Below are 71,480 nucleotides of genomic sequence, written 5' to 3'. Positions count from 1 at the left end.
ATCCAAGTTTTGCAGAACATGCCTCCGCTTCGGAATTTGAAGGAAGCTCAAAAGCTGACCGGTCGGATCACGACGCTATCTTAGTTCATATCCAAGTCATCTGATCAAAGCCTGCCATTCTTCAAGACACTGCACTGAGCTATAAAATTCCAATGGGACGCCGAGTGTGACCAGACGCTGGAGGAGATAAAGGAGTATCTGAACTCACTGCCTGTGTTAGCCAAGCCAGTCACGGGTGAGCCACTCTGGATCTACTTGTCATCTAATGAGCATGCGGTCGGGTCAGCTTTTGTTGGGCGAAACAGCCCGGAGCAACAGCCTATGTATTTTCTGACCCACATATTAAAAGATGCTGAGTCCTGCTACACTGGTCTCGAAAAGTAGGCTTATGCATTGCTACTTGCCGCGTGGAGGCTTCGCCCGTATTTCCTAATGTACTCAATAATAGTGATGACTAACAGCGCTTTGGTGTACTCAATAATAGTGATAATAGTTATGCATTGCTACTTGGCATGCAGATTTCGTCATGGAAGTCCAGAGTGACGAGCCGACAGTAACATGAAAGATATGTGTGGACAGATCGTCCACTCGGCAAGGTAGCAGGATCAGCTTATTGCTCATCTCACCTCGGGAGGACCGGATACAGCTGTCGTTCGGCTGGACTACAGAGTCACTAATAACGAAGCAGAGTATGAGGCGCTGATAGCCGACCTACAGGCAGCTCGGCATGTGGGAGCAGTTAGATTCCTCATCCACTCGGACTCCCAGCTCACCGCCCAGCAACTATCTGAGACCTTTGAGATAAGCAACACACGGCTAAGGCTCTATGCAGAAGCTTTTGAGAAGCTGAAGGTCAACTTCTAGGGGGTTGTTGTATAGAAGATCCCCCGATCGGAGAATCAAGCGGCGGAAGAGCTAGCGAAGCTAGCCAATTCGTTAGCGTCGATCGTCGTAGGTTAGCCCATCGAGCAAGTCTCGCTTGTGGCGCACGTCGACCGGATGGAGGGAATCACCTTCCCGAACGATTAGAGGACGACTCTGACAGAGTTCTTGCATTCGGAAGATGCACTTGCCTATCCGGAGGAAGCTTGCTTGCTAAAGAAGAGGGTCGGACGGTTCACACTGATCGGCGACCAACTCTACAAGAGGTTCTTCTCTCAACCCCTCCTCAAGTGCGTCGGACCAGAAGACGTCGAGTACATCCTGAAAGAGGTAAACCAAGGCTCTTGCGGAGGTCATCTGGGCGGTTGTGTGTTAGCCTGAAAAATACTTCTAGCCGGATATTTCTGGTCGACCCTCTAGGAGGATGCCGCTCGAACGGTAGTGACTTGCTTATCCTGCCAGAAGTATCACAACTCGTCGCACCTACCGACCGAGGAAATGAAGGCGTCCACGGTTTCATGCCCGTTCGACCAATGGGGCATGGACATCGTCAGGCCTTTCCTCATGGTGATCAGTCAGTGGAAGTTTCTACTCGTAGCTGTGGACTACTTCTCAAAGTGGGTAAAAGCCGAGCCGTTGGCAAAAATCACCGAGCAGATGGTCATCAAATTCATGTGACAGAACATCATTTGCCGGTTCGACATCCCACTCCGGCTCGTATCCGACAATGGAAGGTAGTTTGCTGGATGGGAACTCAGAGAATGATGTGAAGGCTATGACATCCAACAAGCCTTCACCTCGGTAGCTTACCCGGAGGGCAACGGGCAGGCTGAAGTCACCAATCGGGAGATCCTCAGAGTCTTACGTGCTCGGCTCGACCACATGGGAGGCAGTTGGGTCAACGAGCTCTCCAGTGTGCTATGGGCTCTACGCACAACTCCGAAAGAGGCGACCAACGTGACCCCATTCTAGTTGGTATACGACAGTGAGGCAGTGGTCCCCGTGGAGGTTGGAGTAGAATCCAACCGGGTGCAGCGCTACAACAAAAGGAACGGCAAACGGAGGCTGATGGAGCTCGACTTGGTGGACGAAGCAAGGGCCAAAGTCATCATTCGACTAACGGCATACCGACAACGGATAAAGCAGAACTACAATAGGAGAGTGATCCCGAGGTCCTTCCAGGTCGGCGACCTCATTTGGAAGAAATGAAGCTGGTCGGCGACGTTGCCAAGCTTGAGGCACCATGGGTAGGATAATTCAAGGTTGTGCAGAAGCTCCGATCAGACACGTACTATCTGGAGGATGAAGATGGGAGGCAGCTCAAGAGGCCGTGGAGCGCGAACCATCTTCAACCCTACAGGGCTGGATGAGAGGTGCGCAAGTGAATCTTGTATTTTGTATTTGTCGTGTGTTTGTCGAACGCGGGGCAAAGTTTGAATAAAAAACCAAAGGCCTCTCAAGTGCATCTCCCTTAACAGTCGAGCGACGACCTTAAACCTGGGTGTAATAGTCTCCACCAAATCGTTGAGCGGCGACGCTAAACGTGAGTCTCCACCAAACCGTCGAGCGGCGACGTTAAACTCGAATCCCCACCAAATCGTCGAGCGGCGACGTGAAACGCGAGTCTCCACCAAATCGTCGAGCTGCAACGTTAAACGCAAGTCTCCACCAAATCGTCGAGCGGCGACATTAAACGCAAGTCTCCACCAAATCATCAAGTGACGACGTTAAACGTAAGTCCCCACCAAATCGTCGAGCGACGACGTTAAATTCTTGTCTCCACCAACAGTCGAGCGGCAACCATAAACTCGAGTCTTCACATATTCTTCCTCAATGATCGAGCGGCGACCTAAAACTCAAGTCTTCGCATATTCTTCCTCAATGATCGAGCGGCGACCTAAAACTCGGGTCTTTATTAACAGTCGAGCGGCGACTATAAACTCTTGAGTCAGAGACTCCTCCGCCGATCGACTGGGTTTGAATTGTATTTAAGTCACAGGCTCAGTGATCGGATCTCATATCTGTTTGATCGTGAATTCGATAGAGGGGGTGAATATCGATTTAAAAATTTAAGCGAGTAAATACGCAACGAAAAAAGTGAAAAGAGAGAGCAATGCTAACACAAGTATTTTTGTACTTGGTTCGGAGCCTTTAGCGACTCCTACTCCGAGGCCCGAACTCGTTGAGTGCTTTCGTTGGGCAATTCACTAGCAATTCGAAAGTATTACAATAGTAAAGTACAGAACTGCTTTTAAGAAATTAATACTGACAATAAGAAAAGGAAAATAGCAACACTTTGTCGGAGAGACGTCGCAAGAGCACGGGAGAGCAGATCGTTCGTTGTTCCTTTGCTTCAGCCTTCACCCTCCTTATATAGGAGGTTTAGGGCGCCTGGATCCCTTCGGGGCACCTTGAATGTGACTTAGCCAAGCCAATCAGAGTACTCCACGCGGTGATGCTCGTTTGAGGATAAAACTTGCCTCCGGGTGCCTGGATCCCTTACGGGCGCCCGGACCCTTATTTTCTGCAATATCCTTCCTGCAAGAAAACGTTAGTCCGAGGCAAGTATAAATCATATCCTGCAAAATAGAATGTTAGCACAATTTATAAATAAGAAGAATAGTAATTAGAATCCGTCTTCTCGAGATCGGAATCTAGTCACGATCTCGACTTAGATATCCGAAATGGATCTAAGTCGGATCGGCACCTAATGTTCCCTTCCCGGGAATGCGTCCTCATAGTCACTTCCCTCTAGTGACTTACCTTCACTTATCTGCTAGACGTTCGGTCAGCCCTTCGACCGTTCTGGACTTCGTGCCAGCTATTCGGTCAGCTCATCGACCTAATTGGACTTCGTGCCAAACGTCTGGTCAGCCCATCGACCCGTTTGAACTTCGTGCCAGCTATCCGGTCGGGCCATCGATCTAGCTGGGCTTCGTGCTTGATATCAGGTCAGCTCGTCGACCTGTCTGGGCTTTTCCTGCACACTCGATCAAAGTGTTAAATAATAACGAAACTAACTTAACCTATTTTGTCATTCATCAAAACTTGAGTTAGACCGTTAGTGCTAACCGCACCAACAATATCGCCCCCGTTCGGGGTCGAGCGGTCTTCACTGGTCTCGGACAAGCTTATCAAATCTCATATCTCCCCTGTTCAAGGTTGAGCGATCTTCACTGGTTTCGGACAGCTTATCGGATCTCATATCTCCCTCGTTTAGGATTGAGCAGTCTTCGAAAGCTTACTGAGCGGACATGCATCGGGGAATAGCCAGCCAAAAATTCGAAGTCTTCAGAACAGGGCGATTGTTCGGCGCTATTTTTTAAAAATACTCTCCGAGTTGATCGGGAAATAGAAAAATGATGAACGAAGCTAAGAACTTTGGCAAATAAGCAGGATGCGAAAAAAACATACAAGGAGGTAAAGCCCGTCCGAGCGGACGAGCATCCATTTCAACTTCAGAAATTTTACAAAACTTGATGACTACACATTAAAGGGCTCTGCCTCACTCGAGATAATCCAGTACATCGTCGGGCAGTGCGGCTGTAAGCTTGTCCCGGCTTATGACCTTGCTGGTCATAGCGATCGGCAGATGGCCCCCCTCGTGATGCTGATCGTTCGTCCCCTCGATCGCCAAGTCGAATAGTCGAAGGGTCCTGTCGGTGACTTTATCGCAAAAGGTATCTGAACGGATGTAGGCTTGCTTCTTGGCCTCAAACCTACTCCCTTCGGCATCCTGATAAATCCTCAATGTCACCCGGGAGTCCTCCAGCTCATCCTTGGCAGAGGCAATTTGGCCGTAGAGGGACACTTCTCCTACCGAGCGGTTGTTCCGCTCGACGATCAGGAAATCATCGGCCTCCTTAAGCTTTTGGGTGATGCCCCGAGCCTCTTTATTCTTCTCGTCCAGGTTGGCGATGGCTTGGTCCTTCCTCGTGTTTGCCGACTCGATCTTGTTATCAAAGGTGATGACCTGCTTATTCAGCCGCTCGAGCATGGTGCCTTGCCCAGCGCTCTTTACCCGTTCAGCCTCGAGCAGCTTCTCGCTCTTCTCCAGAGCGGCCTGGAGTCGGGTCACCTCGGCGTCTATCTTTTCTTGAGCGACAAAGAATTGGCCGCTCGACGCCTTTAGCTTCTTAACTTCCTCCTCCAGAAATGCGAGCCAGTGGCACATGGTCAAGTTCTCCATCCAATACTGTGGACAAGCAAAAAGGGGTTCGTAAGTTCCGATCGGAGGTAAGTTATGAATTTACATTAAAGTACTTACTCCCATGGACATTGGGTGTGACTGTTCGCAAGGGCGCCCGGAGGCATCATCGCCGCACAGGCTCGAGCGTCCTCCCAGATTTTGGCGAGCGGCCCCTGTATGATGATCTGGTGCTCAGGGCCTCGAGATCCAGTGCTTGGCTCGCTGTATTCCTCGGTAGGTAAGTGGAGGATCACCGTGATGTGGCACCTGTCGCTCGGTGCCGACTGCGCCGAAGTCGCCCGACCGGACGGATGTCGGATTCTTTATCTTCGATGGCTTCGCAGTCGGTGGCATGAAGTTCACAGGCAGAGCGGTTAGAGTCCCTTCTGGCAGCTCGACAAGAGACAATGTCCTATCAGACGATGCGGAAGTCGCCGTCTGTAAAACCAGGGCGGGGGTCGAAGTTCCAACCTGCTCGGCCGCCTGCGCCGCTAAAGTAGCAGAACGTGATTAAGGCTTCACCTGTCGCCTCTTGCACTGGTTCAGTGTCACGTCAGAGGAGGCTGAGCCCGATGGTTTCTTGACAGGAATAATGGGGCATTGCTCGGTTAGAGGCTGTGAACCCGGGGCGGCTCCTCCGCTCGGTGCATGGCTAGCCTCGCCTTCGCCCACAACCATGGGCGTCTCCTTGCTCTGGCCGAGCGGATCTTCGTGGGAGTCGACCGATTGCAGGCCTCGACTCGCTAGTTCTTCAGTGGCCACCACCTCGATCGCAGTGTCCTTAAGCTTCGCCTTGCCGGCCATATGCGCTCGCATCATGACTTCGGCTGCAAGAGAAAAAGAAAAATCAGTTAGCATCAAAGGAAGAGGTAAAGAGGCTTCATACCTACGTTGGTCGGCAGCCGAGTGCGGATCGGACTCAGGCCAAAGATGTACAAGACGTCCTCCAACAACAGCTTATGGATGTCATACTTCTGACCGGCTAGCATGGAGGTTGTGTTCAAGTAGTCCGATCGGCTCTTGTAACTTTTCACGAGGGGATGAGGTGCCACTTCGAGTTGCCAGCTGGTCAGGAAATCTGGTCTCTCGGGAAGACGCATGAAGAGAAAGTATTCCTTCCTGTGCTTGTTGGATGTCGGCATCTTGTCGAAAAAGACTAGACCAACTCACGACTGGAAGAGGAAGGTCCCTGGATCGGACAGTTTAGTGTAATAAGTAGTGAAAGACCCGGGGGATAAGCGGAATGCTGTGCAGGCGGAATAAGATGATGACTCCGCATAGCAGCCGAAAAGAGTTCGGCACACGTTGAGAAAGGGAAATCCGGAAGTATCTACAATCCGTTGGAATGAAAGGATGAAGAAGAAACCGCAGACAAGCAACAAATTGGTCGCGGAAGAAACAAAGGCAGCCGGTCGACGGGAAATTGGGTCGATCGGACGGAGAAGGCAAAATGATCTGATGATCGGAAGGAATTTCAAAAGCCTCGCGCATGCTCTCAGCATCGCCCCCATCAAACCTATTCTCCATGGATGATTACCAGAGTCCAAGGACAGGAGCAAGCGGTTGAGAAGAGCTGGCCATCGTAAGAACAAAGGAACAAGGCGAAGAAATGCGATCGAAGGGAAAGAGAGATCGTTTGAATACTGTCGGAACAAAAAGAAAGGCCAAAATAGATCGAAAGCAAACGTGATGGGGAGAAAACTTACAAGAAAAGGGGGCACCGAGAAAGCAGAGGTTGCCGGAGGAGAGGCGTAGAGGATCGTCGGAGACAGGATCACACAGGAGCACGAAGAGACGGTCGCCGGAGAACTCTCACGTGAAGTGTGTGAAGGAAGCGGCATAACGAGCTTATAAGGCCCGGGCTCAGCCGACCCGGGTCGTCCGATCTATGTCGCGGAAACCCAGGCGAAGATCTCACTATTGAATTCAAACCACCAAACGTCACATCATGGCTGTCACGCAGCAGCTGTGGGCGTGACACGTGGCGCACCATCACAGGTCGACAATTAAGGAAGACGTGGGAACATGTTCAGCCTTAATGAGCAGGGATTTTCATGATTCCTAAGAAATCTGGGTGACGTCAGCCTAGCCCACGCTCGCCCGAGACAGCCCGAGGAAAAAGTTCTACAAGTGCAAACCTTTGTCCGTCTGATCGGATCAAGGGAGCGTGCTTATAACCGAGCGGCAAGCTTCAAAAGGCCGATTGACGAGGATCGGGTCTATCTTGATCGGAGTTCATACAACGACGAAGGTCGATCCAGAGGGAATCAGCTCACACAATGGTCTAGTCGGTCGAACTATAGCCTCTTTCGACTAGACCTGAAAGGAATGCTTGTGATGCAGTGATTAGAAGGGGCCCCACCTTGCTGCCTCGGTGGAGGTAAAAGTCAACGGGTGGACGATGTTGTTCGGTCGGGAGAGTCATACGTTGATCGGGGATTAAGCACCGACTCACCGTCTTCAGCATAGAGAGTAATCAAACTGACGCTCAAAGGACACGCAGAAGCCGAGCCGAGCGGCTCCTCCGCTCGAACTAGCAGCAGACTCAACAGACAGTGGACATCTCGCTCGGCCCATCAATCGAGCATATGGATAGTGGGCTTCCTACTAAGCTGCCTACCCGCTCGGCCCTGCAATGGACGACACTTGGACAACAGACTTTCAGCCAAGCGGCTATCCCGTTCGGCGTGACAACAGACAACACAAGGATAGCATAATTCCGGCCGAGCGGCCATTTCGCTCGGCCAAGTAACAGACATAGTGGGATATCCTTCGACATCTTTTTGGGAGCTAGTGTCGGTGATAGGCGGCATGGTCAGACAGAGGATCGTATAGCGGAAGCTTCCGCTGTCACTTTAGAGATATGCTCGACCCGTTAAGGTATTGTGTCAGGGACACTTTACTGACATATCTTTTCAGGGAAGCTTTGAGATGTGTGCTTACCTTGGGAAGCGTGCATACACACTTCTGGGACTCTATATAAAGGGGGTCCAAACACCGGCGAAGGTATGTTTTTCTCGTGATTTCTACTGTTACGCTACAGTTCTTGCTTCTTCTCGCTTCACCGGAGACTGACTTGAGCATCGGAGGGCTATCGCCGGGGACCACTTCCCTGGCTCGACACTGATGTTGCTTGTGTTGCAAGCAAGAGCTAAGTTCACCGGAGGTCAGTAGGATTGCCACGTCCCCAACATCCATCTCTTCGACTTTCGGACATGATCAGTAACTAAGCCGAGTCGAGCCGAGCTTAAAATGAACCAAGCTTTTGAAATGAGTGTTTAAGCTTGATTTGGTTTATTTTTTATGAGCTTGAGCTTAGTTCGTTTATATGTTATCAAGCTCTCAATTCAAGCTTGACTTATGCTTAGTTCGAGCTTGGCTTAAACTTGGTTCGAGTTTGGTTCGTTTAGATGTTAGCAAGCTCTCAATTCAAACTTGTTTGATTGTTTGAAACTTTTAGTTGTTTGATTGATTATTAAGTTTGATAATTTAAATTTATTTATTTATTTTATTATTTATTTAGCATATTGAAAAGAGTTTTATTAATGAATATGGTTCCTGAACATTGTTCACGAACATTATTCACGAACGTTATTCGCGAATGTTAACGAGTTGAACACATATGTGTTCAAACTTGTTTATTTAACTTAACGAGTTGTTCAAATTTGTTTGTTTAATTAATCTTATGTATATTGAACGAATATAAATAAACTCTTACTAAGTTGAACATCAAACTTGTTCATGAATGTTTGATTCATTTATAACCCTATCCACATTGACGGTTATAATAATGTGTTATAACATGTTATTAGTGTTAAAACCAATATTATCATATTAATTCTTACATGTCAATGATTTCATTGAACGGCGTTTAATACATTGAAAGCGTACCATGAATTATTTTATAAAAAATAAATAAAACAAAACAAAATTCTCACATGGTGGGTGGTGCGTGCACTAGGTGAGAGGAATTTTTTAATTTATAAAATTAAAAATTTTAATTCATAAAATTAAAAATCAACGAATAGAATTTAATTTTAAATTTTGAAATTAAAACCCAACAAATAAAATTAAATTTATGGTATATTTATATGAGAAAATGAATATGTTAATAAGTAACATATGAATCCCATAATTAAGTATTGATGTTAAAATGAATATGAGAAAATGAAAGTATTATATAATGTGTATATGGTATGTCAATTGTATATTTTTTGATGAGATGATAAATATTATAATACTCACAAATATGAATACTCTAAAATAGATATATGCAAGGTCCATAATTTTTCATGAAGACTTAAAAAGAAATCAAACTATCTTAAGTTTGTCTCTTGGCTCCAACGAAGCTTTTATAATGTTAAATGAATTAAGTCGAGTTAGATTTTATAATATTTAAAATCATTTGATAAAGTAATCGAACCAAGTTAAATCGAATTTAAAATTAATTAAATCGTTAAATTAATTTTAACTTGGGTTACAAGCTAGAGTTTGATTCAAATTTACTTTAAGATTAGTTTATTTAAATATTAAACCCTCAATTTAAATTTATTTGACGATTGTTTGAAAACTTTTATATATTAATTTGTTTGATTATTTATATAATATAAATTTATTTATAATGTTCTTCTCTCTTTTCTACCTAGTTTATTTGACGGTTAATTATAAATAGATTATGTGATTTATTTTTATTCATATAAGTTTAAGATGAATTATAAAGAACATCTGGAATGGAATGAATATAGTAATCCTTGTACTACCATAGTATTCTTCTTTTCTTTCGTCTATTTATTTTTTCCCCCTCCCAATCCAAAACAAACTCGTCTTTCCTTTGTTTCCTGGGCGAGCACATAAGATCCGCCAACATTGTCGAAAGTCGAAACCGACGAAGACTCCTCTCATTTTCCTCTACACGGTTAGTTGCTAATCTCTGTTTCTTTTTTTCTAAACAGTTCTGTCTAATTGGGAAATTCTCATCCTCGGTTATGTGGAGATTAAATCTCCATCTCTATCCTTAAATTATATTCTCACCTGCATTCCTGTCCTCATTCTTGATTCTATCTAATCGAGGAATCCCTATCCTCGTTCACACGTGGATTAAATCTTCATTCCCACTTCAAATGCTACATTGACTTACCCAAAAGGATTTTTAATTTTCAACATATTTCATAAAAATATTAATAGATCCAATCACGTATAAATACTAATTTATTATTTTATTAAGAATATGTACCCTTTACTATGAAGTTCAAAATGAAATTACATTAATGTCCTTTTTTCTTTTCACATCGATAATAATTTCAAAATTTATTAGTAATTTTCATAAATACATCAATTAGGGATATAGAGTTTAAGACTAGACTAAGTTACAGTGCATTATTGAAAAATTTTCTCATTAATCAATCAGTGATCTAGAGTTTGAGATTCAGTTGCGGTGTATTATTAGAAATTTTTCTCATTAATCAATTAGAGATCTAGAGTTCGAGACTCAATTGTCACGTATTATTGAGAATTTTTCTCATTAATCAATTAGAAATTGAGAGTCCTTTTTAGTCTTACATCTTAGAATTTGTAACATTGCGAGTAGAATTTTTTTTTATAAATATTTTGGACTGACAATGTTAAAAAATATATTTTTTCTCGATCAAATATAATAGATAACAAAGGATTCTTGAGCTGTAACCTTGACTATGGTTATGAAGTTGACCGTGGGAAGTACTCCCGGTCAACCTTTTACATAAATATAATTTGTTATGATAATCACAATGTTGTAATTAGTTAAATCACACGAAGAACTCAAACCGCTTTAGCATGAGGCAAGTGGTTGGGCGGTCGTATACTGTAATAACTGAGCTAAGGTACTCAATCCTGACCTGATGTGATCACGTAGGTCCAGTGACGGATTCAAAAATTCAAACATTAAGGGATGATTTTTACGTAGAATAAGAGGTGGTATCCTCTATCTCCATCAGTGGAACTCCATAATAATAGGGATTCCACCGTCGGCAAGAAGGGCGACCGCCGATGTCCCCCCCGGGATCCGCCCCTGTGTAGGCCTAAGTTTACTTGCAATTGTCTGATAGCAAAGTATCCATTGATAAAGATTTGAGATCATAATTTTCAATCTACGAAGGTGCTCAGTAAAGGTTGAATAAGTTTTTATAATTTATTCTCTTTTAAAGTGTACGGGACTGTCTTAAAAGAAGGTTGAGATTGACGATTTCAATTTTACTACTAGCGATTGAATGATTTCAGTTAATTACATATGTTTTTGGTGCTGCTAAAGTTACAGTCAATCACGTCGGATCCCTTCAAATTTGTTTAGTGCAAAAATATCAGAATATAAAAAATGAAAGACAAATGGGGGGCGTTGTCTGTCTCTGAACGTAAATGCATATTTTTCGTCTAAATTTCTCATTCCAATCCCGTGTAGAGGTATAAAAACTGAGAATGAATAAGAACTTAATATGACCCTCCACCAAAAATATATATATATATATATATATACTGAGAATGAATAAGAACTTAATATGATCATCCACCCAAAAAAAAAAAAAAATCTGGAGTTTACCGACGGAAATATTCGTCGGAATTCCATTGATAAATTCTTATCCCGACGGATTTCCAACAGAAAATCATCAGTTGCGAGAATATATGTCGGAGCCTTATTTACCGACAGAAATATAACTTACATCGGTAAATCACCGACGGAATAATAATTCTGTCGGTAAACCTTACCGGAAACACTATACAGCCACTGTCAACTTCTCCGATGGAAATTATTTTTTCGTCTATGATTTACCAACGGAAGTTATATTTCCGTCGGGGGTTAGGTTGGGATTACGGAGGAAATCGGTCACTCGTATCGACAATTACCGACAAAAATCGACATTTCGTCGGAATTACCGACAGAAATCGGAAATCCATCGGTAACTTATCGACGGAAGTTACATTTCCGTCGGGGGTTAGGTTGGGAATACGGAGGAAACCTGTCCCTCGTATCGACAAATATCGACGGAAGTTGAAAATTCCATCAGTAATTACCAATGAAATTTCGATTTCCGTATGTAATTACCAACGAAATTTCGACTTCCGTCGGTAATTATCAATACACAATGCCGACGAAATAGATATTCGGTCAGTATTCCGTCAGAAAATTAAAAAAAAAACTGACAACAACCAATTGTATTCAGAATCAACCGTATTTACAAATTACATATCATATAAAATCATCACAATTGATGGTATTTCATACATATAAACATCATATTATGCCATCCATACATATAATCATATTTTATACATTCTAACAATTGATACAATTACAGCTTACAAATCCTAATTAACAATCTATACATACATACAAACAAACTAACACAATTGAGATAATTCATATATCAAAAACAAATTAATAGTATTATGAATAGAAAAACATATAGAAACAAATACAATATAAATAAAACATTCATATATAAATCTAAATATTTCCATGCTCAAATTTATAAATCCATACCATATTAACAAATACTCCAAAAACAACTAATAGTGTAAAATCCTGCAGAAAGTAAAATACAATAGATTATGATCAGATTGATGTATAATTCAAAATATTGCATATATGTATAATGAATTTTACATGTAAAAAATAAATACTTAGATAGAAAGATAATGATGATGATGATGATGATGATGATGATAATCATGCTGAATATATACATCCTGACGCCTGAAACATATAATAATATTAATATTTAGAAATAAACATATTCGAATAAAACAATCAAATATATTTTGCAAGTAACTTGTATGATAATTAAATATTTAAATTATAGTTGAACAAACCTCAAAACATGTTAATCACCACGATCTAATGGGTCTTGAGTCTCCTGTGACTCAAAATCATGTGGTGTCTAGGTGGGGGAGAAGTTTGCCACGATCGCTTGCATACAGGCAAAGAGAGCATCATTATCCGCATCATGCTGGGCTCTGATCCGATCCTCCTCGGCTCTCCTCTGTTCCTCAACGGTTCTCCTCTTCTCCTCAGCGACTCTTCACTGGTCCATAGAAGTCATCCTCTCATTCATTGACTTCAGTTGTGTGCATAGTTCTTCATTTTCGCGTCTTAAAGACTGCATCTCACTAGAAGAAGAGAAACTAGCACGACCCCTAGGAGTCCTCAAACGATCAAATGCCACTTTGGCCTGGGAGCCAAGGCCGTAGAGGGTGGAGTTTTTTGTCTTTCCACCGACAACATAGACAGAGCCAAATGCATAAGGTAAGGGGTTACTTCAATTATTTTCACTAAGGCAAATGCACAAGGTCGAAGTCATATCTTCTTAGACATGCATAGATAGAGCTTCCCTAATCTACTATTATCCCAAACTTCTCTAGTACTATTTGCTAAGTTAAATTAGTCCCTAATTTAACTAGTCTTAATTACCTAGTCGAGTAAACTATTGTTTTGGAGGTACCAGCTAATTTGGTGTCTCTCCCTGAATTATTGAACTTGGGGTTTAAGTTTTAGGTTTATGTCAATTGATTTTATAGTTATAATAAATTTGAGTATAACTTGAGTTTAAATTAAATTTGTAGTTAATTGTTTTAAGTTTAGTTTTTGAGTTTGATTTATTTGATTTCATTTTATTTTTTAGGTTTGACTTTAGCTTAGTAGGTTTAAAGGTTGAGTTATTTGGTTTATTTTGATTCGATTTTAGGTAATGTATTTCATTTTTAAGTATATAGTATTGATTGAGTCCTATTTATTTGGTTAGACAAGATTTTGTTTGTTTTGTATTTTGACTTATTAATGAAATAAATATTTTATTTGTCGAGCTGGACTTATATCCGAGCTCAGACTTATTGTATACAGCTTTTTGTGATCCAAGTATCATGTCGAGGTACTTGGATCTTGTTATAAATTTTTCTAAAAGTTCTTTTAGTTCAATTACTTAATTTTTCAATTTGAAAATTTTCTTCTCAAGTTTTAGAACTTGAGTTGGAATTCCAAATTTAACTGGTGGATTTGTTTTAAGTTGTTCTTTTAGGTTTTGATTTTCTTTAAGAAGTTTATTAATTTAAATTTATGATTTCCTAACTTTTTGTTCAAGCATGCAATGATTTTGAAAAACCTAGCAGTTAGGTTAGAATTTACCTCATTGAGATCTTCGGAAATAAGTACATACTCATGGCTTGACTCGTATTCTGACTCGTCATCTTCATTAGCTTCACTTTCTGATTCCAGTCCAGATGCCATCAGCGCGAGGTAGTTCTATTGCTTTGGTTCTTCAGCATCTGATTCTTCAGAGGAAGATTCGTCCCAAGTTGCTTTTAATTCCTTCTTTCTTTTGGTAAACATCTTTCTTACCATGTTTACCAGTTGTTCTTCTTTATCTGAGTCAGGGTTAGACTCGGATTCTGATTCAGGTTTATTCTTGTTCTTGACTTATTTTGAGAGGCCTGCAAGAAGTGTAACACATTTCTCAGACCTTTTGGAGTTAGTTTGCTCATGGAATTCGAGTTCACAAAAGAGTTCATCTAATTTTAATTTAGATAAATTTTTCGAAACCTTGTAGGCATCAACTATAGATGCCCACAATTTATTTCGAGGAAAGGAATTTAAGGCGTACCTGATTATATCTCGATTTTTCATCTAGTGGTCGATTAAGTGGAGCCCGTTGAGGATGTCCTTAATCCTCGCGTATAGTTGGCTCACTATTTCTCCTTTTAACATTTTAATGTTAAACAACTTATTTAGAAACAGATCTCATTTAGTTAACTTAGCGTCGTTGGTTCCTTCGTGTAATTCGATAAGCTTGTCCCATAGCTCCTTTGCATTCTTGTGTGGGTTGACACAGTTGAGTTCTTCTTTCGTGAGTTCTCACTGGATCTTGTTCAATGCATTTGAGTCGATCTGGGCCTTCTTCTTATTTTTTGAATTCCATCCTTCTGGATCAAGGGGTACTTTAGTTGCTTCGTCTATCGATGCCCTATATCCTCGTCAGATGGTGAACCACTGCTCAATGTCAGTCTTTAGATAGACCTCCAATCTCTTCTTCAAATACAAAAAATTATTTTCGTTGAAGAGAGGAGGACGAGCAATATTGTATCCTTCAAGTTGGGCCATTTGAATTATCTTGCAAAAAAAAGATAAAAGAAATGTCCCAAGATTAGGTCTTGGATTAGCAGAGTTTGAAGTAAAAAAGAAATATCGATGATTCAAGTGGTGTTGCACCAATTTCGAGTAAAAGCCGAATGAAAAAAATTACTTGAAGAGGTAAATTTTACCAATTCAAATAAAATATGAAAAAACTAAAATTTGAAAAGAAATAAAATAATTCCCCATTCTTGATTGGTGATTGCACCAATTTAGAGCAGAACTTTACTCTAGTATCACTTGTTGAATCATAAAAATGCTAGAGGGGACAAGGTGAATAGTGTTCTTTGCCTTTTCAAAAATCATGAGTTAAGATAAACACAGTGGAAAAGAACGTAGAAGAAAAGCGAACGTTAACACGGGTCGTTTTACTTGGTTCGGAGCTTTCGACGACTCCTACTCCAAGGCACGCGCTCGCTATATGCTTTCGTTGTGCAATCACTATAATCACGAAGCAATTACAAAACTTAAGTACAATTGCAAGAATTACATTATACCGACAATACAATTTGGAAAACTTGAGCGTAGGTTGTGTTAGGACCGTTAACCGGCTAGAAGGGGGGTTGAATAGTCATGTACAAATAAAAAACAAACTCTTCTCAGACTTAAAAGAGCACTTGCATAAAACAATTAAATAAACTGAAAAAAGCAGAGGCTCAGAGGATTTACTTGGTTAGAACCGGGGAGGTTGTTAATCCAAGGAAATGAATCGCACTAAATTCTCCTCCAAGTGGAGAAGCCTATTTACAACAATTTACACACAGAAAGATGAAGCTAAACTAGAAAGGAAAGCGCACAAGTGTTGTTTCAGTAATTGCTTGTTCTATTCTAGCTTCTGGACCAAGGCTATATTTATAGTCTTAGTCGGGGCGTCTGGAAGGGTTCCAGGCATCTGGAGTGAAATAGAATTCTATCCCCGACGCGTTGATCAAAGTCCACGTCGATTATGATAACATTTGGGTTCCGGGCACCCGGACTCACAAAGTTAACACGGTTGACTTTTTTGGTCCGGGCCCTCTACTTCGGCTCTGCTCGCCTCGGTCCGGGACTTCTCTCCAGCTCCGCTCGCTTGGGTGATTTCGTCCATCCGGAATAGGGCTCACCCGAACCCAACTTCCGGCCTTCTCGAGCAACCTTCATCTTTGGCTTCTCGTCCCTTGGAAACGTCATGCACCTCCTTCTCGTCCGCTCGCGTACTCTTCCGCAGCACCTCGTCCCTGAGATGCACTGAGCTCATCGACTCTCTCCCGTGTTGTCCTTCTCGCTAGCTGCATCTTTTGCTCAACTTTCTGTGCTCTTAACCTCCTGCACACTTAGACACAAGGTTAAACACAACAAGACTTAACTTAACTTGTTTGATCACATCAAAATTACCTTGGGGTACCAACAATCTCCTCCTTTTGATGTGAGCAACCCAAGTTAAGTTATGGTAAACTAACATAAACATAAACACAATTAAAGTAAAAAAAAAATTTTAATTTACCAATCTACCTCCCTCTAGACTTAATCTTTTTCTTCTTCCCCTTTGATCACATAAAAAATGAGGTACCAAGAAAATTTTAATTTTGATTTTCAAATAATTTTGAAAAAAAACTTATCAAGTTTTAAAAATTTTGAAAAAAATTGATATAAAAAAAATTTTACAATTAATTTTAGAAACTTTAAGTGTAAAAAAAATTTCTAAGTAAGAAAATTTCAAGCAGAAAAATTTTCTAAGTTTTAAAAAAAAATTGTGCAATGTATAAAATAAATTTTGGTAAAACAAATTTTATAAAATAACTTAAAAACTTTAAGTTAAACAGATAAAAAAATAGAAATTTTTCTAAGTTAAACAAATTTGTAGAGAGAAATTTGAGAATTTTTTAAAAAAAAAATTTTGAGTAACTATTTAAATCATTATCTAATTTCAATTTTAATGCTCTATCAATTAATTAATTAAACATTTTATTTTAATATTTGGATTCCAGACTGTGGCGATGTACTAGGTCTTCTTGGTTATTGGAGCAACAACCACTTTCTAGACAAAGCCTTATAAGAAAATTAAATGTCAATGTATTCTCTGAAAGCCCTAAGTCCAATTAAACTTTTAATTAAGACAAGACTTTGGAACCCAATATAATTTCCAGCCTACTGGATTAATTAAAAATCTTTTGGGTATATATTTCTTTGAAATTTTCTTAACTTGTCCTTTGTGATATTTAAAATATCAGTTCAAATTATATCTTTTATTGTTTTGATTAAACAAACATGCACGATTTTTCAAGTATGCTATTTTTTTTTGTAAATTACCATTCTCCAATTTTATTTTATCAAATTCTTCTAATGGAAAAGATTTCACTAGAATTAATTTTAAATTTTTTTTTCTAATTTGCAACAATCTTTAGATAATAATTTAACAAATTTAAACATTTTATCGGGAGGAAGAGATCGTACTTGACTTACCTTATCGATCTCGTTGTCCGTGGCTTCCCCTGAACTGCTGCTTTCTTCCGATGTCGCTCCCCCTTCATCGATGCTCTCGATGCTCATTTTGGAAGAGCTTTCTTCGTGTTCGTCTTGATGACTTGCCATCAACACAAGCCCGGAGAAAGCCTCAACTTCCGATTCGAATGACGTTTCGTCCCACGTCGCCTTTAAAGTCTTGTACTTGTTCGTTTGGACAGGTTTCTTTCCTTTGTCTTTATCCTTGTTCCTTAACTTAGGGCAGTTGTCCTTAACATACCCTTCTTTGTTGCAGTGGTAGCATCTAATTGTCCTTTTCTTTCTACCCTGTAGATGGTTAGTTTTTCTTGATTTAAATAACTTTTTAAAACTCCTTACGATCATTACCATTTCATTGTTGTCGAGAGAGGATTCTGACTCATGTTCGTCTCTTGTTGCCTTGAAGGCGATATTGTGCTTCGGCTCCTTCGTACCTACACATTTCGATTCATGCACTTCAAAAGTTGAAAATAATTCTTCTAAAGTAATAGATTCTAAGTCCTTAGAGATAAAGAAGACATTTACTAGTGATGCTCATTTTGTATTTCTAGGGAATGCATTAAGAGCGTACCTTAGTGAATCTCGGTTGCTTACCTTTTCTTCGAGATTTGAAAGTGGTGATTGTTGGTGCAATCTTAGGTCAAGGTTGACCTGGTTGACCAGACTCGAGTTGACTTGACTCGAGTTGTGTTTTGATGTTTGACGAGTTATGTTTGACGATGTTTGACGAGAAGAGAAGTTCTATTCTTGATATGGGACAAGAATAGATGTTTGGGAGATTATTGGTGCAACCGTAGGTCAAGGTTGACCTGGTTGACCTGATTCGGGAAAGAGTCCAAGTATGGAGACTTGGCAACGGAAAAGTCCAAGTGTGGAGACTTGGCACTGGAAAAGTCCAAGCAGGGAGCTTGGCACGCGAAAAGTCCAAGTGTGGAGACTTGGCACGGGAAAAGTCCAAGTATGGAGACTTGGCACTGGAAAAGTCCAAGTATGGAGACTTGGCACGGAGAAGTCCAAGCAGAGAGATTGGCACGAGGGAAAGTCTTAACTGGGATGTTAGGCAGCTGGAAAATCCTGGTGAGTGAAGCCAGGCAATGGGAAAGTCCTAACTGGGATGTTAGGCAGTTGGAAAGTCCTGGTGAGTGAAGCCAGGCAGTGAGAAAGTCCTAACTGGGATGTTAGGCAGTGTGGAAATCCTGGTGAGTGAAGCCAGGTGGAAAGTCCTGGTGAGTGAAGCCGGGCAAGGGAAAATCCAGATAGATCAAGAATGATCGGACATCTGGTGTTGAGGAAAGTCCAAGTAGGTCAAAGGGATTGACCGGACACTTGGCGAGGAATTCTAGCAGGTCAAGGGAATGACCAGATGCTAGGGATGAAGTACCAATAGGTCAAGGTTGACCGGATATTGGTTTGGAAGGTTTGAGACTTGGTTTGGGCAAAAACCAAGCTCTGGATCGGTCTGCAGACCGATCCAGTGATACGTTTGTGTATCTGATCGGTCTGGTGACCGATCAGATAACAAACAGAAGGCTGTGGGCTTACTGATCGGTCTGGGGACCGATCAGCATGGAGCCTGATCGGCCCAACTCTCTGTGAAGCCTTCTGATCGGTCTGGGGACCGATCAGCACAAGGCCTGATCGGTCCCCGCGACCGATCAGGCAAGCCCCAGACCGATCAGGCTGAAGCCTGATCGGTCCGGGTTCTAGCCGTTGCGTAGCAACGGCTAGTTTCTGCTGTGTCTTCTTCGCAGGAATAAAGGGGTCGAGGGCTGCTGCTGCGATACTTACTTCTTCTTCCTTCCTGTTGCGAAGTGCTGTTGTGCTTGAGCTTTGTTGAGCTCCTCCTTGTCGAAGCTTCGCGTGAGCTTCATTCCACGACTGGATCAGCTGCTGCTGAGTTGCTTGTTGCATCTGTCCGTGAAGTTGCTACTTCATCCGGGACCCCAGTCGACGAGAAGGCAAGCTACTGTGTTTACATTCCTGTTGTATTTTGTTCTTGCTATTCTCTTGTACTCTTAGCTTGCTGTTGCAAGTGATTGTGGCGAGGTTTCTCCACCCACAAGGAGTTTGATTTAGCCGATTTTCCGGGGACTCATCCACCGACGGATTGATAGGCTTCGTCCACCTTACGGACACGCCGAGGAGTAGGAGTTTCATCTCCGAACCTCGTTACATCCTTGCGTAGAGGTTTGATTTCTTCTCCTGTTTTCTTTCTGCATTTAGTTTCCGCTGCACTAACCTAATTGTAGGAAGAACGCGAGAATTTGGGGCGGCTATTCACACCCCCCCTCTCTAGCCGAGTACGAACGATCCTAACAAGTGGTATCAGAGCGAGGCCGCTCTTCAACGGATCAACACCCGGGGGAGCACAAGCTAGAGATGGATCAATTCGGAGAAGACATCATCATTCCACCCTTCTACAATGACAACTTCGCATATTGGAAGGTAAGGATGATGTATTTTCTTAGGACTAATATGTGGAACTGGTTTTGTGTACAAGAAGGGTTTACTCCTCCAATGGATAAAGAAGGAGAGCCTCTAGAGAAGAACAAGTGGACGAAGGAACAAGTCCACCAATCCACGATCAACAATGAGGTAACTAAAACAATTGAATTTCCATTACCTACTAATGTTTTGTGTAAGATAGGTAAATACAACAATGCCAAGGAGTTGTGGGATAACTTGGCCAAGTACCATGAGGAGAGCTCCACTTCAAGCCATGAAGAGGAGCCTAGTGAGCCAAGTAGCTCACATCATGGAGGAAGCGAATTGGGAGTTGAGGGCTACTCAACATCCAAGGAAGAAGAGGAGGAGAGCTCTTGTTCAAGATCGGAGCAAGAAGAGGCATCTACCTCCGGAAGGGATGAAGAAGAAAGCTCATCTACATCCACAACCCTAGGTAACTCAAACACTGTGATTTCAAGCAAATTACACATAATGTGTTTTGAGTGTAGGAAGTTTGGGCACTACAAGAGTAAGTGTCCAAAGAGGGTTAGAAAGACTCCACTGGCACCAAAGGTCAAGGAAGCCGGAGTCTCGACAAGCAAGAGCAAGAAGCACGTGGTGTACTTCCAATGCAAGCAACAGGGACACTATAGGAGTCAATGTCCAAGGGGGAGGCAACCTCACAAGGACAAGAGGCCAAACACATGTAAAGGGGGAGCTAAGGCAAACCCTAAGGTAACATTTAAAGCTCATTCTTGCAATTCTAGTAGGATGTATGCTAGTAGTCTTATTGTCATTGTCAATAATGATAAGCATGTTAACACTATAAATCGATACATGTGCTTAGGAGCCAAGCATGTTAGCCTAGATAAGAACAATTCTAGAAATGCTAACCCTAGAATTAACTCATCTAAGGCTAAGGAAAATCTAGATAGAAATCTCAAATCATCTAGACACATGCCTAGGAATACCTCAAATAAAAATGATAAATCAAAACTTGAGGTATTAGAGAAAGAAAATCAAGTCTTGAGGTCAAGACTTGACTCTCTAGAAAAGGCTCTTAAGGATTTGACTCTAGGGTCTAGGGGTCAAAAACTCAAGTCCAAGGACAAGAAAGGTTTGGGTCACAAACCTAAGTCCCAATTGGTCAAGCCCACTTATCATAATATTTCATTCGATTATGGAACAAAACCTAGGGCTAGGAAGACCATTACCAAGGTCACAAGGGAAGTCACCCCTATAGTTGACCTTGATGAGACCCAAATGACCAAGGCTTTAAAGCCTAAGAGGGTCATTAGGAGGGTTGCTAGGGAAGTTATCCCTAGTGAATATTTAGTGAACCCAATGAGCTCTAATAGGTATTGTGTTCCTAGGAGCATCTTCTCTACCCCATAGATGAGTTAGAGAGTGTCAACTCCGATTAGAAGGGTAGTTAACCCAACTTTGAGGAAATTGACACTCAAGGAGCATTTTCAAGGTTTTGAGAACTTTTGAAAATGAAATGGAATTATCATTTACTCCTTTGAAGAGTTAAATGTGCCTAAAGATTGGAAATTTTATTTTTAATCTCAATTGGCACAATTTGGGAAAATCTAGAGAACTCTCGAGGAAAAATGAAACATGCCAAGTTTTGAGGATAAATTTGATCTTTAAGTGGCATGAATTAATCTAGAGTTCAAGAAGTGTCAAAATTAGGATTTTGGCATTTTGGGGCAATCTAGGATTAAATTTGAAGTTAGCCAAGTGGTTAAGGATACTTAGATAGGTAATCTAGGTATATTTATGTATGCTAAATCTTGCCATGATTGTTTGCCCTCACATGTCATGACATCATGTTTAGTTTTATTATCATTTGAAATGTCATGATAATGCTTAGGCTAGTTTTTATGTCATGTTTATTTAAGTTTCAAACTTCATGCCATGACATCATGACATTGGCACATGTTTTCATTTATAATACCATTTTATGCCATGTCATCATTTCTTGCATTAATAATCAATTGAATTGATTTAAGGATGAAAAACACATTTTGATATTGAGATCAAATTTGTGTTTAGAAAATGCATGAGACCTTAGTCTAAGATACCTAAACCCATATCTCACATCAAAATTGCCATGGATGTGTTTGATACACTTTAGATGTGTGTGAGATATTAGGATCATGAATTAGGATCAAGGTGCATAGTTCTTGTGCCTAGATGAGCCTAATTCAAGAAATGGAGGATTATAGGGAAAGCTTGTGTACAAGTCATGTACAATTAGCCCTAAGATTATGGTCCTAAATTAAAAGGTTTAAAATCATTTTGAAATTGATTTAGAAAACCTTGATGAAGCCATCTTAGTGATTGCATTCATCATTGAACATTGTGATACAAAGTTGAGTTAAACTTGAACTATTTCAAAGCTTTTGAACTTTGTATCAAGATTGAAAAATGGAAGTTATTTTCATATAAAACTATTTTTCCATGATAGTATATGTTATGAGGAATATATCCTCAAAATTTTATAATTTTTCGAATTTTCTGGAATTTTCTAGGAGTTTCTGAATTTCTCCCGGGGAGGAAAATCAGAAATCTCTGATTTCAGAGTCTGGATCGGTCACCAGACCGATCCAGGGAAGGCCTGATCGGTCTGGTGACCGATCAGTGATGATCCAGAAAGAGGATCGATTTGGGAATCGATCCAAGGGGTTCCTGATCGGTCTGGGGACCGATCAGTGCGTGCTGAATTGCTGAAATTCGACTGGATGTCTGAAATTTCAGTTTTTGGGAGTTGAGTTTCGGATCTCTAAAGGATTGAAACTCTCCAAGACATTGTTGGCGCAATGGTCAAGGGGGAGTTGGCCTTTAGGGAGAGTTTTACCTATTAGTCAAGGGGGAGTTGACTTTTAGGGGGAGTTTTTACTCCTAAAGACTTGAGTGATATGGGATTATCACTAAGTTGATTGTTGTGTTTAGTATCAAGGGGGAAATGAAGAGTTTCAATGAAAGGTATGAGACTTTCATTAGGAAGAAACTCTTAAGCTTGATTTCCTCTTTTTGATGTGTGTCAAAAAGGGGGAGAGTGTAGGTTTTGGAAGAATGTTCAAGGAAGAACATTGGAAAACCTAAGTTAGGTTATCGGGTTAACCTAACTTGATTTTGGATTTTGTCAAACATCAAAAAGGGAGAGATTGTTGGTGCAATCTTAGGTCAAGGTTGACCTGGTTGACCAGACTCGAGTTGACTTGACTCGAGTTGTGTTTTGATGTTTGACGAGTTATGTTTGACGATGTTTGACGAGAAGAGAAGTTCTATTCTTGATATGGGACAAGAATAGATGTTTGGGAGATTATTGGTGCAACCGTAGGTCAAGGTTGACCTGGTTGACCTGATTCGGGAAAGAGTCCAAGTATGGAGACTTGGCAACGGAAAAGTCCAAGTGTGGAGACTTGGCACTGGAAAAGTCCAAGCAGGGAGCTTGGCACGCGAAAAGTCCAAGTGTGGAGACTTGGCACGGGAAAAGTCCAAGTATGGAGACTTGGCACGGAGAAGTCCAAGCAGGGAGCTTGTGAGCTTGGCACGAGGGAAAGTCCTAACTGGGATGTTAGGCAGCTGGAAAATCCTGGTGAGTGAAGCCAGGCAATGGGAAAGTCCTAACTGGGATGTTAGGCAGTTGGAAAGTCCTGGTGAGTGAAGCCAGGCAGTGAGAAAGTCATAACTGGGATGTTAGGCAGTGTGGAAATCCTGGTGAGTGAAGCCAGGTGGAAAGTCCTGGTGAGTGAAGCCGGGCAAGGGAAAATCCAGATAGATCAAGGATGATCGGACATCTGGTGTTGAGGAAAGTCCAAGTAGGTCAAAGGGATTGACCGGACACTTGGCGAGGAATTCTAGCAGGTCAAGGGAATGACCAGATGCTAGGGATGAAGTACCAATAGGTCAAGGTTGATCGGATATTGGTTGGAAGGTTTGAGACTTGGTTTGGGCAAAACTAAGCTGGATCGGTCTGCACCGATCAGTTGATCGTTAGGTATCGATCGGTGCGTGACCGATCGATAACAAAAATGTAAGGCTTCTTGATCGGTCCTGGGACCGATCAAGATGGAGCTGATCGGTCCGGACCGATCGAGACGCTGAGATCGGTCCGGACCGATCAGATTCCACTGGAGAGTTGGGCAACTCTGCAGGAGTTTCTCGATCGGTCCGGGACCGATCACCAGGCCTGATCGGTCCCCGCGATCGATCAGAGGCCCGAACCGATCGGTGAAGCGATCGGTCGTTCTAGCCGCGTTGCGTAGCACGCTAGTTCTTGTGCCTTCTTCGCAGGAATAAAGGGGTCGGCCGCGACTACTTCTTCTTCTTCCTTCCTGTTGCGAAGTGCTGTTGTGCTTGAGCTTTGTTGAGCTCCTCCTTGTCGAAGCTTCGCGTGAGCTTCATTCCACGACTGGATCAGCTGCTGCTGAGTTGCTTGTTGCATCTGTCCGTGAAGTTGCTACTTCATCCGGGACCCCAGTCGACGAGAAGGCAAGCTGCTGTGTTTACATTCCTGTTGTATTTTGTTCTTGCTATTCTCTTGTACTCTTAGCTTGCTGTTGCAAGTGATTGTGGCGAGGTTTCTCCACCCACAAGGAGTTTGATTTAGCCGGTTTTCCGGGGACTCATCCACCGACGGATTGATAGGCTTCGTCCACCTTACGGACACGCCGAGGAGTAGGAGTTTCATCTCCGAACCTCGTTACATCCTTGCGTAGAGGTTTGATTTCTTCTCCTGTTTTCTTTCTGCATTTAGTTTCCGCTGCACTAACCCTAATTGTAGGAAGAACGCGAGAATTTGGGGCGGCTATTCACACCCCCCCTCTCTAGCCGAGTACGAACGATCCTAACAGTGATGAGCTCCTCAATCCTCAAGTGAAGGTGTGCAATCGTTTCATCTTCTTCAAATTGTAGGTTGGTGAGCTGGTTGCGAAGTAAGTCTTGTATCGCGAGCTTGGCTTCGGACTTCTCTTCGTGTAGCTCAAGGAACTTCTCCTAAAGCTCCTTTACTTAGTTATAGGTGCCGACCCGGTTGACTTCTTGTTGCGGAATGATGCTCAGTAGATGAACTCTGCTTTGTCGTTTGCTACGTAGTCGCCCTACTCCTTCTTCATCCACTGGTATTCTTCCTTACTCTCGGATGCTACAAAACTGAACTTCATTATTAAAAGTAATTCAAAGTCGGTTTTAAAGAATACCTGCATTCTCTTTTTCTAGCTAGCGAACTCCCCCTCGAATTTCGATGGATATATTCTTTGTCCGACCATTGATTTGGTGCTTCGATCGACGGTTAGTCCTCCTGAAGCGTCCTAACTCTGATACCACTTGTTAGAACTGTTGACCGAGTAGAAGAGGGGTTGAATAGCCCTGCACAAATAAAAAACAAACCCTTCTCGGACTTAAAAGAACACTTGTATAAAACAATTAAATAAACTGAAAAAGCAGAGGCTCAGAGGATTTACTTGGTTACAACCGGGGATGTTGTTAATCCAAGGAAATGAATCGCACTAAATTATCCTTCAGGCGGAGAAGCCTCTTTACAACAATTTATGCACAGAAAAATGAAGCTAAACTAGAAAGGAAAGCGCACAAGTGTTGTTTCAGTAATTGCTTGTTCTATTCTAGCTTCTGGACCAAAGCTGTATTTATAGCCTTGGTCGGAGCGCTTGGAAGGATTCTAGTCGCCTGGAGTGGGATAGAATTCTATCCCCGATGCGTCGATCAAAGTCCACGTCGATTATGATAACATTTGGGTTCCAGGCGCCCGAAAGGGCCCTCTACTCCAGCTTTGCTCGCTTGGGTGATTTCGGCCATCCGGAATAGGGCTCACCCGAACCCAACTTCCGACCTTCTCGAGCAACCTTCCGCTCTGGCTTCTCGTCCCTCGGAAACGCCGCGCGCTTCCTTCTCGCCCGCCCATGTACTCTTTCGCAGCACCTCGTCCCTCAGACGCATCAAGCCCGTCGGCTCTCTCCCGTGCCGTCCTTCTCGCTAGCTATGTGTTTTGCTCGACTTTCTGTGCTCCTAAGGTCCTGCACACTTAGACACAAGGTTAAACACAACAAGACCTAACTTAACTTGTTTGATCACATCAAAACTACCTTGGGGTACTAATAGGTTGTCGGTGCAACTTTTAGATATCCCGAAGACCTTTTCGGAGCAACGTGCGAGTATGAAAGTCGTAGAGATTGATGTTCTAAAGCTGCAGGTTGAAGGCTACTTTTATAGCCTCATCTAGGCGCCTGGATCCTCTCCCGGGCGCTTGGACTGTGCTGACATGATGAGCTCTCGTCAAACTTCATCCTCAAAGTTTATTCACCTCCGGGCGCCTCGACCGTTAACGTGGGGCAGCTAGTCGTCGCACTCTAACTCAATGTACAGATGAAATTTCCTTTGTCCAGGCACCTGGAGCAACTCTGGGTGCTCGGACCGCCCAGGTGCCTGGCCAGGCACCCGCCCGAGGGCGTTCCCTGTGGGAAGCTTGTCCGGGCGCTCGGAATTCGGGCGTCCGGATCCCTTTCAAGCGCCCGGACCACCTTTTTTTCCAGCTTCTTTTCTGCAACAAAGAGTTAGTCTAGGCAATAATATATTTAACATAGAAAACAAAGTCAGCACAATAATAATTTAGTATTATTAATTAGATCTTGTCTCCTCGAGACCAGGATCTAGTCACGATCTCAATTTAGATTTTTGAAATAGACCTAAATTGGACTTACGCCTAATGTCCCTAATTGGGACTCATCCTCACTGGATCACTCTCCTCCAGTGCTTACCATATTTACCAATGACAGACTTCCTTGATGTCAGATCCCTTGATCCACTAGGACTTCTTGCATATCTCAAACAATTTGGATTTCAACCAGTTATCAACTCAATTGAACTTTTTTTTACCAGATCTTAACCAATCTGAATTTCAACTAGTTATCAATCCAACTGAACTTCCTTCTACCAGCTATCAACCTAGCTGGACTTCAACATGATATTTTGGTCCTCTAAATCTATCAGATTAGTTAACCCTACGTACTCGATAATAATATTAGATTAATAATATATCTAATTTTAATTCAGTTATTATTCATTAAAATTTAAATTTGATGATTAGGATAAACCACACCAACTACTGGTACGAACAAAACTAAGTCGGACTTGATCGTGGATGAGCAAGTTCCATTTGACCAAAATATAAGCCATGCATCCATCCGAAATTAGAATGCAACTTTCTTTTATAAATGGTCAAAATGTCGGCCCGAATTATTTATAATTAATAAATATGATCAAATGCTTTCGTTCTATCCGAATCAAGGAATCAAACCCTGCTTAATAAATGAAACCTCTTCTCTGACCAGTTCTACTCGATTCTCCATGAATTGCTTCAGCGGCAGATCAAGAGGAGGGCATCCCCAATCTGCTCCATCACCGGCCACTACAGGTAACAACAATTCCTAATCGTATAATACTCCGGACATGGATCTCTTCTGACCTCGCCGCAGGTTCCGGCGAGGAGGAGGAGCAGGAGCAAGAAGGTGAAGGGATCAATGGGCAGAGTCACCGTCGGCATCGGAGTACGGATCGCAGCCCCCTCTCCGATCGTGGTGCCACGACGACGTCTGCAGCGGCATCCGCCGCCGTCTCACCCGCCTCTGCTACCATCAACCTCAGCACCGCGTATATGCATGCTGTCAACACCAACTCCTACAAGGAGATATGGTATACGATTCACCGCCATCATTCGGAGGAGGGGGAGGCGAGTCACTCGGCCGGAACGCCGTCGCCGGACGGCTTGATTGAGCGCGTCCTTCAGCCGGATCGGGCCTCCATCGAGGAAGCCCTTCGCGGCGCGACACCCAATCACCTGACCCGCCTCATTTCTGACTACTTCGACAGCAGCGAGAATACCTCCCTAGTCTGCCTGTCGCTCCGCCGCATCGTCGATCGCGCTCGCGCAATGTATGCGCCAATTGGCGAGCTGATCGATCTCCTCCCCTCCGCCGATGGCCATCACGCTTTCCTGACCCACCACCAGTGCGATTGGGCCTTCGATAGGCTCCTGGAATTCGATCTGTGTGGTAACCCCTTCCCGGTTCCTTCATCTAGCGAGGAATCTAGCTTCCACGGAATGCGCGGCTGCTTCTCGAACCTCAAGCAGCAGCTGGACCTCCGTCTTTTCAAGGCCCGACGGAAGCGCCGGCTGGCATACCGCGCCACCCGAGGGATCGGCGCCGGCTTGATCTTATTTACAGTTGGCCTCGCCGTCGCTGGGGCGGTTTTGGCTACTCACGCGATAGTCGTCATCATGGTCGGGCCGTCCATCGTTATCGGCGGATGTCTTCCTACAAGAGATCTGCGTGGAGGATCGAGGCCGCGGCAACGTGATTACATGGCCCAGCTCGACGCTGCCTCGCGTGGGGCGTACGTGCTTAACAACGACCTAGAGACTATCGAGCGCCTGGTGGCGAGATTGCACGCGAACGTGGAGAGTGACCGGGACCTGGTGCGGCTGGGTTTGGAGAGCGGGAGGGGGCAGCAACATCAAATCGAGGAGGTACTGCGTCAGTTCCGCAGAAATCATCCTAGCTTCCTCAACCAGCTCGAGGACCTCGAAGAACACATTTGCTGCTTCTTAGCCTCTATTAACAGTTCCAGATCGCTTCTCCTCAGGCAAATTCAACATCAGCCACCACCTCCTTGAAGTACGGGTTTGGAATTCTTCCTCCTTGAATTATGGGCAACATTTTTTTTTTTTTTTTGCCAACTTACCCGATGTCAAGCGAGCACATTTCCACTTCCTTTCTATTAGATCAGCAATATGGAGTCAATTCTTTATTAAACATTGATAGATTTATTCATTAAACACTGATAGATTTGTTCAACCTCTGAAGAATGGTGGTTTGTCCTACAATTGGAGAGGACATTACATATCTTCCTGAAAGATAGTGTTGTAACAATGCTATATTCCTACAAATAAAATAATAAATGAACGAATATGCCTCTTGGTTGTACTCATGTTTGTTGATCCTCATTGCAATCATCTGGAATTTGTTATATTAAATTCAATTGAAAAATAGATTCAATCAATGCCACAATCTATCTGCTGATCCAGTCGTACCATCTTTGATGAATGGGTTTGAGAAATTATCTTATATTTGCTACTTTACTTATTTGCAAATATTTTCTGATGTTTGCTGTTGTTATCAGGAGTCTTCTGAGTCCATCTTTTTTAGGGTTAGGAATTAGGATTTAGGAAATTGTTGGTTGTTTTCTTGTTCAGAGATGAAATGTTTATCTTGTAGGAGTTTCCTTTCTCTTGTACATATAGTTATTTCTTTTCCTTTAGAAAAATGAAAATGGCTTTGCCAGTCGGAAGTTTTCTACTGTTTTCTCATATGCATGACATGTACCTGCTGAAGGTTTGACTCCACAAACTATGAGCCTTTCAATATATCCCTGCTTGTACAATTCATGATAATATGATATTCATCTAAAGACTATGTTGACTGCATTCAGAAAGACAACATTTCTTAAGATGAAATTAAACTCAGCCTAGGCATCTACATGATTGGATTCAACTTTGAACTGTACAAATTATTAAAACCATGTGTAATGACTAAGAAGCTTACTTGTTGGCTAGAGTATCTGATTTTACACATTGATGCTATTTCATGGTTGTTTTGATATCTAGAGTTCAGCATACTTCCTACTAAAGGGACTTCCTCTATTCTTTGCTGGTTTCTCATTGTTAAAATCTGGTTTTCTCCTTTATGTTTGAAACTACTTCCAAGTTATGCCATCATAAATTGATTTGTCTGTGGATTCTATTTTTGGTTCTCTGTAGTAAACACAATTAAAAATAGGTTTTTTATGGCTTGGCTTTCGTATCATTTTTTGGTAAGGGAAGTGTTGTTATGTGTCAAACAGTTCTCATTTCATTCAAGCCTCATATAAGCACTTTCTGTGTCTGGATTCATCACACTATTTTTATGATGCAATTGAGGCTGCACATGAGTTTTTTTTTTTTTAAATAGAACTTGCATGTTTAATCTGCAAATTTATTATTGATGATTTAGTAGAATTGATATTTATGTAATTTTTTCAAAATGACTAGAATTTGGATCTTTACAAATAGTGTGAGTTTAAATTTCCCAGAGGATCCAAGTTTGGAACCTCCTCAAGGTTGATACACCATGGAATAACAATCACTACACAACAACTCTCAAACACCGCCACATATGATAGCACATAGATATACACTCAAGCGTGATTACTTAGATGTAAGATAAAGGGAAAAGAGGGAAAGTGACAAAAAAAAATGTATAAAAATGATGGAGCTCTTTTATGTAGTATTTTGAAGATTTCTCTCCTTTCCCTCAATTTTTCCATCCAAGTTCAAACAACAGGGGAGGTGACCCTTGGATGTTGACTCTAGCCTCATGTGTGTTATAAGCATTAACTTATTTTTATTCATTTTTGATGCATGTTAGCTATTGGTTCTGAGGAAGAGAGTTAATGGATTCTTAGTTTTATCTTTTGATTTTTGGCATTGTCCTGGTTATCTTGTGAATTGTGAATATGATTTTTAATCTGGTATTACATACTGTGATTTTTCAGTTTTCAATAAAATAAGAGACAAGTTCACTAAGATATCGGAGGTGATCGATAGTCTCATGAATGTTTTTTATTTATTGATCATCAAAGTAAATTGAGTCTTGATGGACGGTGCTTGTTGGCATATTATTTTGATAAAAAATAAAAATTAAATTTTGTATTCATTCTATAAATAAAAGTTTAAAAAATTTGAATTAAAAGTTTCTAAACATATCAAATTAAAGTTAAACTTAAACTATTATTTCAATGACTTAATTGATGGTTTAATTTAATTTAATTATCTTATCAAATAAATTGAAACATCTCAAAAATTTGACCCAACTCAACTCATTTATGATTTTACATTCAATTGCTTCCCCTTAAAGAGGAGACCGGATTCTCTGTGCCCGCCTCCCGTGCGCCCTCTGCGCCCGTCGCTACGCGACAAAAAACCCACGCGCTAAGCACGTGTGTTTCTCCGATCAGCAAGAATGCTGATCGGTCAGCAGACCGATCAGCAGGAATGCTGATCGGTCTTGTTGACCGATCAGCATTCCAAGCAAACTTTTTTTAATTTTTTTTTTTAAAAAAATAAAATAAACCCTAAATCCTAAACCCTAATACATATAATAATTATACAAGTCCTAATAAAAAAGAGTAAATACTTTTTTTAAAAAAAAAAATTAAAAAAAGTTTGCTTGGAATGCTGATCGGTCAGCAAGACCGATCAGCATTCCAAGCAAATTTTTTTTAATTTTTTAATTTTTTAAAAAAAGTATTTACTCTTTTTTTATTAGGATTAATATGGATCGAAGTATATTGGACTTGTATAATTATTATATGTATTAGGGTTTAGGGTTTAGAGTTTAGGGTTTAGGATTTTAGGGTTTAGGGTTTATTTTATTTTTTTAAATAAAAAAAATTAAAAAAAGTTTGCTTGGAATGCTGATCGGTCAGCAACACCGATCAGCATTCCTGCTGATCGGTCTTGCTGACCGATCAGCATTCTTGCTGATCGGAGAAACACACGTGCTTAGCGCGTGAGTTTTTTGTCGCGTAGCGACGGGCGCAGAGGGCGCACGGGAGGCGGGCGCAGGTTAGGCGAGCACACTTCCGAAATATCTTAAATTACAAATCATTATCAGTCTTTAAATACGTTTGGGAAATGATCAAACACATGGCTGAAACACAAACACAGCTATAGTTCATGGGGCGTAGGCTTTTAACATACAGCTACACAAGCTTCTCTGAGATAGTTACAGATGATGATGTGCAACTAAATAAAATACATACTGTGAAACTCTCTCTTTTCATATCTAGATATAAATAATCCCCCGGAGGGGAAACCAACCAACAGAATGTCTGATGAGCCCCCTTCACCGCGAGTGTATCGACGAAGGCATGCTCTTATTGCAAAGAATCAATGTACAGAGCGACTGAAACAAAGCTTGAACAAGATGAACCATCTCTTGCCATTCATCCGATTACTGATTCTGAAGAGCTAAACTTGCGGCTGCATGTGGATCTTGCACAAACAAGTACGAGTCTGGAGTTAGAATATAGAACAGAGGGGGGAACACTAGCATACTGTCTTCCTATCGTAAATGAAACCTGTTGTGCGAATGTCATGTGAAATCCTGTGTGAGACAATGCTGACAAGAGAGGTGAACTCCAAGAACATTCTGATAGGGACTCTCCTACTCAGTTGCAGTCTAATCCACATTCCTCCAGGAGTGGACCATCTGATTTTGGCAAGAACGGATCGATTCGTACCCAGAGCAATGAGAAGATCGATGCAAGGAGAATGGACCAGACAATAACAATTGTTGGTGTCCTGTTTTGGCGCCCGACGAGACCTTTGAGGAAAGGATAGAGGTGCACGATCACCCAGAAGGAGAAAAAGAGTTTCCCGAACAAAGGCCCCCAGGATTCATATCCATTGTTTATCGCGTTAGAGACACCAGCTACGACACCGATGAAGTTCACAATGAGCAATGTTGTGGGAGGGATGAGCAATGTGGTCCACTTGAACGTGTATAACTCGGAGAATTCTTCATCATCACCAGCCTTTGAAGTCACAGTGAAATTGGTGTCTATACCAGCGAGAACCTTTAGAAGTCCCTGAAACACAGCAAACAGATGCGCGGAAACGCCTCCAATAACCCAAAATTGTTCATTTCTCCACCAGTCATCAATGGCAACGCCACTCCATCTCATTTCAAGGATGCTCGTCGCAAAGATACAAATGAAAAGTGACAAGAACCAAAGACTTGCTACATTAGAGAGCTGCAATTTAGAACACACATGTATAAGTCATGGTAAATAACAACAACAACCAAAGCTTTTATCACATTAAAGTCGGCTATATGAATCTATATTAAGCTTAAGCAGGGCTATATCATTGTTAAGCCTCAGTAGACAAATAAAGAATCACACATAAATACGAAAAAGGGACAGGAAGTTTACCTCTGGGGTGATAAATTTTCCAGTGAGCAAGCAAACAGCAGGCAAGGTACAATATGCCAAAAGAGGAATTGATGTCCAGGGGTAGATGGTAGCATTGATATATGACATCCTTTCCAACCATTTAAGCCCGCCTCCGTATCCATACCATAGAGGGCAGTGCTTGCTCAAGAAAATTTCGACGGAACCAAGTGCCCACCTAAGAACCTGGTGAAGACGGTCCGAAAGATTAAGAGGTGCGGAACCTTTGAATGCAGTTCTTGACGGCACACAATAGATAGACCTCCACCCATGGCAATGCATCTTGAAACCAGTCAATATATCTTCAGTAACAGAACCATAGATCCACCCAATCTGCAGCAAGAAAAATGCATAGAAAATTATGAAAGTGTCCTGACTGTAAACTAGAAAAACTTTAAAGATAAGATGAAGCACCTCTTTTCCCCAGTCTGTCTTGTCTTCGTAGCCACAGCTAATAACATGAATAGCTTCCTTTAACAAAGAAGATGGAGTAGCACCTTTCAGCGTTCCGCCATTCTCTAGGAGAGTAGATGCAACAAAAACAGGAGACTGCCCAAATTTCTTTTCCAACTTCTGCTCAACTGTCATATTTTGTTTTTGAATCTCATTGCCTGTGAATAGACAAAAGGTTAGCAAATGGAACTTCATAATAGGACCATATATATTTCTGATATATTCTCACGCAGCTTATAATCATGATATCCGCTTAATCATCGTTCCCAATGTTTAAATAATTAAACAAGACGACAACATTACAATATATATTAAGGACAACACTTGAATGATTGCCCTGTATCTATTCAGTTGTATGATGTGGCCTATTCTAAGTCTTCTACTAAAAGATATTTAAGGAGAATAATGAAAAGTAGAGAATGAGTAAATAGACAACTAGATATGTTCTTCAAGAACTGCATTATCTCCTATATGGTTACCAGAACTAGAAGATACCATAAAAATACTAAAAGATTGTTAAATGCAAAAGTACGATATGAAGTATTCAAAAAAAATTTGATTGCGTAGACATACTTCTAACACCTTCTTCGATGCCTTCGAGAGTATGTGCTGGTCCTGCAATCTCAATACTTTTAGAACCAGACCTTTTCTTTTCCTGCTTACTTTTTGTTGACTTCTTCCTGCTACCAGTGCAGCAGCAAAAACAGCAGCACCATTTAGGCCAGCAATTGCAAGTCCTATTTGGGGGCTTCTTTTTCTTCGGAGCATCAGTTCCATATAACGCTTGTCTTCTGAAAGCACATCCAGTGCCGACATAAATAGGTCCTTGAATCCCATCCAAACCTTTCATATTGATCTAAATCATGCCTTTGTATTAGTTCTCAAACCATGCAAATGCATAAACTTTTATTGGATATGTAACAGATATCACAAGTTAACACTTACATCAAAAAACACAATGTTCCGATTAGCATATCGATCATGTCGATCAATACCATCGAACCTCTGAGGAAACTGCACATAGCATACTCTCTTTCCCACAAGTGGATCCATCATAAAACACATTGCTTCTCGTATTGCCTTGCTGTTGTTGAAGTAATGATCACAATCGACATTCAGCAGATAAGGTGCATTTGTAAGTACGGCGGAGACTCGGACCTGCCAAATGCATTACAGGAAAGTGAGCAGACCTGCAGCTATTTTGATATTCAGGAAGATACTCATAAAGAACAATTGCTCACCAAAGCATTCATGGCTCCAGCCTTTTTATGATGATTGAAACCAGGTCTCTTTTCTCTTGAGACATAAACCAAGCGCGGAAGTTCATTCCCATCGACATCATGCCCACCACTTTGCCCCAAGAAGACCTAAACGTTATATAGATGTCAGCAATATAAGGGAAATTGAATTGGCAAAACAATGCATACTTCCAGCCAAAAAGAAATGAAGAAAACACAAGATTTACCTGAATCATGCCTGGATGATCGCGGACATTATTTCCAGGCCATAGTGTTCCATCCTGCATTGTCCACCCTTCTTCAGGTACCTTTTGTGCTTTTGCAACGAGGCCATTTATTCGTACCTTAAATTCCTCGTATTCTCTCTGAAAGCAGAAGCAATTTAAGTAACACAAATTGAATGCATACTTTCACCACTGATAGTAATTACTATTTTGTACCTTCATTGCTCTTCTTTCCTTTACAAATGAAGGATGAACCTTATCCTTCAGATAATCTATCTTCTGCTGAAAATACCACTCTGGTGCACGTGGCTCTATATTGAATTTCTTGCAAAATGGAACCCATTTCTTTGCAAACTCAGATGTTTCAGATAATGCTTCAAATGTCAGCATAGCAGCACCATCATCTGAGACATAGCAGGATACTTTTTCCACTGGATAGTCCACAGCAAGGATCGAGAGAACAGTGTTTGCAGTGATTAAAGGGGGTTCCTTCATTGGATCAACTGTACTCACAAATATGTCCATTGGAGCCAATTGAGAAGGTTGCCCTTCTTTTTCATACCTAACAACATGAATGAACAGAACAATTAAGAAGACATTGACTAAGTGAACAATGAGATTTCACGGTGACAGCATCAATTACCTCAAGGACAACCTATCAAGATAAGTTTCCCTCTCTATTGGAAGCCACTTGGGAAACTGATCAAGAATCCAAGACAAGGCAAACCAGATTTCGCAGATGACTGATATGAGCCACAATGGATATGCATCTTTCGCAGGGTTGGTAATCCGATAATGGAAGAAAAACCCAGCAACTACAAGTCGAATTAAGATGATCATTCTGTATGGGTTTATTTTGCTAGAAGGGATCGGTAGCTTTCTTGACAATGGTTGCCTAGCTTCATCCATTCTACAGAGATAAGTTGAAAGTCAAATTGAATTTCAGAATAAACACACGACAATGGAAAAGTGGATCAAACAATTATCGGAAGTTATTATAACATGATTCTCAAAGTTTTAGAAATTGAACTAGTGTTGGGGCTTACAATGGTAAATCAGATTCATCATTATTATTATCCCAGCCTTTATCACCGCCGTTGCTCCTGGCCATCTGAAATTTCTCTTGCTTTTGCTTCCATGTCTCCATCCGCTCCTTCCATGCCACACTCCCATATCCATAAGAAGCAAGATCCTTTGAAGGGTCCATGGATCTAGGTTGCACTGTGAAGAAAGTGCTTTGTTATCAATCAAAATTATACAAGAAGATCTAATGAGCCAGACATCGTGCTAGTTCAGTTTATATAAGGTGTAGATCCCAAAGGTAATGCAAATACCTGGAACATTGTGATCGGGAAAGGGAAGAGGATGAATCCTTTTCCCTCCACCACCCATGAAAGAAGGAACAAGAGCATGCTGCTCTGGAGGAATGTCATCGACCTGTAGAATCAAAGTAGGAATTCATTCACCAGAACTGAATTGCACTACTGAGTCCAAAATAACAAACAGTACTGTGTGATTCGATGATACCATCTCTCCATTGGTGAGAAGAGGGACTTGTGGCATAGGACGAACCACATGAGGGTTGTTTATGTCACCATGTCGACCGTAGCTCATGCGGCTGTGTAGCATGGCCTCCGCCAAGTATTGTGAGTCATGATCATCTCCCCAGTCAAACTCATGTTCGAGATCATCAACATCATCCTCTTCCTCATCACCAGGCACACGCGGGCACCCTGCAAGTACAAATGCTATGAATCCAACAATCTGATGCAAGTAAGATCGAAGTGAAAAAAGATCAAGGACAACAAGTGAATTAGGAGGGGTAAAACCATTGCAGAATCTATTACAAGAATGATCATTACCACATGGATCTACTGTGCTACAATATCTAGTGAAAGGAAACTTTCATGTTTTTGAATGATATAATGCTAAATTAAACGAGAAAATTTCAGGTAGATCTGGTGAAATGGAAGCAGGGAGGTGAATTAGGGATTCCTCACTTAGTTTTCTTTCTTTTATTTACCTTTGAGCCGCTTGAACCTTGTTTTGCACTGAGGGCAGACTTGGTTCCCCTCCCGGCGTTCGTACTCATAGCAAGTCCTGCAAATGGGGAACGCGCACTCGTTGCAGGCGACGAAGAGATCACCACCGACGGTGAGGCCAACGTCGTCGCCGCAGATCTGGCAGACCTGCCCACTCAGCTGTTGCAGCGGCCTTGGCTGCAATCCAAAAAACATCGATTGAAAAAAAAAAAAAAAAATCAGATCTTGCCGCAAGAAACCGAGAAATTAATGAAGAAGGAGAAGACGCAGAAATTACCCCCGATTCCCCATCACGGCGGATGACGACGAGCTCGTTGCGGTTGTGAGAGCCAGCGACCAGCCCCGCGCTCGCCTCCATGCGTCGGCAACAGGGTTTACTTCAACTTAATGAAGGCAGCTACTTGATTCAAATCAAGGCGACTGCAACAATGATCATTGGAGCACCATGGTCGAATCCCTCGGCTCCTTCTCCCTCTTTGAGCGCGCAGTCGAGGAGGCGAAAGTAACCACCTTTCTCTCTCTCACTCAAATCTCTCTGCCTTCCGCTAAAGCAATGTGATGCCAGCGACACCTGCCCTTCTCCCAATCCCACCACCACTTATTATTCCTTGCTTCTTACTTGCACTCCGCCAACCGGATCAGTAAAAAACCAGAAAGGGGGCGGCGAAAAAAAGATGACTTTGGAGTTGGAAAGGGCGAAGCGGAGTAAAAAAGGACCGATCAACTGCGGAAGAACGACCGACAGGGCTGCTGCGAAGGCGACGTCTGAGCTGCCTTGTGATCCAAATCAACGAAGGCGACTCGATCGATCGGCGACACCCAACACCACCAACAGATGGATCCGGCAGTTCCCCGATCGCCCGGCGAGTAAGCGATGCGTTCTCGTCCGGAAGCATCTGTTAATTGTGCAATTAAAACAACGTTTAATCGATGGTATAAAAAGTAACTTTTTTATCTGCAACGGTAGATTTGTTTTGAGGAGTCCAGATCCTCTGCGCCCGCCTCCCGTGCGCCCTCTGCGCCTGTCGCTACGCGACAAAAAACTCACGCGCTAAGCACGTGCGTTTCTCCGCTCCAGTAATAAAACCCAACTCCAACGCACACATATCGTTTCCTGCTGATCGGTCTATTGACCGATCAGCAAGAATTCTGATCGGTCAGCAGACCGATCAGAAGGAATGCTGATCGGTCTTGCTGACCGATCAGCATTCCAGCAGGATTTGCTTTATTAACTTTTTTTTTTTTTTCTTTTTTGTCCATACCTTTTCCTGTGGAGAGAGCTCCTACTCAAAGAGTTCCAATTGCTAAAGGTCTGCTGTGCCATGGTGGAGTGAAGATCTCACTATTGCTGAACTATCCAGTGAGGGGCCTTGTTTACGAGGGAGGAACTAGTTTGAAAGACTTATCTGATGTAGTTTCCAAGTCTTGCAAGTGTCTTCAAGAGAACAATATCCCATTTAATGTTCTTATTTCTGATTCAGGCTGGAGGATCTTTCTCTTTCCCCAGGTAAACTTCTATTGATCACATGAACTTACTAGTCATATTCAAAATATAGCTCTTAGATTTATCAGTCAATAAAGAGGTATTATTTATCGTATCATTCTGGCAGTGTTATGCCGAAAAACAAGCCTTGGGCGAAGTGAGTGAGGAGATCCTAGAGACTCAAGTGAACCCTACTGTGTGGGAGATCAGTGGGCATATGGTGCTGAAGCGCAAGAAAGACTTCGAAGAGGCAACAGAGCAATATGCTTGGAGGCTATTAGCTGAGGTCTCTCTTTCGGAGGCAAGGTTCAAAGAAGTGGAAGACTACATCTTTGGGGCCCTTGGACTAGAGGAGTCTACGAAGGAAAAGATCAAGCTGGAAGAGAAAAAGGAAACCTCATTTCAGTCATTAGCCCCTATCGATCGAGCTACTTGTAACCTTGCAGAAGGTTGCCTAGTCTTGCAGTGAGAAAGATAACATTGTAAGTTGCGTATGAAAATCCTGCTGGAATGCTGATCGGTCAGCAAGACCGATCAGCATTCCTGCTGATCGGTCAGACCGATCAGCATTCCTGCTGATCGGTCAGACCGATCAGCATTCCTGCTGATCGGTCTTCTGACCGATCAGCATTCTTGCTGATCGGTCAACAGACCGATCAGCAGGAAGCGATATATGTGCGTTGGAGTTGAGTTTTATTATTGGAGCGGAGAAACGCACGTGCTTAGCGCGTGGATTTTTTGTCGCGTAGCGACGGGCGCAGAGGGCGCACGGGAGGCGGGCGCAGAGGATCTGGACTCTGTTTTGAGGCGTCCGCCGACAGGCAAAGAACATGACGACGCTTATAGCTGCTGCGTCAGCGGCTCATGGATTGAACACACTCTCTTTCTCTCTCTAATGGAGTTGAAAAAGTGTTGAGTTTGATTAATTTCATTTATTCAAGGTTAATTGATAATCATGATGACAAGAATTGAAACTTCGTGTTTTTGAAATTAAACTTGTGTGAGGATTCATATGCTAAAAAACATATAAATGATGTTGGTTTGAGAAAAAAAATAAAAAGAATATCTTTTATTATCATTAAAAGAGTGTCGTTCTATATTAAAAAAGTATCAAAGTACCTTCTATCTTTATTATAATAATATTGGAACTATTTTAATAATTAGATTAATTTTAATCAAGTTCAAAAAATGGAAGAGGAATATTGAAATGGTTCATAGTAGGTGAAGGAAATATTCTCAAATATTTGGACCAATTCAACAACCATTATTCAAACTGACTGTTTGAGTGTCATTTTAATTAGTTGCTCAGTCATGTCGGATTAGGTTCGACAATAGGAGATAAATAATTTGCATAATTTGGATGATTGAGACGATCCACCAAATTAGATCACATCAATTATTTTTTGAGAATTAAACGCATACACATACGACACTCATTAGTCTTCAATTATTATTTCCTTAAAAATGATGGTCGATGATGACAAAGTTCTTGTGGAAAAACCAAAGGAAAGTGTCGGTGGCCAAGTCTTTCGCCCTCACCGTCGCAATAATAATAATTAACAATATGAATTAATGAATGAATAAAAAACAGAATTTGAAACGTGCACAAACAACTGTTTGACATGTGGTGCAACAGGTGGTATCTCTCTGTCAAGTAAAAAAAAAAAAACTAAGAAGGAATTTATAGTCCATTTTAGCGAAAGTTGGATTTTGAAAAACAGGATCTATATTATACGTAGTCATGCTTTGCTTAAAATTAAAAACCCGACAACTTTACCATTGTGTTCATTTTATTTTATTTATTTTTAATAATCTAAATTTCAATTTTCATCCAATTACTCTTGAAAAATAAATGACCTTTCTCTTTAGCTTGATTTACCTACTCAATAAATGTTTGGGAGTTGTAAAAAGTACAGTCAAGAATTTTTTTTCCTCTATGAAATCACCCTATTGAAATCTAAATTACAATAATTCACGTTCCTGATGGGGCAATTTTAGACAACAGCACACAAACATTCATAAGAACATTTTCATCAAGAATATTTTTAAAATTTAAAATAACTTATTCACTTTATTAAATTTATATTATCATTTTTCATTACATCTTATATCAATTATCCTAAATTTTTTAATATCTTTATTTTTTTATTATTTACTTCTCTTTTACTTTTTTTTTCCTATAATATCTATTTTTCATTATCCAATTCATTCTCTTTATTTTTCATCTTACCAATTAAATAATATTTTAAAAATAAATTTCATTCTTTAAATTTAAAAAATATTATTTATAAAATCTAAATTTAGAAAATAAATAAGATAAGTTATATAAAGATTATTTTATATAAAATATGTAATTTAAAAAAAATTATGGGTTTAGGAACGCTGACATAGATGCTCCAAGTCACAAGCATTTGAATGAGAAGGTAAAATCTGAGCACACGTGAAATCCTAAATAAAGTTTCTAGGTGGCTTAGTTGGTGTTTGGTACAAATGCAAGTTTCATATCAAATGGTTCTTCAAACGTTACATGAGATCCAAAATGTAAATTGCAAGAAATGATAGCCGAGCAAAATTTTCAATACACGTTTGAATAAGTGACATTAGATGGGTTCTAACATGTGCAATGATAGATAATTGACTTGGAGATGGTGAGCTACAAGAGATTAGTCGGTTAGTAATTATCGGGATTAGAATATGTGAGAAGGGAACGCAATCTAAACGGACCATCAAAGGGAAGGCTTCAGAATAAGCAGTCAATATGAAACTATAACCTTGTGAAGGACTTTCCAGTACCTTGAACATGATGGGTTCAAATGTATAGCTCGTTGTATCCACCTCTCAGGGCTTTGACTCGATGCTACGCCAGGATCTTGGATAGAGCCTGAATTTGATTGTTTTGCGAGCAAGTGCATTTGGAAATACAACTCAGCTGGCCTCATTTCTGCAAGAACGAGAATGTAAGTGAGAAATAAAATATATAAACAAAAAAAAAACACTTTGTCCACAATTTTTTTTATTGGGAGTAACCTTCTGGCCAAGCAAACCATTCGTGTTGAAGGTGCTTCTCCCACTTGGTCTTTGCACCAAAGCTTGCTTCTGCTTGAGCCAACAACAATGAAACGATGGGCAAGAGAGTAGGTGAATTGTTCTGCGCCTTCATAAGGCTGCTAATTGCAGCAGACACAAACTGAGGACCTGCCTGGCGCCTAGCAAGCTCCATACAGATGGCACCTATTTGTAATGTTTAATCCAACCTCAGTATATGGAAATGAGAAAAATCTATTCCATTGTAATGCAAGCACATCAAAGAACAGAGTTTTGCAATAGTTTAATCGAGAAAGTTCCATTATGAAATCTACGATTATATCAAGTAATCTTGCAAGATAACTCTCTTTCATAAACCTAAAATTTACAGTTCCAATAGATTTTTGACAGCTGCACTAGATCATGAAAGAACATGCAGATTGCGTTAGCACCAGTAATTAGAAATGAGGATTCACAAGTCGGCTTGTATGAAACAAAACAAAAGAATGGCAACCATGGTCATTTGTTGGGCTAAAATTGAGACAAATGTGCATTTAATAGTTAATACATATTTTTTTTCTGATGGGATAAATGTGAAATGTTGCATTCCAATAAAATAGTAGATATGGCATAATGCAGATGCAAGTGGACTTAAAAATTATCTGAAACTTGTAGAGATTAATACCATGACAAAGTAGAAGGCAGCTGTTCGTATTTGCGGCACAAGCTCGTGTCAAGGCTTGCTCTGCTTGCAAATACTCCTGATCCCACATATAACATTGAGCACTAACTAATTCAAAATTAGCAATCCAGTGATCAAAGGAACTTCCTTTAGTGGTTGCACATGCATAGAAATTTGCATCTATTATGTCTGAATTCTTCTGTAAACTGTATCTAGATGCAAGATATTTTAGTGATAACCACCCCATAGGATGAAGTGTCTTCGTCTGTAAACAGTTAGCATACTCATTCCTAAGGTTTGAGAAGTCCTGTTGCATTGCATATGCACGGCACAGTTGCAGGTGTGCAAAAAAAGAATCACTAGATGTAGGGAGAAGGCTTAACGCATCAGTAGCATTACGTATACATCCTAAAGGATCACCACTCTGCAAACTTAATTCTGATGCACACAGTAGCAAGAGGAAATGCCTTGAATGAGAGTGATTATTTTCTATAAGATTCTCTCTATAAATGGCATCTGAAACCAAGTGTTTCAACGTAATGCAAAGTTGCTGAGGAAACTTTTCTTCACGAGCTTTCTGCAATAGATTAAGAATAAGCAAATAGCGAGCATTTTGGTTCCAAGGTTCTTGATGTAACCATCTGCAAAAATACGCCGGAATTAAACTAACCTGCAATTTCTTTTGCTCTTAATATTAGTATCCAGATCACAATCAATCAGAAAGAAAAAATTACCTTTGTAGTAAAGGCAAACTTCTAGCTCCATGCATAAGGCAATCATCGCATGTAGGGAAAGAAAATTTTGGATTGGTAGAACACAAGGAATGGCAGGCAACTGCTGCAGCACCATGGATTTCATGCGGCAATTTAAATCCTTTCTTTACAGGATATAAGCTTCCAGTAGGAATGACAGTACACCTAGATGCTTTTGCAGGAGCTATCCAGTCTTCACTAGATAATAAAAGTGAACCAAGATGGCATCTGCAGCAGGCAAAGCCAATACAAACATGAAACTAGGAAAGTGATGCTTCCAATTGAAAACAGCAAGTTTAGATAAACCATGATAGAGGACATGAGAAACATAGTTGGCCCTCTATTTATAGAAAATGACTGAAAAACACAAATACAACCAAGGTTGTCAAATTTGAGGTTCCTTTCAGAAGATGTCTGATATTTTCTTATTTCTATATCCTAAAAATCTACAAAAACAATAAAATATATGTCATCACACCATACAATAAGCAGAATATGTTGGTCATAATTCAAAGAAAAAATACAGCTCAATATCTGTCTTGATAAAAATGTACTGAATATTACATTTGTGTTTCATTGCATTCAGAATTTAAATGAAATGGAGAACCAAGTATATCAACTTCTAATTATAAGCAATTAATCATCAACTCCAAGTCTCCATGGTATTGATGTGATTGAAGAGAGGTAGACAGTGACACAACATTAAAACTTTGGAAGACTTTAACGTAACAAGACCATCTGGCGATGTTGTTTAACTCAGGTAAGAGTATTCTAGACGTATGGACAACTGTAAGTGTTTGACTCGAAGTGGCAGTTGCAGAATACCAAGATTTTGACAGCTGCAATGAGTAGATGAAAGACCAAACAGCATAGTTTCATGTTCACAATCGATTTCACCCTATTGTCAACCTAGTCCTAATGCGGCAAAAAATGTTATTTTCAATGACAGTCGGATGTCAGTTCCATCTTCATCATCATTGACTGTCTCCCTGCAAAAAAAAAAAAATCATATTCTGCATTATTCCCTCTATTCCACCCTCTTGTCTGTTTACTTGTTTACTTATATCATTTAATAGAATATTCATCATTTTGTTCTTTTATAATGTGTTAAGTTTTGATTCCAATTTGTTAAGTTAAAATTCAATACATTAGTGTTGTAGGGAAAATATTATATCACACTATCCTAGGTAGCCCCTTCTACCTATATATGTATTAATCAGGAAGAAATATTACAAATACACCCTTATAATTTCATGTATTTACAGATTGGTGTGTATGACTCCCCTCAAGTTGTTTTGAATATATATATATATATATATATATATAGAGAGAGAGAGAGAGAGAGACTCACCTTTTATATATGTGCTCAATTTTAGATCATTTAAAGAATTGGTCAGTAAGTCTACTAGCTTATCATTAGAAGTTTATCATTCAAGCTAAAAAATGAAGTGGTGATCTGGTTAGATTGCACTTTTTTCTTTATGAAGTGACAACCAATTTTTATGTGCTTTATCATCTCAGGTTCAAAGCTATTTGCATTATGGTAGTAAAGCTTCATTGTCTTTGTAGGTATATATCTGAGCTTGACCATCATATATTTACACAAATGAGCTCCACACGTTACTAGGATTATACCTATATATTTTTCCTTTGCACTTGATCAAGCTACAAGAGTCTATTTCATTCTCTTCTAGGAAACCAGATTAGCTCCCAAGAGAACATAATATCCAAATGTAGATCATCTATACATAGAAGATCCTACCCGATCTACATCAAAGTACCCCACAATCTGAAGATGATCTCAATCTAAGATATCTTTCCCAAGACCATTTTAAGGTATCATAGGATTATTTAAGGTTGACAAACAATAGTTTTGACATATGTTCTCCAAAAAGTGGTTGATCACACTAATAACATCAAATAAGATGTCTAGTCTGATGATTATAAAATATTTCACCTTTCCTACCAAGTTATATATATCTCATCAGTTAGTGGCTCCCTTATCCGAATATTAATCCAACATTAGGATCCATGAGAGTATTTACTAGTTTAGTCCCTAGCATGTCATTTCCTTTAAGCAAATCAAATACATACTTGTTGAAACGCAGGCATCTCTCTAAGCAAACAACTTTTATACCATAGTACTTTAGGTCATCCAAGCCTTCAATTGATGGAAATAACTTCTTGATATCCAGCACATGAAACAGCCAATGAAAGATAGCATCTAGAGAGGAACAGATGGACTGGAGTCTAAAGTGCTCTTGACCACTAGAGAAAAAATATCAAGAGTCACCCCTATAAACTTAAGTATATACTTTTGTCACTAGACAAGCTTTGATGCAAGCGACAATTCTTTCACACTTAATCATAAAATCTCATTGTGCCCCGCCATAGACTTCCCAGGTGGGAGAGGAACAAGCTCCTAAGTTTTATTGGAGAATCTTGCCATCATATCATCCTTCCAACATGGATATAAGAGAACCTTTGAGACATATCTAGGGATGATGCATGTGAAGGAGCATGATAGCAATAGCTTACCAAAACGATCCTGTATATCTCTGACATTTGAAGTGATCAAGAAAATATCTCTATGATTTGTTGCAACAGCCTAGAAGTGACCAATGTGGTTGATCATCTCGACATCAAATTGATGTAGCTAAAAGAGATTAGTAGTTATGCCATAGGTTTGATAGATGTCACCCATGTATAGGTCCCTAACTTGTGTCCTCATCCCATAGCAAGAGAAGTAACATTGAAAGATGCTCATAAGGTTGGATCATGGACCACCAAAGGTAAGAATAAGGTTAAAAAACAATCCACTTATGCCCATAAGGATCTAGCTGACTCGGTAATCTCGGAAACTAGGGCATTTATGACCTATAAACCATACTTGAACCACCACAGCTCGTGAGGCATAATTTTTTTCCATTCAACTCTCCATGGTGATTGTTAGGGACCAGAGGTTAGGGGAGATCACGTCAAGTGGCATTGAAGATGTGGAAGATGAATCTGACATTGGCTTAACTGTTCAACACAATGGGTTGGCCCTATAAAAGATCTTGCTATTGTGCAGACCTAGGCTGGGCTAGACTGGTCTGCTTGCCCAACCCAAGAAGGAAAAGATGGGTAAACTGCTCAGGAAGGCTTCTCCAGTGGGCTGTTCTGGTCTGCAACCCAAGCCAAGAAAGATAGAAGAAAGGTAGGCTTCTCTAGTGGACTGAACATAAACCAAAGGAGATGAGATCGCCAGCGTCCTGGAGTGGCAAGCATGCATCGTCACAAAGTAGAAAGCGGTGGCAGCAGAGGCCAGAAACCAGCTCTGGTGATGGTATTTGTCCTCTGATGCAGAAGAAAAGGAGATGAAATAGCAGTGACGGTGAATTGACAGTGGTGGCTCTGTGCAAGGATGAGACAGCACAACCACAATGATGAGAGGCAGTATCAGTGCAAGGATGAAGCTCATTGGAAGAGAGAAATCTTCAGGTCATCAGCAACACACAGAGAAAGGCACAGATGGGAAGGGCTTCATCTCCATACACACAAACGATCCATGTTGTCAACACACACAAGGGGAGGGAATAGGAAGTATCAGCAGCTGGCTCTGATATCTAGGGGGAATTGTTATCACAATACCCTAGGTAGCCTCCTGCAACCTATGCACACATGTATTATTAGCAAGAATATTGCAAATACACTCTTATAGTTTCACGTATTTATAGATTGGTCCATAACAATTTGATTTAATTTTTGATGAACTTTATTTTTTTTCAAAGATGTATAAGATCCAAGTGACTTTGAATTTTATTCAATTGAAGTGATTACCATCATTCTTTCATATTGGGATTCATATGTATAATGTGCATGGTTTTACATCTTCTTATCTATACATTGAAATTCATATTAGGATTCACAATGGCAAAAGACGATTCGCTCGCCCTCAGCACTTCCGCCAGCTCGTCCCCAGACCAACACGGAAGAGGTAAATCAGGTAAATCACAGGATGACTACTAGCCTTGGACAGTTGAATAGTACATGAGGAGGACAAGCACCCGGCTACTAACCGGGATTTGAACCCCAAACCTCATGGTGGCAACACCATACGCTAGACAATTGTTCATCCCGAGGGGACTTCATATTGGAATTCACGTATCTATGCATGGTTTTCATATTGGGATTCAAATACACTCTTATGGTTTCACGTATTTATACATTGAATTCATGAATCTTACAATTCTGTTTCTGAAACCAATGATTACAACAACTAAAAGATTTAAATTCTCATATTTTTATCCTTGTGGCATTCCTGACCAATAGACAAGGAAAGACTTAAATGGAACGAAAAAACCTAGAAAGTTATTCCAAGCATACTACAACGGATGATTTGCATGTCAAAAAGTCAGTTTTTATCAAACGTATAGGCAGCAGATATGGTGCGTTACATATGGCCTATCAGAATCCAATCTCAACCAAACAACTCCATACATATGGAGTTGGTTGCATGAATCTTATCCCTCTAGCTGTTATATCACTAGTAATATCCCAATCAATATTTAATATTCAAATCAATTACATTGGCTAAGGCTCTATTTGGTCTGTCTTTACCCTTACACTTTATAGTTGAATTAATATAACTGATCTAATTATCAGATTCATTGATCAACTTACAACATCTCTATGCCATCGCGATCTACTCCATATAATCATTTATTGGTGGCAAAAGGTGAAGCCATCAGCTTAGCGGCCCCTCTAGGTCAGCCCCACACACTCTGGAAGGGCATAAATCACAGGAGCTTATTCAACCTTAGTCGACTGGCCTTCCTAGACGGAGCACGAGATAAACCGAAGCAATATTTGCACCTACCGGGAATCTAACCATGCTTCATCGGTGACAATCCCTGCCCAAGTACCAACTCGGCTACACCTGCGGGGGCTTTATTTAATCATTTATTGAAGCTATACTTAATTGCTCTTAAATATTAATCATTGATATTTTATCCTTTCTAACCTCTATAGATTCACCTTAGTATTTACTCCCCATGCATTATTTTTTTGTGTCGTTTCTTAACATCCCAATACTCAAGTATGACATTGGACACACCACAATGTCAATAAAAAAATTTAGCATAAGAGGCATATAACAATCTCATAAGTTCAAAAAACAAAAAACCTTCTCCATGTCGACCCACACATTTTTTATTGCATCAATGAAATCTTCATTAATGTCTTATTAAATAATAGAAATCCAAAATATTTAAAATTATTTATAATAATTCATATCTAAGTACATGATACAAGAATAAATGTACTCATTTCATAGCTAAGCTACATGTTACAAGAATAAGTCAAAAAAAAAAACAACAATGAATGTTCAGAAACAAGAGAACCTACTTTTGCACGTTTTCACTTTGAAAACACGCAAACGTGCTAAACCAGAACTTACCTCAGTAAGTTATTGTTAGGATACATATGAAGAGCCTTTTTTAGGTAATTTACTCCTTTGCCAATTGCTAAACTTTGATCAGATTCACATGTGATCTGTAGTAATGAACCTCTGTTAATACTATCCATCTCCAAGAGCAATATAAAGAAGAAATGCCAAATCTTAAAACTGAAGTAGAAAAGAGCTTACCATTTTGCTAATAGCAGTAAGGGAATGCATTTCACTAACTATACCATGAGAAGCAGTAGCTGGAGAAATAGTAGGAAGTAGCAACTGCAGCCTATTATTTGTGTCTAAAGCATTCAATGCGCAAACAATAAGACTCATTCTTGTAATTTGCAACAAATTACTTGGAAGTTTGCTAATGGTTGCAACTACAGAATCACATCCTGAAATGTTGTATACTAGAGTGCATATCAACCCAAGGGCAGCATTTGCAGATGTCTGCTTCATGGTCGAGATATTCTCAGCCAGTTTACGCACCACTGTAAGAGCTCTGTTATTCTGTCCAAGATTCCATAATGCCACAGCATATATCTGCAAGCCCTTGCCATCTAAGAAGCCTGAAAATTGAATGGAATAAATCTGATCCCCAAAAAAAATGACAAAACCCGCTAAGTTTTGTTCATCTACTGGTCATTTCCCTTGCGGTTGTGCTAGCTACTTTACAAATTTATCACCCAATGATTTATATAATAAAAATTACTTCAGGTCAGTGGAAAAGATAAGTTCAATGTCATACCTTCTTTTTCCAAATGATCACACTCGTGTGCAGCATCAATTGCACGACCTGCCTGCAAAAGTAGTATTTTATAGGCAGTCCAGCGCTTAAGAGATGCACACATATCTATATAAAGAATGAGTTTCAAAAACTGGAACATAGCATATTCATCCTAACCAATAAACAAAATAGAATAGAATTTACCTTACAGAGCGATCTAGCAAGGTTGACTGACACATCAACAAAGCGTGCTTGAACATCACCCTCAAAACATGGAAAGTTCTTCAAAATATATCTAGCCTGTTGGTATGCAATAACTGCAGACTGATAATCTGTCCGTGATTCACATACCAAGCCTAGTAAATTATGTGCCAAAGATGAGAATGGAGCCCGATGAACAGCCTGTTGTATGGCACCAAATACCTGCAAATCAATAAAATAGACTAAATGGAATATCAACATGCAAGACGTGATCCAGTTTAAGAGTAACAATCTAATGTAATTAAAGTGGTCCTTAAAAACTTAAATGTGATCGAGTTAACATCCTTTTTTACCATATCATGGGTAGAAGAACAAAATTCTTACCAAACTCTAACACAATGTTACCTTTGCCCATGTAATCATGCCACCCACGCATATAACTCATCTCTTGCTAACATAAGACCATCTACACTAATCCTCACACAACACATGGTTAATTTTTTTGTTGGTGCAATTAATTTTGATGGTAGGCAAAGAGTTAGAAAATGTATTTGATAATTGTAACAAGTATATGCCGACTAGGTCACATAACAAAAAGAGGTCCTAATAGATCAAGCGTAATCGAATGTTTGACATTGAGGAAATCCCAATAGATGAAGAGTGATATGATGTCTGGCAAGAGGAAGTCTCAACAAATCAAGGGTGATCAGATGTCTGACAAGAAGCCTCGATGGATAAAGGGTAATTAAATGTCTGACAAGGTGAAGTCTCGATTAGTCAAGGTTGGTGAAAGGCTTGGCAAGACAAAGAAGACTCTATACAAAGATCCTGAAGAAGGTTTTCTAGTGACTTAGCATATTCCACTTGTGTAATGATGAGTATGAGTGCACATGTAATATTGGAAAATCAAGAGATAAATTAAACTCAGACGAAAGCCTTAGACTTAGTCATTATTCTAGTCAATTGGATTGATGTTACCAATCGACTGATTGTTGGGTCAACTCGGATCCATAAACGCCAAGTGTCAGTAGCAATCAACTGTGATTCAAACCAAGAGAATTGCCTAGTCGTTTCTGTTAGACAATTGATTAGAAGTCACTTGAGTCAAGTAGCATAATGGTTAATCTATTGTAATGGAACTGTTAGTTTTGTTGTAATAGCTACAATTGAAAACAGTCAATTGGTGGTGCAAGCAGTCAATTGATGGACGGGCAAACAGTTTTATCAAATAGTTAGTTCGTTATTATGGTTGTTTCAAGAAGCTACTATTGAATGCAGTCAACTAAAGTATGGGTAAAGCAATTCCGCGCCAGTGACAAATCAAATGATACTGAAGAAGCAGCCGACTGATGGAAAAAGATGGATGTTTCTAGAGATCTCTAGGAAGCTTAGGAGTGGCCTATAAATATAGAAAATGTTGGCTACGAAATAAATCATCTTCTACAAGGAAAACTACTGTCAAAATCTCTACTCTCTCTCCCATACTTTGTAATTTTTATTTACTCTTTTGTAAACAAGACTTATAAGAGGAAGTTTCTCCACTTTCAGAAGGTGTCTGAGAACGAGAAAGTTGGTGGAATTCGTGAAGTGACCAGCCAAAAGGTTCTAAGTTCTGGAGTAGGAGCTTAGGGGCTACTGAACCATGTAAAAAAATGAGTTAGCATTGCTTTCCTCTTTACTTTTGTGCATTTTTCTTTAACATCCATTACTTTTGCTTTTGGAAAGTAACTTTTCTTGTCTAAGTTCTCTCTTAAGGCTATTCAAACCCCCCCCCCCAGCCTTCTTTCGACCCTACACTTTCTCCTTTAGCATCTCTTACCTGACAAAATGATTATCAAGTTTTTAAAAGGCATTTCTAGCAGTAGGTATTGACCAGTGCACAGCACAAATGCAATATATGGAGAGATTTGTTTTCCATATTACAATTTCAAAATATTAACAATAGATTAGTTTTACTTTAAGCTTATAAACACCGGAAACACAGCGCATCAGAATATTCATCTTAATGGCCCAATCTACTGCAAAGTGATTTGCAGCTCAGCCTGCAAGCATCCTATGTACAGTTAGTGCCAATTTTGAAGCCACAAGCTAATTTCAATCTACCTTGTGATCTAAAGATATGGGCACATGGACACCACCTACTAAGATATATCAAAAATAAATTTGGCCCCCCAAAAAAATTGATGGGAAAATGATAATCAAGCTACATTACAAATAAACTTGTGAGCATTTTGTGCCAAATATGTGTCAATTTTAAAATTGAAAAGTTGATTTGCAAATCAGTTTGTGATTTTAAAATCAATTATTTTCATTACTGCATGAGATATCAAGAAATAATTTTCCCAAAAAAGTTCATTTCGATGGCAAATGATGTGATCTGATGAGCATTCTGTGCAAAGACCAGAGTCACAAATTAATTTGCAAATTAAAATGCAATCCAATTGATGATTTTGATCACTTTAAACTTGTAACACAAGTAACACAACATATCAGGATATTATTTTCTGAGAAATTCAAAAGGATATATATTTTGACAAGAAAATCCACCACAAGATAGCTTTCAAATGAGGTTAAAATCATCCTTTAACCAACATTAAGAACACAATTTACAGGGATATTATTGGAAATTTTAACTAGGGGTATTTTCTGAGAAAAATTTAACATTAATGCTTGCTTTGGGAAAAGATATATACCAAGGGTTTGTTTTGGAAAAATGCTCCATGTTTAAATTAACACTTACAAGTTACATGCTATCACATTTAAAATAATTTATGACTCCATAATCACTAAAATTTTCTTTAGCAAAGCAAAACAAAAGTCCTCATTAGGTTCTTCATCATTGAATCTTTTAAGTGTGTCAATGGCCTATCTGACCTGCATAGGCACTGATGATCCACCTAGCCCAACTAAGTGCCTGAACCACAATAACACATGCATATACAATCACTCCCTCATTCTAGGCGGTTGTCTAAGCCACCATTTAGAACACTAATAATTAACACTAACAGTATCAATAGGTTTAGGTAGATCATGAAAAGAAAGTGGAAAAATAAATAGAATGAAAGTAGTGATAAAATCACCATTCATCAACATATGGTTAACATCTCCATTAAAGCTCATTAAACATAATGTCCCTAAAAAATTTCAATATTGTATATGCCTCCATTGAAATAGGAAGTTCAGACTCAAGTTCAAACTTAATGTCCACTAACTACTAAGCATAACAACACAACTTCACCACAATGTGAACTAGATTGATCTTAATCTTCCTCCATTGTGGAGTTGGAAGCCAATACATACTGTTAACTCTTGATTGTGATATGAGTTCAAGATGGGTAATCTAGTTTAGTCTGATATCATACTTGGAAGGACAAGGTGGTGTTACTTTGTATTTACCACTAGACCATATTTGATTTATCCTTAGTGTTGTGAATTAGTCATCCTAGGGCCTTAAGTGTGTAAGCCTTTTCCAGTATTCAGATGTTCAGATAGGTCATTGGATCTAATCGAGGTTTCGCACACATAGCCCGTCTTGGGTAACCACGCTTCTATTGACAAATATACCAACCAATGCACAATAGGTAACACTCACTGATATACCTAGTGCACAGACTTAATCAAACAAGGATATAACTCACACTAGATAACAAGATGCAGCCTCACTCGAAATCTGGCCGAGGTCATAGGCTATAACATCATGAAAATCACAATGCAGCATCAGCTCATATTATGTGCTCATGAGACTTGTAGATATATAGTGGGCAGTGATAGCTTTCTCCTTTAAGTTTGAGCTTTCCCCCCAACATATGGGGTAGGAAGAGGGGCAACTCCTTCCTAATGATATTTGGCATATTACAATAGGATTTGGTTGACATGACAATACCATCTTAGCAAACCTAACTCATCCAAGATGATTAATAATATTAAGTATAACCAAAAATATAATCATAAAGGTATTTCATTTTATGCAGAAAGATTTAGTATAAAATGGAAGCCAATTTAATAAGTTAAATTTTTTCCTTAGCTGGTATGATATAAAAAAGATGATTGCAACCAATGAATGTTAAATCTTTAAAACCCATCAAACTTTGTGAGTGTAAGAGGCCGTTGTTGCTAGAGGAAATCAATTTCAAGCTCTAAAACCACATAAGATAGCCGCATATAGTGGACCCAAATGCAATGTGAATTCTGAACCTCTATCACATCCACTTATGCGGCAGCATAACCCTATATTTAAAAATAATGATTGTTTGACCTTAATAAGTACGTGGAGGATGGAGAACTAAGAGTAATTAACAAAAAGAAAAAAGTTGCTCCCCATAAATTGAGAACATATCACACGGTCAATTCAATTGGTGACCACTTAGACTCAAATCTATCCATATTGAGTTAAGAATGTTCTCAAGTTGGCTGTACCAAGTGCAAAACACTTAGATATGTTCTATTGTCACAGACACAGATCCAAATCCTACGAGCACACCATGATATAAGATGATAAGAGTCACTGTACTGCGAAAAGCTTTTGTGGAAATCACCACTTCCGAAATAGTGGATAATACCAATGTTATACTATTGGTCAATCACAATTGTGTACCTAAACCAATGAAAAAAGTCTTCATGTGGGAGACAAATGTCTCTACTCACTTACGTGTTATTGCCACTAATTTTCAGGAGTCTAAAAAGTTGCAAGTTGCATGCTGAAGACTCGAGATATTAGCATGTGATCCTCATGTAACCTTGAGGGAGAACTAAGGATAATTAAGTATTAAATCTCTTGACTAATTAATCAAATAACTTAGTTAATTATGTTGATTAATGGAGATTTAATTAGGACGACTTAGAGAGGTATACTGTCAAATTAAGGCTGATTTGGGCAATTGGATAGAGAGGCCAAATTAGAAATTAATTAAAGGGTAATTTATGTGAATACGGTCCTAATTATTTTTCTCTAAGCTTTAAATCCAATGGATGAGAATACATCTCAATATCAAGCATTAGGTTAAATTTTAATAGATAAGGTCTAAAAGGCATCTTCTAGAGGACATATTTTAGTAAACGTTCTTGGCATCCTGTGGAGAAAGAATATCCAATCGAATGAGGTTAGATGCTTTACGTTGTGGATGAGACCTTATGGGTTTATTAGGAAGCAAAGTATATAAAGGTCACTTTAACTCTCTAAAGCCTAATATTTATTCTAATATAGATTTTGATCTAAGCTCTCTCCCTCACATTGTCTTTCCTTCTCCATCCAAAATGGTGGTCAAAGCCTTGAAGCTGGTGGCCAACCCTTCTTCCTCCCTCCCTCGCGCTTCAAGGGCCTAGCACTTCCTAGCATAACAAAAATTAAAATAATGTAGGCAAATATTAAGACTATGATGAGACAAGTGTCATTGTAATGCTAGGGTCATTATGGTTTCATTGAGACTACAGTTTCATTGGTATTGACTAAGATAAAGCCTAACTAAGCTAGTATTGTTTGAGTCTGACTTAGCCAACAAAATTCTCTAGTATGACTCATTCTTCGATTTTGTGTGATCACAAGGAGAAGACAAACACTAAAAAGAGGGAGAGGGGAACAGAAGCACTTGCATATAATATCGGTCAAGGCAAAAAGACTTTTTTTTTCCATGATTCATCCTTTGATTTCATCTAATGGTCACAAGGAGGAAATGAACCAACCAAAGTATTAATCATAGTAAAGAGTAGTGATGCCAAATTCAAGTAAATAGAGATCTGTTCATATGTTGTACATATTAACATTTCTAATAGTACCAATCTAAGTCCAACTACAAGTCGTTGACCAAGATATATGTATAGACATGTAAAGAAACAAATTCTTTGTACCATGTCTTGGGAGTATTAATTAGGGTCTTAAAAGATATAGATTAATCTCAGTAGCATGTTGAAAAAACCAATGCTACAAGCATTGATCTAGGCATTAGGAATTTATAACTATTACTCATTTGCTATATTTTTGTTACTTGTTGACCTAAAATTTAATTTAATTAGCTATATAATTGCTGTAAGGTTATACATAAAGGTAAACAAACAAAAGAAGAAGATTATCAGAACAAAATTATTTACATTGGTCTTGAAATGCTTTAGAGCACGCCAAGTGTCATCATGACATGGTCTGAAAATAGTGTTTCACTCAAAAATCAAAATTCCGGCATTTGAGGATACTTAAAACCTTTCTTGGGCCCAACATCAACACTCAAATATTGTTACTCCAAGTAAGCACTTGGCATCCCAACTTATCATGCCCAAAATTTTTTTAGAAATAGCCATGTAGAACACATAGATCTACAACTCTAATGAACACATACTAGAAACCAAATAGCATAGGTTTGGGGACCTGTGGTTTTAAATTTAAGGCGTCCTTAAGATTAGGAATGGAGCAAAAACAAGAGATAGTAGTAAAAGGGCTCTTGGTGAGTGAAAGAAGGGAAAGCGGAGCAGCAGCATAAAAGACACATGGGGATTTTAGCAAATTACTCAAGTATCAAAAGACAATCTCTATAGCTGCAAGACTCAAAAGTACTGCATCTACAATAATGTACATAACAAATAGCATGGGAACAGAGATGTTTCTCTAGGACGAGATGACAGTTTGAGACAAGGGTCCACTTTGATACCAAATGGAAAAATAATGTTATTCAAAATTTCAAACAATAGAAGGTGTTCTATTGGTAGCATAATACAAGGCATCAAATAAAATAAAATAAAATAATTAGTGGACTATCACTCAACTATCTTAATTTTTAACAATACATCAGACGGGATAAAAACAAAAATATATTCCTAATGTGGAGGCATATCTAAATGGGCAATAATTTGCTTAGATAATCCTTCTTTAATTCCTACAAATGGTAACTGAAGCTAACAATATATGTGACTTCTGCATCACTTTAACTGGCAAGGATTGAATGAAATCTTAAACTTGCAATTTTTGGTAAATAGAAAAATCAATCCAAGTAAAAAAGCAAGCTTGCTCTATAGAAAATATCAAAATATTTCGACATTCACTGCTAGCAAGATCCTAGTGGATCATAAGGACAAAAAAACATGTTAGCAGCATACTAGGATATGGATTACTATGCCAAATTGTCATCAAAACCTGCTTTCAAAATGAAGTAGATCTTTTAGGAATTTATTGGATCATTTCATGATTCTCCCAGTAAATCATAGACAACACTGTTGCCCAATTGACAATTTTAGATGCAAGGACATTAATAAACCAAATACCTGTGGAGACAGCTCATGACCAGAAAGAACAGCAAGTACACCAAGACCAATCTGAAACTCGGCAAGCTGCATGAATTACAAGCATGAAGTGAGCAAACCAGACTGCTCCAGGAGCAACTTAAGTACCAGCTAGATGACTATGAAAAATGGTAGATGATTTTAACTAATTTGCAAAAGCTAATGCATGCACAACCTAGATAACCAGTGACTAAAGAGGTCTATCTGCGCTTGTTTGATAATTAAGTGTTAACTCATTTGTTTACACGGATGACTATGGCAAGAGATTTTACATTTTTAAAATTACACAGTTTCATTATTTTTTTTTATTTATCACATCAAACTGAAAAAGCTTAGGAGAAAATTTATAAGGTCTGTCCTTTCATTTTTTAACCAGAAATAGTGGGGGAAAAAAAAAACAAGGCTCACAGAAGTGTCTATTACAATTTACCAGGAAAATGGGAACTAAAGAAATAAAGAAAATAAAATAAAAGTGTAGTAGTTAAGCTCAAAATTTATTTCAGTAATTTCCTTTTTCCTTTCCTTTCATTCAGAATTCAAAATATTACATCATAAATACTACTATTAGTCTATTATGACATAGTCAATTTAATATCACAAACAATAAACTAAATTTATAAAATTTGAATGTACCCTAGGCGTCCCACATGTTGGTGCACCCTGACCTACACGTGTGCATGTTCATGTGATCAACCAAACTATAGAAATTAAATTTTGCGACATTTTTATATGAGGAACAAAAAGAAATAAGTTACTATTTCATGAAAATGCATCGCTAAAAACATTTTCTTGCACAAAATATTTCCGTGAAAAAAAAATCAAAAGCTCAACTTATATCCATGCAACATAGGAATTGCAACAGAAAAAAAAAAAAAAAAAAGTAATATGATAATAAAATAAAGATGCTTACAGGAAGTATCTGCACAGCCCAAAGGCAACTTTCGTATGCTTCATTCGCCGAGCAAAGCCTAAGCATATGAGAAGGAAAAACTGAAAAATGACATAAAACCCTAAGAAGCACACTAACAGTTATCATTGCCTGGATATTGAATAGGATCGAATGGGCCATTGGTTTGTTGAGGAATTGTCAACCTTTAGACCCTCACAATTTTGCCTTCTCAAAAGGGGATGCATAGAGTGGAGTTAGGCTTTATAAAGCTTTGAAGTTCCTCACTCCTTGTCAATAGTCGCATAAAGCTCCCTCATCAGATGAGGTTCAGTAATAACAACAAGACTTGGCTCAGTTGAGAGATCGATAGACCCACATTAAATGAACTTAAAGATCTTTCTGGAGTCAACATTTAAGAGAGAAAAAATTTATGCACTCCCAATGCCCTCCCAAAGTCAACGATTCCTTGACTATACCCACATATCCTTAGTCAATATCCAAGAAAATGACATTATCACATAATGACTGTTGAAAAAAAAAATTGTAATTATGTACCCATCATCAAACCCAGATGACATGCCAGCCCATGGCAATGCCAAAGAAGGATCAATACTTCTTGCATGGTCAAATGCTTCGCTTGCCAACTGCTTCTCTCCCAAGCTTCTATATAGCTGTAACATAACAAAATCAGACAATTATATATGAAGATTCAACTAATGAAGAGTATTTTCACCTTACCTTGCCAAGATGTGCCCATGCTGATGAAAGAGATAAATCCAACTGCAATGCTCTAATCAAAGAATGTTGCTTCAGAGCATCATTGCTTGCCAAACATCCAAGCAGAACCCAGAATTCCTTATTGCCTCCCTCCAGCATCAAACCACCCAAAGCCATCTTCTCTGGCAGCTGCCTAATGAACTCAGAATAAACTTAGCTAGATTCTTGCACATAAGAATTTGCAAAAAGGACCAGAATTCTCCATAGATGATCTTACCAAGCATCCTGTCCATCTTTGTTTGTCTCTTCTAGAGAGTCAATTAATTCAATCGAGATTGCAATATCAGTGTAAATATTAGCCTGCCATGGAGCCAAGTGTAAAGCACGCTGGTATGAGTGCTTAGAACTGTTTGCAGCAGAATTTCGTTCCTTTTTCCAACTGACAATTGACAACTTGAAGATTTCCTCATCTACGTCATACCCTTTTTTCTCATTTTCCCATGGAATGCAATTTGCATATGCAATCTAAATATCATAAACAGTATAAACAGGTTAAGTGTGGTAATTCCAAGTTAAGTAGTAGGATTATTAGGTCATATGTAAATATAACAACTATAGATCTTGTTTCAAATTTAACCATATTTTCAATTTGGATTCATGGATGCACAAGTTTCAAACTTCCATATAAAGAAGATGCGAGTCCCGTCGGGGCGGTGCAGTGGTTGAGTCATGGAGTGTTGCCACATGAGGTTTGGGGTCAAAACTTGGCAAGTCCGAGCATATCTTCCCCCATGCCTTAGCCACCTGCACTAATGGCTAGTAGCCACCCGTGATTTACCTCCTCCGTGTTAGCTTAGGAACGGATTGGCAGGGGCACTGGAGCGAACGAATTGTATTTTTTTTTTGCCACATATCAAGAAGACGTGTCTAACATTTATCCTGTTAGTTGTCTGGATTGGACATCACCAATATCATTGTATATTACTAGTAAAATTCACATTCATTTGTTAGATATTCACTGTACATCATGGTTTAGTAGTTATAACTGAGATACTAATGGCATGGCAATACTCGATTCCTGAGTCTACATTGATCAATTACTAAATAAACAACACATATGTCATGTCCCTATTGACCATAATTTAAACAAATTAGAAAGTTATTGCATAAACTAATAAAAAAAAATTGAAGCGCACACTTAGTTGAACTGATTATTATTATTACTTAGTGCAACACAAGTAGATGAGACATCACAATTAACACATATACTGAAGTACAAAATGGCAAAATCTACCCTTATTAAATAACATATAAAGATATTTTGAAAAATGGAAAAAAAAAAAAAAACTCTAGGACAGGTACTTTGGATTCCATTATTCGCAAACATTTCCAGCATTGTCCTCAGTAAAAGAGAATTTGACTCTGATGGAGTACAAACTAGATATCTAATTGTTAATGTCAATAACATCTTCAAGAGACACATTGATGTTTACTTCTCATTTGGCTATATCTTTCAATAAACAAAATAATAAAGTAATTTCCTGAAGTAGAATAGACCATCTGTGTATTTAAGCATATTTCAATCAGAAAAGGCCACAACATAGCTCAAGCAATGTTGATACTAGAATCAAAGATGGAATATCCCTTAGGTTATGTTTCATTTGAAAGAAAGGAGAGAGAGAAAAAAAACAGAGATCAACTATCTCATATACTCACTCTGAAGAACAAATTTTCAATATCATATACTCACCCATTTTCAAGTCACACCTAGAAAATAGGTTTATAGCTTTGTGTAACAAATTGGATTTGATTGATATCGTTGCTTAGTTTGATGAGAGTTGCATAAAACAAATATACCAACCATATGCCAACTTTTTGATAAAAGAGTCAAGCTCAAGGTCTATATATACAATCATTGGACTTGAATCATAAAAGAATAAACCTAGTTTCCAACTACCTATATATATTTTTATAGCATAAGCTATGTCTGGTTAGGGTTATATAGCTATCAGAAAGGTCTGCTTCTCTAATTAATTGTCCTATTTTTTATTATTACAATAGGAATTTTATATTATTTATAAGTCATAGTACCTATTAATTACAAAAGTATTAATATATGTACTAAATGTATGTAATCTGATTCAACTCATTAATAAGCCAATAGTCATGATAAGATAATATGATTAATTAAGCAAAACTCCAAATTAATTGTTCCTTAACTCGATCTACCAATCTAGTTCAATTAATAAAGATGTTTTGGGACCACTAATATGGTTTGACTGCAAGGAGTAGTCGCAAAGGAGGGGATTTTGAAAAGGCTCTTATACAAAAAAAAAAGGAAACTAATGCAGAATGAGGAAAAGAAAGATGAGAGAAATAAAAGGGGAGGGCAAGAAGTAGAAATAGAAAAAGTTTGTTACATCCAAACATAGTTGCACAAGTCTATATAGACTAGTGCTCCAAGCAATGCCCACCTATATGAAGTCAAGATCATCAGGGATCTAAGTGAAAACCAATAAATGCAAGATTGATATGTCTTGTAAATGGATTGGCTTGGCGTGTTATATCATGGTGCTAGTCACCATGTGATGCAAGGTTTAAAATCTCGACCTGTACCGAATCTCGGTCCTATCGTTCTATGCCGATATGGTATATTTTTAAAATATAAAATATATAAACTAAAAATAAAAAATTAATCTAAACATTTTTAAAAATAAAAATAAAATTTTAAAATATATATTAAATTAATATGATAGTTTTATTAGGGTTTAATTAAAGCTATTTAAATTATCCACAACTATAACGAGGAGTTGATAGAAATTATTAACTTAAGTTTTTTTAATTTAAGGCTAAGTTGACAGTTCTTCCGTCGTGTTTCGTGCTATTAGCAAATGCAAGGCCTGCGTGGCATCCACAGCGACCGCGAGTGGCCACCACAGCGGCCATGAGGCCATCACAAAGCCTCCGCGGCGACCGAGAGGCCATCGCGAAGCCTCCATGACAGCCACGAGGCCATCGCGAGGCCGACGACCGTGAGGCTATCACGAGGCCTTCGTGAGGCCTTTGCAACGACCACGAGGCCTCTGCGGTGGCCACGAGGCCATCGCGAGGTGAGGCCTCTATGGCAGCAACAAGGCCATCGTGAGTTCTGAGTGAGGCCTCCGCGAGGCGCGCAAGACGCCTCCGCGAGGCAAGCACGACACCTCCGCAGTTGCAGTACCTCTGGCATGCTAGTGCCGATTTCGGTCGGTAGGCGGAATGGTATATTTCACCTGTATCGGGCGACACGACACGGTATTTTAAACCTTAATTTGATGTATAACAACAAAATGAGAGATTTTATTTCTTGTTGAGCAAGAAAGTGGGCAGTGTTGTTGCTCATAAGATCCACATTAAGGAACAAAAGAAGTGATATAGAGTAGAAGATTCAAGGAATAGAAATGATTATCATTTACAAACAAAGAAGAACTTGAATAATACACTCTTGATTAAGGGATTAAATTATGCATATTCTATTATCATTGTAAATGCAAATCTAGAGGATTATTGTTTTAAACAAAGCCCTATCAATAATAGGATTATCTATTCTTTCACATACCTGAATATCCCCTTGCAACTTCCAAGCAGAAAATAAATTTCCAGATAAAGAGGTACTAGTTTCGGTTGCTTCTAATGCTTCCTACATTCCAGATAAACTGTTATCATTTTTTCAGATTCAACAAAGAGTGAGTTTCAGAAAATTCTGCATCTAACCCTCAAGAGATCAGCTGCCCAAACAAATGCTCCAGATTTTACACACTCCTTTGACCAACCAAGCAATGCAGAAGCGAGTCCAAGGTTTACAGATATGTTATGTGGTGCTAATTGCAAAGCAAATTGAAATTGTTCAACTCCCTGCAACCATAGAATGCACAGAAAAGTAGGGATTAAGCTAAATGGTAAGCATAGAAGCAACAACTATAGTCCATACCAGGTGGTATGAAATGACCATAGACAATATGGTTTGAGAGAATAGCATAATATATATTCTTGATTTTATTTAGCAGTGTTAGAGTCAAGCTGCCAAGGGATAGCAGACAGTGGAATGTTTAAAAGTGAACTAAGATAAGCTACAGTAAAAACACATATGAAAAGCATACACAAAATATATAAAGGGCAGCCGGTGCACGAAGCTCCCGCCGTGCGGGGTCTCGGGGAAAGATCCATTGTACGAAACCTTACAGAGGCTGTTTCCAGGATTTGAACCCGTGACCTTTTGGCCACAAAGCAACAACGGCCTACACATACAGCCACCAAGGCAGATTTTAAGGGGGAAGACATAGGCCATAAAAAACTAGAATTTTAAAAGTGATCCACGTGGCCACCTAGGCAGTATTGAAAGGGAACTGGCTCACCTAGTCAATACCCAGTCCCCCTTAAACAGATTTCTAAAAGGTAGTTCAAGCAGCCTGCTTTAGCGGCAAGGCAATTTTAGTGAATATTTTTCAAAAATGTTTTGTTTGAGAAATTTCACTTGAATGAATCTCCAATCTCCTAAACTCCCTACCCAACCCCACGGCATTTTTCTTCCTAAGCTTGAATTGCAGTGACACCAACACAGTTCAAGCCATCTTTCTTTTCATTTTCTGCTCCAGGTGGCTTTTCCATCTTCTCTTGTTTATTTCTACTCTTCAGGTAGATTTTTATTTATTTAATCTCAACTTAAGCTTAGTTTTTTTATTTACAATTTTTACTCTTTTACCACTATTCTCTTCAAGTTTCTTCCATCTATCAGCAAATTATACCCTATCCTCTTGCCCATCAACTTCTCTCCCCTATTACCCCTCTTCTAATAGTAATATTTATTCTCTATTATTTGCAGATTTTTTTCATAAATTTGTCATCTTCTACTTCTCTAGAATGCAAATTTTATCCCCTCGCAACAAGGTATAATTCATCCATTATTTGTGTTACTTAATGTGCCCAGTTTGTTGTCAGCCTATCCTTTTGAATCTTTTGATTATGTTCATTTTGCATTGGATCCAATGTAAAGTCTTTGATTAGATTTTCTTTTCTATGTTTTTATTGTTTAGTTAATTAGATTATGAGAAGGGGAGCGTTGGCGCGATGGTAAGGTTATTATCATGTAATCTGGTGGTCCCCGGTTCGAGTTGCGAAAATAGTCGCTTGCAATGCACGGTAAAGCTCAATACAATAGACTCAATGTGATTTGACTCTTCCCGAGACTTGCATTGACAAAAGTTTCGTGCACCAAGCTGTTTTGGTTTAGTTAATTAGATTATGAAAACAACCTCGACACAAGATTCTCCGATGGATTACTATAGATGACCTAGATCAATCGATCCCTTGGAATTGTGGATATCTTTACCCCCACAAAAATGATATAATACTATGGTATTGCCTCTCAACAAACAAAAATGGCCTTGCAAGTGCATTGCCTCTTGTCATAGCTGATGTATGAGTTAACAAATAATGAAAATTAAAAATAAAAAAACATATTTAACTAGGAAATAAATAAGAGACTAATGAAGTTTTTATGAGGAAACAAAGTGCATAAGAATTGACTAAACCAACCAAAATTCAAAAACAATTTTTAGAAGGGACGAACAAGATTAGTGAAGTTGTGCGAGCCTATCAACTATTGAAATTGCCATGTGTAGATTTAGATCAAGTAAGGCTTTAAGCTCTTATCTTTGTACAAATTTCGCTAAAATACAATCTTAAACAAAATCTCATTAGAAATTGGGGTGGTTGCTGCTACAGTAATTTTAATATCTTTTATCAAAGTGGAGCCAACCCAAGGAAACAAACAGAGGCAAATTGTGGGGCTCCATGAACAACAGTAGTTGAATAAATGCTATGTTACAATCTCAACCGAGGAAGAGGAAGTCAGTTGATGGTCTACAAGGGTAGGTTGGAGAAGAAGGATTATCAGTACAGCCAGCCACCGAGTGGCTTCTGCAGTTGGACGACGCCAAGGCGATTTGTGCAGACATGAGCCAGTGAGGTGGAGAATAGGGATGGAGTAAAGATATAGTGGATGAGAGGTGGCATTGAGGAGATCTCATGGAGGTGTTGGGCTAGTGGGGCTAACCAGAAGATGTTAGAAGACGCAATGAGGGGGATTCAATCCACAACGAAATGTTAAACTGTGGTTGAAACTTGGTGTGGATGATTGCCTCTGCGAAGAGAGGCATCCATAATTGATAGCAACATTGATGTTGAAGGGATTTTGTTGTGTTTGCTTTGTGTGCAGGAGGTAAGTGCATCCGCAAGATCAAAGAGGATAACTTGCTTGAGGGACTTAGAATGTGTGAGTTAAGGCATCACAAAGTGACAGGCTTGGAACCGATGCTACAGTGGTGAGAACTTGTGAGTGAACAGAGCCTGCAAGAAACGGGCTTACAGTCGATGCAAGTTGATCCACCAACTATCCTACACACTAAAATAAGCAAATTACCAACTTAAAGACTTCCTTTAAGGACTTACTCTCCTAAAGAGGAAACCTTACCAAATAAAACTCTTACAAAACTAAAACTTAAAATTAAATTTAAATTTGCACCAATATCACAAATTATAGCCTCAAAAATGTACAAAAAGCCTGTAAATTAATGTCTCACAAACTTATGCATGAAAGTCAAATAAAAAAATACTTATCAGCCCTTATATTAAAACCCTCAAATTTAAGCATTCAAATCAAGAGAAATCCAACTTTTAAAGGGTGAAGCATGAAAAGTTAACTTCACAATTATTAGAACAAGGAATGATATGGATGATATCATATACAAAGCAAGTAGCAATATTTAGACCAAGGATCCCAGACCCAGTTTTGCCACAGGTAGAAGAAGCCTTACTTTTCTGAAAGAACCAAGTATTGTATGGATATAACCACTCTCCACCAATGCAAATATTCTTGACTCCTCCAGCTCAATGGCTCGTCCATATGACTGTTTCAAGGAAAAGAGGAAAAAAAACATGACATTCATTAGATCAGGAATATCAATAATAGTGTTTTTTTCCGTATAAAACAATGGCATTGAAGCACCCCTAGCCACATAAGATCAGTGAATTTTTCAGGAACAAATATGCATAGCGAGCTTCATGGAAACAACCAACCAGGTAGTATTCATGAAAATAACGAAGTTACTATACCTTTAGAGAAGCAGTAAACATGCCTAAACGATGGTATGCCAGACCAAGTGCCTAAAATTACAAAATAAACAATCTGGAATATAAACAAATAAAAATAAATAAATAAATAAATAATAGAACAAGTGTTGCCTGTTATAAGAACACACACTTCCCACAGATCTGCACATGCTGGGTAGCCTCGTATTGCATGCTGAAGGTTTGGTACAGCCTCAGACCATCTTCGTTGGTGGATCTGAAATTTATATTACCTAAAGATTATCTTTATGAAATTCTGTTAAAGCCTGTTTAACATGTTCAATTTGAATAAATCACACATAGAATAAACAAATCTAGGTTGCCTTTGGAAAAAAAAGTAGTGGTGATTATCAACAGATGTGCATAGTACCAATAAAAGTGGATAACCAACGGCAACAAATAACACAAAACCACAATCATACATAAATATGAAAAATAATGAAAAGGTTTGATTTTGCTAAAACCTGCAAGTATCCCAATCTTCGAAATGCCCAGAAAGCTCTGGGAGATTTCTCTGATGATTCCTTACATACAGCCATCTCCAAGCTTTCCTTTCCCTCCCCATCCAAAAGATCGCATAACGCATCCTGCATACACAAATAAAAGAGGGTTGGGAAACTAGAATTTTGACATCCCAATAAAAAGGGTTGGGGTAATTTCAATAACACTGATTAGGTTATTCTTTTTCATAACTAAACCCGCCTATAGTTCTCGCACCATAAATCACATCCTTCGTTGCCCACATTTGTTTTTTGGCTTATTAATTGACAATGCAAATGACCTAAAATTAAGATTTATTCTTATACATTTATAGGTTGATTTGAAAGCTTAATCAATTTATGTGGTCGAACAACTTTAATTCACATACGAGACCCACATGATAATAATATTTGAAAAGGATAATTAAAGTCTCTTTACTTTTCCTCAGAGAAGACTTAGAAAAGTCTGCATATGGTGTGTAGAATATAACTACAACTTCTATACTATATTGACAAACTTTTATGTTCAAACCTGGACTGTTATAGATTCAATGCCACATTCGCTAACAATTTTAATTCCTTGCAACAACACAGGTTGAAAGCATTTTGGTCTTTTCAATCTCAAACTAGGCTTTCAAATGTATGCTCCTCAATCTCTCAATAAATTCTCTCCTTTACTTCCTTTTTCTCTGGTCTAGACAATTCCTCCACCCCTCTTCACTACCTAATTTTCCTCTCACAACTTCAAGGGAAGTTTTTGTTTTTCAGGTCATGAAGAACTCTAATTTGATGCTTAAACTAGGATAAAAGAATGGAAAATGTTCTTGGATGCTTGATATCTATAGTTGAAGAATGCACATTGGAAGCAAAATTAAAGAACTCTAAGCAATAGAGTACACAAAAAGAAAACCATAATCAGCTTCCTTCACCATTGGCTTCTACTCTGACAATAATGGAGATTATTGAAGAATGGTCAATAGCTAAGGAAAAAATGAAAGGTAAATGTGATATTAAAGCATATCCTTTCTTCCATATCTGATATCATGTTAAAGTTGAATCCAGGTTTCAAGTTGAAAGTGAGATTTCTTGATATATTGTTTTTATTCCTTAATGTACCACAAGGGGATTGAAATCTTTGAATTGAAAGGGTCCTAATTTACTGCTTAGATAGCTAACTTTGGCAAGATGAGAGACGGAAGATTAAAAAGACTAGAAGGAAAAAAAAATTGTGAAAACCACACGTGAGCTGACTATAATGCTTACCTTCAAAATTTGATAAGAAGAATTATGGACGAAAAGATAAAATTTGGTAATAGCACAAGAAAAAAAAACTAAAATTAACCACAAAATGCCAGCTTCAGACAAGTACAAGCAATCGGCTTATTTTAGCACAACAGACTCACTCCAGCTTCAGAGTCATTGGAATCCAAGGCAACAGCCCTCTGGTAGCACTTGACTGACCTCTGTGCATCCACTGAAACCTCTCTGTAGTAATGCCCTAGGAACCGGAACGCGGGGCCGTTGCTAGGGTTCAACTTCGCAGAGGCCAAGAAATGCTCCGCTGCTTTCTCTTTTAACTGCTTCACTTGCTCAGCAGACAGCTCCATTGCTTCTGCTCTTTCCCATAAATACATGCCCTAAACTTAAAGCGAAATGATTAAAAACAAGAACCAGACACGCGAGAACCAACGAAAAAAAAAACGAGAAGCATACCAGGTCGTAGTGGTGGCGGGGATTGTCGGGATCCGAACTCAAAGCCTCTTGTAGCTTCATGAGGAGCTCCTTGTCGCTCTGGAACAAGAAAACGATAAATCAGCAGAATCAAAACCAACTGTAAAGAAAAATTAAAGGGAGGAGGAGGGCAGCGGGATGATGAGAAAGCAGAGCAAGAGGACTTCGTTTGATGCAGACCATTGTAGGAACCTCCGGTTCCATGGATGAGCGGGCGGAGCTAAGCGCAGAGGAGAAAGGAGGAGGGAAATGCAAAAGGTGGGCGGTGGAAGCGGAAAGACAAAAAGAAGGGCGGAGAAGAAGGTAAAGAACTGTTCGAGCTGCGTCTCGAAGATCCTGATCTGAAATCGATTGGCTCCTATTGGGCCAAATAGAGGCCCGAACGATCCGAGCTTTACTTAATTTTGGTTAAACTTCTTTACAAAATACACCTCAAAAAGTTAGTATTATAATTTATAACATTCTCCTGTATTAAAAAAAATTATCATTTCATCCCACCCAATGGCACTAATACATTAAAGGGGCCTTTGGTTTAGGGGAATAGGAGTGGAAAAAAAAAGGGGCCATTTCATCCCACCCAATTATCATTTTTTCTTCATATCACTTCTCTATCCTTATTCTCTCTCATCATATTTTTCTCTCATCATTTTATCACACACTTTCTCTCTCCTATCACACTCTCTTTCCTTTTTTTTCTCATTACACTTTCTCTCTCATCATACTTTCTCTCTCCTCAATCTCTTCCATCACACTCTCTTCCTTCTTTTTTTCATCATGCTTTCTCTCTCCTCAATCTCTCCCATCACACTCTCTTTTCTCTTTTTTTTCTCATCACACTTTCTCTCTCCTCAATCTCTCTTGTCACACTCCCTCCTTTTTTTTCCTCATCATACTTTCTCTCTCATCATACTTTCTCTCTTCTCAATCTCTCCCATCACACTCACTGGTCTCTTTTTTCTCATCACACTTTCTCTCTCATCATACTTTCTCTCTCCTCAATCTCTCTCATCACACTCTCTCTCTCCCCTCATTTTTTTTCTCATTACATTTTCTATCTCTTCATCCTCTCCCATCATAATTTCTCTCACATCATATTTTATCTCTCATCTTCTCTCATCATGCTCTCTCTATCACACTCTCTTTTCTCATTTTCTCTCATCACACTTTCTCTCTTTTCATTCTTTCTCATCATACTTTCTCTCTCATCATTCTCTTTCATCATATTTTTCTCTCACATTCATCTTTCTCTCACATCTAATTTTTTTCTCTTATTTTTCTTTAAGGGTAAAAAAGGAAATATTGATTTATTCCGATAGAAAGTATGCAACTAACCAAACATTGCTTTTAAGAGTGATATCTATGCTCATACTCATTCTCATTCCACAATACAATGATTCTCATTCCGATTCACATTCTCATGCTCATACCAAACGCCCCCTAACAAGAAATAAAAGGTGAGGATTGTTTAAAAAAATATTAAGGGATGACTTTTTCTTTAAGAAACTTATCATTTGCTTCCAAACTAACTTAAGTAACTAATAAATATATGGCATATTCTATAAAAAATAATCATAAATAAATAAACTAATGGTGTCGTGTCCACGTATTAAATCATTCAAAATCAACAACATTACGTTCTCATTTAATTTAAAATAATAATTTATTTGATCAACCCAAATCTTATAGAAACTAATAATAAATCTTCAATATGGATTTCTTTTTTTAAGTATGTGTTTGGTTTAGGGGCTAAGATTTAAAATTTAGGGTTGACATGATGGATTTAATTTAATTGTATTTCTTGAAATTTTAAAAGTATGTGTTTGGTTTCTTAAAATAAAACATCTATGTAAAGATATTAAAGGATCCTTTGATTTAAGGTGCATGAATACTAATGCAATAGCCCCACGGGGTTATCCGGAGTGGTTAGTGCGTAGAAGATTGCTCAATGAGATCGTGGGTTCGAATCGCGGGGTAATCAGGGCATAAATCCTTCGTCTTCGTATCCCTCTTCCCACTGCGCACTAGCTTCTCCGGTTACCGTAATTAACCTTCCTCGTGATGGCCTTGGGCAAGGTACAGTGGGGGCGCTGGGGGTGAGCGTTATCGCCTTTTTTACCCAAGGAATAGAAATGAAACAAATTTAATAGTGGGTTGGAATTGAATTGGATTTAATCATCGAATGCTGTTATTTGGTTTATAAGTTCGGATTAAATATGATTGTCAACCCTACTCTTGGTTTAAAAAAGATTTGGGAATACAAATGTAACTCGTATCATATTTACCCTTAAACAAATCCTAATATTCTTATAAGGTAATTATTTTCTTATTTGTTATTCCTAATAACTTGAAACATATTTTATTATTATTAGTTTAAAATAAAATTAATTTTTAAATCATAATATTTTGTCAAGATTGCTTTTACAAAATGATTGTACTACTATCACAAAATATCTTCTTAAAACTTTGGTAATATTCTCACAAAATACATCATAATATCCAACTAAACATAAAAAAACATATAGAAAAATATTCAAATATTATAAATCCAACATTCTAACTATACACAAAGTAATTTCCACAAAATCCAATAAAGAATAATACTCTTCCCTAAAGTCGTTTCCACATAATGCAGTAATACAATAAAAAAAAAACACTGTCATCACAAAATTCAACATAACTGTCATCCTCAAAGTAGTTTCCACAAAATCCAGCACCATTATTTACAGATTTGGGGAGGGGATGAGTAGGCTAACCACGTAATTCCTTCGCAACTCTGAAGAAATATTGAACAACACATCAATCTTGTCCTTATCTGTATTGAATATATTAGCTACTTTGAATCATCACCGCTATGAAGGCTAAGGTTCATTAGCTCAGCAATCACATCTTTCATTATTTCTAAAGTCATTTTTCCGCAAATTATCTTCTGCCATGACATTTATAATGGTTACAAAATTTGCATTAAAACCATCCACAAAAGTGTGAAATCCATTGTTCATGTCTTATTGTTGTGTCCTAACATCCAAGTGTATTGTTGCTGATTTTTTTTTATGATTTTATCTCCGATTGTTAATGGTTGTTTTCGTTGTGTAGCTGACTTTGTCACATCAGTGTTGTGTGAAGTAGTGGGTTAATTCTTATTCAAAATATATATTATTGTCTTTTTTGTACTCATCTGAAGAATGGTAGAATGCGCCTAGATTTTCATCTCCACTTTCATCATTTTTATCAACTTCCAAATTGTGAATAATGTCTACATACCTGATCCTGTCCGAAAGCTGAATCAACGGACGCTGGGCATGTGGCGCTCTCCGAGTCGTTGATGTGGATCTCCGACTGGTCGTATGATCCTCCGGCGAACCTGCACAGAAGTCGGGTCGGGAAGGGGTTCCCGGTGGCGACCCTCCGACGCTCAAGTCAGGCAAAGCTCGATAACAAGAAAGTGACTCCAAGTCTCCAAGAACACGTACCTCTGGCGAAGGGTGAGGACCTTTATATAGGGCTGTAGAGAAGGGAGTGCACACATACCGAGGTGTACACGTGTCCTTTCCCACACCGTAGTGTGGGCTTGTCAGAGGAGCTTGCCTGACACCATACTGCTATAGTTTGAGCACGTCTCTGATGGGATAGCAGATCCTTCTGCTGTAGGATTTTGAGTATGGCCTGAACGTAGAACATGCCTGCTGTCAGAAAAAGATGTCCCTTGTCCTTTTCCCCTTACTCCCTGCTGGACATCCGGCCGGACAA

The 71,480-nt window shown here is 39.2% G+C and overlaps 4 protein-coding genes across 8 annotated transcripts; 2 read left to right on the top strand and 2 right to left on the bottom strand.

Annotated features, from left to right (window-relative positions):
• The first annotated feature begins 27,463 nt into the window (after positions 1-27,463).
• LOC121975234 (UPF0496 protein At3g19330-like) lies at positions 27,464-29,127 on the top strand. The gene is made up of 2 exons (XM_042526760.1): positions 27,464-27,591; positions 27,653-29,127. Exons 1-2 carry the CDS (start codon positions 27,525-27,527, stop codon positions 28,849-28,851), a joined length of 1,266 nt encoding a protein of 421 aa, XP_042382694.1. The 5' UTR covers positions 27,464-27,524; the 3' UTR covers positions 28,852-29,127.
• Positions 29,128-31,925: 2,798 nt separating this feature from the next.
• Positions 31,926-38,103, bottom strand: LOC121975233 (probable cellulose synthase A catalytic subunit 5 [UDP-forming]). Of its 2 annotated transcripts, none has more exons than XM_042526757.1 (14): positions 37,462-38,103; positions 37,166-37,361; positions 36,670-36,875; positions 36,477-36,579; positions 36,189-36,363; positions 35,786-36,052; positions 35,359-35,704; positions 35,146-35,283; positions 34,922-35,047; positions 34,626-34,838; positions 34,254-34,536; positions 33,642-33,838; positions 33,210-33,560; positions 31,926-33,029 (listed from the first exon to the last, which is right to left on the bottom strand). In XM_042526757.1, the coding sequence occupies exons 1-14, from the start codon at positions 37,540-37,542 to the stop codon at positions 32,445-32,447; spliced, it is 3,267 nt and encodes a 1,088-aa protein (XP_042382691.1). In that variant the 5' UTR covers positions 37,543-38,103; the 3' UTR covers positions 31,926-32,444. The 2 variants fall into 2 exon arrangements, with proteins under 2 accessions (XP_042382691.1, XP_042382692.1); XM_042526758.1 differs by having other exon boundaries at positions 34,263-34,536.
• On the top strand, positions 38,059-39,153 carry LOC121978328 (GDP-L-galactose phosphorylase 1-like). The gene is made up of 3 exons (XM_042530688.1): positions 38,059-38,117; positions 38,391-38,691; positions 38,795-39,153. The coding sequence occupies exons 1-3, from the start codon at positions 38,059-38,061 to the stop codon at positions 39,134-39,136; spliced, it is 702 nt and encodes a 233-aa protein (XP_042386622.1). The 3' UTR covers positions 39,137-39,153.
• A 2,044-nt stretch (positions 39,154-41,197) lies between these two features.
• LOC121975231 (tetratricopeptide repeat protein SKI3-like) lies at positions 41,198-68,072 on the bottom strand. Of its 4 annotated transcripts, none has more exons than XM_042526753.1 (22): positions 67,914-68,072; positions 67,716-67,793; positions 67,406-67,639; positions 65,988-66,110; positions 65,657-65,740; positions 65,509-65,559; positions 65,211-65,303; positions 62,110-62,250; positions 61,955-62,035; positions 58,634-58,881; positions 58,378-58,549; positions 58,195-58,310; positions 57,661-57,718; positions 56,733-56,798; positions 49,491-49,709; positions 49,308-49,359; positions 48,755-49,128; positions 48,566-48,660; positions 43,108-43,353; positions 42,377-43,014; positions 41,695-41,898; positions 41,198-41,608 (listed from the first exon to the last, which is right to left on the bottom strand). In XM_042526753.1, exons 1-22 carry the CDS (start codon positions 67,935-67,937, stop codon positions 41,421-41,423), a joined length of 3,585 nt encoding a protein of 1,194 aa, XP_042382687.1. In that variant the 5' UTR covers positions 67,938-68,072; the 3' UTR covers positions 41,198-41,420. The 4 variants fall into 4 exon arrangements, with proteins under 4 accessions (XP_042382687.1, XP_042382690.1, XP_042382688.1 ...); XM_042526756.1 differs by having other exon boundaries at positions 65,638-65,740; positions 67,914-68,034; XM_042526754.1 differs by lacking the exons at positions 67,716-67,793; positions 67,914-68,072 and having other exon boundaries at positions 67,464-67,591.
• Between the last annotated feature and the right edge of the window lie 3,408 nt (positions 68,073-71,480).

This window comes from Zingiber officinale, chromosome 4B (assembly GCF_018446385.1).
Source record: "Zingiber officinale cultivar Zhangliang chromosome 4B, Zo_v1.1, whole genome shotgun sequence".
NCBI lineage: Eukaryota > Viridiplantae > Streptophyta > Magnoliopsida > Zingiberales > Zingiberaceae > Zingiber > Zingiber officinale.
Note: the sequence above shows the minus strand (reverse complement) of the source record. Positions and strands in the feature narration are given on the sequence as shown.

What these genes read in the sequence shown, in the direction of transcription:
- LOC121975234 (XM_042526760.1), top strand. Translation starts at nt 27,525, where the DNA reads ATGAATTGCTTCAGCGGCAGATCAAGAGGAGGGCATCCCCAATCTGCT. An exon ending in TCCATCACCGGCCACTACAG is followed by an intron (nt 27,592 to 27,652) that starts GTAACAACAATT and finishes ACCTCGCCGCAG; the next exon opens with GTTCCGGCGAGGAGGAGGAG.
- LOC121975233 (XM_042526757.1), bottom strand. Translation starts at nt 37,542, where the DNA reads ATGGAGGCGAGCGCGGGGCTGGTCGCTGGCTCTCACAACCGCAACGAG. An exon ending in AGGAAAGAAGAGCAATGAAG is followed by an intron (nt 35,284 to 35,358) that starts GTACAAAATAGT and finishes TTCTGCTTTCAG; the next exon opens with AGAGAATACGAGGAATTTAA. An exon ending in CATCGAAGAAGGTGTTAGAA is followed by an intron (nt 33,839 to 34,253) that starts GTATGTCTACGC and finishes GTCTATTCACAG; the next exon opens with GCAATGAGATTCAAAAACAA.
- LOC121978328 (XM_042530688.1), top strand. Translation starts at nt 38,059, where the DNA reads ATGCGTTCTCGTCCGGAAGCATCTGTTAATTGTGCAATTAAAACAACG. An exon ending in AAAACAACGTTTAATCGATG is followed by an intron (nt 38,118 to 38,390) that starts GTATAAAAAGTA and finishes CTGACCGATCAG; the next exon opens with CATTCCAGCAGGATTTGCTT. An exon ending in GGATCTTTCTCTTTCCCCAG is followed by an intron (nt 38,692 to 38,794) that starts GTAAACTTCTAT and finishes TCATTCTGGCAG; the next exon opens with TGTTATGCCGAAAAACAAGC.
- LOC121975231 (XM_042526753.1), bottom strand. Translation starts at nt 67,937, where the DNA reads ATGGAACCGGAGGTTCCTACAATG. An exon ending in CATGTGCAGATCTGTGGGAA is followed by an intron (nt 65,560 to 65,656) that starts GTGTGTGTTCTT and finishes TTGTAATTTTAG; the next exon opens with GCACTTGGTCTGGCATACCA. An exon ending in GGGCAGCTGATCTCTTGAGG is followed by an intron (nt 62,036 to 62,109) that starts GTTAGATGCAGA and finishes TCTGGAATGTAG; the next exon opens with GAAGCATTAGAAGCAACCGA.